Below are 72089 nucleotides of genomic sequence, written 5' to 3'. Positions count from 1 at the left end.
AATTGTACACATATATGGCTATTTGTGGTAGCCATCTCTATGGTGCAGGGGGTGAGGGTGGAAAGGAAGGAAGGAAAAAAAAGAAATGTATATAATAATTTTACTAAGTATTTAAAAAGAATAGCAAGTTGTACATAATAGATTTACAGTTTCATGTGGAATCATCTTTTTAAAAATTATACTATGTTAGGGAAATGCTTGTTTTATTCCATAAATTAAAAATAAAATAAATTTTAAAAATAATGTTAAAATGTTATTTGCCTGTTAAAATGCTCTTCCCTTTTCCAACTATACATTTTTGGTGAGATCAGATTTTCTTCATATATATCAACAAAAATAAAAAATTATGACAGAATGAATGTAGACTCAGACATGAGAATCCTGCTATATTCTATTAATCCAGAAACTAAAGGAAGTTGCAAAAATCTGTAAAACAATGTACTCTTCTCACTAAATTTGTTTTGTTTTGGAAAATGTATTTATCAAAAATATTTTATGTTAACATGTAGTTGGCTTATTGTTATTTTAAAATGAATTAATAAAATATGTTAAAACATGACAGTTTTATTTCTACTGATAAATATCACTGAAAATAACCCACATAAACAAAAGCCCTTTGGGATCTTCAATAACTTTTAGGAGTGTAAAAAGGCTCTGAAACCAAAAAGTTTGAGAACTACTACCCTGGGCAACTATTTTGTTTCCAATTCATTTCTAAAACAAAAAGTTTTGCTTTTTACAAGTATTCTTGTACCTAGGAAGTCTTTCCCCCTGTCTTTGATGAGGGTACATGAAAACAGCAGTGTTATTGGGTCAAAAGGAAGCAAAGTTTAGTAATTTACTGTCTGATTCTAACTCCATCAATTTTGCATAAGCAAAATGTTTTCAATTTAAATGTAAAAAAAAGTTAGAAATGCAATCCTGGCTTCATTGCTTAAACGTATAGGGAACTGAATCAAATTTGTGAAAGCTCAGAGATGTTCCTCAATCAATAAGTGATCAAAAGATATGAACAGTTTTCAAATGAAGCTATCTGTAGCTATATGAAAAAATACTCTAACTCTCTATTGATTTGAAAAAATGCAAATTAAAACAATTCTGAGGTACTCCTCATACCTTTAGATTAGTTAATAGGACAGAAAAGGTAAATGACAAATGTTGGAGGGCATGCAGGAAAAATTAAACTTTAACACATTGTTGGTGGAGTTGTGAACTGATTCCACCTTTCTGTAGAGCAATTTGAAACTATGCCCAAAGGGCTATAAAACCATGCATACCCTTTGAACTAGCAGTACCACTAATAGGTCTATAACCCAAAAAAGATTAAAAAACAAAAGGAAAGGGACCTATATATACAAAAATATTTATAGCAGCTCTTTTCTGGTGGCAAAGAATTAGAAATTGAGGGGATGCCCATCAATTGGGGAATGGCTAAACAGGATGTGATATGTGGTTATTATTATACTATAAAAAATGATGAGCAGGATGCTCTCAGAAAAACCTAGAAAGACTTGCATGGGCTGAGGCAAAGTGAGATGTATTCTGTATAAGTAACAGCAATATTGTAAGATGATCAGCTGTGAATGATTTAGCTGTTCTCAGCAATGCAATGGTCCAAGACTATCTCAAGGACTTATGATGAAAACTGCTATCCATCCCCAGACAAATAACTGGTGCTGTCTGAATGCAGATTGAAGCATACTTTTTTTAAACTTTCTTTATTTTTCTTGAGTTTTTTGTCTATTTTTTCACAACATGACTATTAAGGATATATTTTGCATGACTACACATGTATAACCTGCTATCAGACTGCTTGCCTTCTCAATGAGGGGGCTGAGGAAGGAGGAAGGCAGAGAATTTGGAACTCAATGTTTTAAAAATGAATGCTAAAAATGGTTTTCACCTGAAACTGGGGGAAAACAAAATACTAAATTTTTAAAAAGCAATCTTGGGAAGCAACCCCCATGCTGCTACTTGTCACCAACCCCTCTGTCAAATGGCTTGATATCAGACACTCATATAATTTTATCATTGGAAATGATGAGGCATTGACATCTGTGTTGCCTCTGCACACTAAGAACTTTTCCATCTGATTTGCAGGTGAAACTTTCCATATGTGCTGTCTCCCACATTAGAATGTGAGCTCCTTGAGAGCAGGGGCTGTTTTATTCTTCTCTTTATATCTCTAGTGCTTGGTCCAGTGCTTTGTGTTGTTCTTCAGTATGACTTTCCATGACCCCATTTGGGATTTTCTTGGCAAAAGATAAGGGAGTGGTTTGCCATCTCCTTCTACAACTCATTTTACAGATGGAGAAAGTTAAGTGACTTGCCTAGGGTAACACAGCTAGTCAGTGTCTGAGGCTGAGTTTGACCTCAGGTCTTCTTGACTCCATGCCTGGTACTCGATCCCTTGTGCCACCTAGCTGCCCCGCTCTGCAGATAGTAAGCACTTAATAAATGCTTTATCCATTCATTCATGACATTGAATTGTTCATTTTCTCTTTTACAGTGATCTCTGTCCCAGGGAAGGCATCTTAAAGGAGGGTGAGTCTTAAGCTGACCCTTGAAGAAAATCAGGAATTTTTAGGAGCAGAAAAGAGAAGGGAGTGCCTTGCAGGCCTGGGACAAACCTGCTCAAAAACACAGAGAAAGAGAATGGAATGGAATGAGTGAAGAAGGGCAAGTAATCCTGTGTGGCTGCGACACCATGGGTATAGAGGAGAGTAATATGTGATGACATTCTCAAGGTAAGCTGGGGCCAGATTCTGAAGGATTTTAAATGCCAATCAGAGGAGTATGCATATTATCCTGGGACAACAGGGAAAAACTGGAGCTCCTGCTTTTTTTAATGTCCTAATTTTATTAATTACGAAAATAAAGCCCATGGAGGTGAAATGATTTGTCCAAAATTTAACTTATAATAAGTGAAAGAGCAGGGATTTAAAGGCAGATCCAACATTCTTTCTACTACATTTAGCTATTTTTTAATGTGAATTAATTTTTTCTCACCAAAGGAAGATTCACCTTCTCTCCCTCTCCCAACTCTATTGATTAAGTAAGAAAAACAAAACCTCCTTTTCAAATACACAGAATGAAGTCAAACAAATTTCCACATTGGCCATGTTCTCCCTTCCCCATAAAAAATGCCTCAGTCTTCATCATGAGTTCATCACCTCTGTATTAGAAGGTGGGTAGGCATGTTTCATTATGAATCCCCCAGAATCATGGTTGGTCAATGTTGATCAGAGTTCACAAGCCTTTCAAAGTTGTTTGTCTTTAAAATACTATTATTATATAAATTGTTCTCTTGGTTCTACACATCTAGGGAAAAGGGAAAAGGCTATTCTTTTAAGTTTCCAGCCTGGTCTTATAGTTTGGGGGAAGCCATTCCTTCAGCTCGGAGCACCTGCCCCCTTGAGTGAACTACTAAAGGCCTTGAGAGGTTTAAACCTGAGGCCAAACCTCCATGGACAAGGAATATATAAGTGAATTCATTTGCCAATGAGTAACAAATGCCACCCCCCCATACCCACACATGTGTATAAAACCCACGCCTTCCCAGAGACTCCAAACCCCAGCTGCCATCATTTAAACCCATCTCCCATGGCCCATTCCCTTACTTTCATTCCTTTTAATCCAACTCCCCGAGTATCCCACTTTAAATCTATCTGCTCCTTCTACTGTGCTCTCTGGAATGCTTATTCCATAGGTAACAGACTTGCTTTCACCTCAAATCTTTTCTTTTCTCACTCCTTCCTTCTTCTAGCTCTCACTGAGGATTGACTCTGTCTTGATGATACAGCCTCCCTTTCTAGCACTGGATGCAATTTAACTCAATCCCCTAAACTCATTGATCAAAGTAGGGGAGTTAAAATACTCCTTACTCCCTATTGCCATTTCCAGGTTCTCTCACTGCCACCATCACTCATCAATCTCTCCTCCTTTGAGGTCATTCAATCTATATCATCCAATCAAAATTGTGATGGTAATTGTCTAATCACCTCTAGGACACTCTCCTGCTTTGCTTAATAAATTCAGTGCCTGACTCAATGTGGTTCTCTCCTCTTCAACCTCTGCCCTCATACTAGAGGATTTCAACATATACATTGATGCTCCCTCAAACATCTCAACCTTATACTTGGTCAAATTATTCATTTCATGTGACCTTCTCTTCCACCTCATCTTAACTACATGCAAAGAGGATCAGACCCTTAAGCTTTCCATCAACCACAAAGGCATCATTTCTGTGATCATAAACTCTTAAATTCCCTTATTGGATCACAATCTATTGTTATTTCATGTCTTTATCTTGGAACTCCAAATCCTGTCTTTCATCTTTATCATGACCTCAATCCCTTGACCCCTCAGTTCTTTCCCAGACCATCACCCTTGTGCTAGGCACACGTTCCTCTTCCCCATCTTTACCCCTCAGAAAATGAGCTCAATTGTATACCACCCTCTTCTCTTGCTTCTTCATCATTTCCCCAAACTTGCCCTGCCAAGTCTCATCCTTGAATCACTCCCACCATCCATTATGTCCTTCTTACATATGTGCTGCCAAATGAAACTCGAGATAATAATGAAACCATGCTGACAAGTTACAGTACGAATTTATGTTACATAATTTCGACTTGGTCCTCAGTGCTATAAAGCAATTCTTTTATACCTCCTTAATCAACTCACTAACCCATTCATCACAGTAGTGCTTCCAAGCCTTTTTGTTCTTCCTCAAATATCCCATGTCTCCTCTTCTTTCCACCCTCTCAGTTGAGAACCTAACCTTATATTTTACTGAAAACAATTGAAGTCATTTACCAAGAGTTCTCTCTTTTCCCCCATCCTCACTATACATTACCCAGATTGCTACTACCACAAGTTCTTTCTTAATCCCTGTCTCATATGAGGTAGCCTTCCTCCTTGCAAAAGCAAACCTTTCCTCATGAACCATGATACCATCCCACTTTCTTCTCCAGCAGATTTCCCCCTCCATCATATCCTCTTACCTAAAATCTCTCCCTGTTTAGTGGCTGCTTCCCCACTACCTATAAATATGTCCATGCTTCCCCCATCATCAAAAAAAAACCCTCATGTACTCCATCTTCCTTGCCAGCTATCATACCATATCTCTCTTTTTTGTTGCTAATATCCTTGAGAAGATCATCTACAATAGAGGTGTCACTGCCTGTAGATCACAACACTTCTGAGTGCAGCCCAAACCAGATCAAAATGCAACTGAGAAATATGTAATATAAAATAAGAATAAAATACAGAAATCCGATAAAACATAGATAATGTAAATTTGTGGTTTTCCAAGACAACGGGCAGTCCATAGAGATCCTTATGTATCGTTTATTGGCCCCCATTTCTTTTTGAGTTTGACACTATTGGTCTATGATAAGTCCACTTTTCTTCATTCTCTCCAACCTTCAACCAAAACTCTTCAACTCTCTTCAAAGTTAATAGCAACATCTTATCTATTAAATTTAATGAATGGCCCTTCTTTCTCAGTCTTCATCCTTCTTGACTTCTCTACAGCCTTTGATACTCAGTCTTTCTCTTCTCCTTGATACTCTACTGTCACCAGTTTTTTGTGACTATTGTCTCCTGGTTCTCCTCCTTTTATGACTACTCCTCTTCAGCCTCTTTCACTGGACTCTCATTTAGGTCATGCTTGCTAACAGGCCTCTGCCTAAGACCTCTTCTCTTCTCCCTCTGTACTATTTCATTTGGTGCTCTTATCCAGTCCCATAGATCCAATTATCATTTCTATGCTGATGATCCTCAAACTTACTTATCCAACCCTAACCTCTCTTCTGATCTCCAGTCTTCCATCTCCAACTTTTTATTAGATATCTCAAATTGTGTGTACCATAGATATCATAAACTCAACATATCCAAAACTGATTTCATTATCTTTCCCCTCAATCCTTCCTCTTTTCCTAATTTTCCTTATTTTTGTTGAGAGTTCCACCATATCCCAGTCAACCAGGCTTCTGAGTGTCATCCTCAGCTCCTGACCTTCTTTCATCCCCTATATCCAAACTGTTGCCAAGGTCTTTTGATTTTATCTTCCTAACATCTCTCACTTATACCCCCTTCTCTCCTCTGACACTGACATTACCCTGGTACTAGCCCTCATTACCTCAAGCCTAGACTGTTGGAATAGCCTACTGGTTGTTCTGCCTGCCACAAGTCTCTCCCCATTCCAGCCCTTTCTCCACTCAGCTGTCAAAAGTCTTCCTAGAGTGACCATGTTACCTCCCACCCACCCCACTCAATAAACTCCAGTGGTTCCCTATCTTCTCCAGAACCAAATATAAAATCTTCTATTTGTCACTCAAAGACCTTTATAGCCTGGCCCTCTCCACCTTTCTAATCTTCTTATGCCTTCCTCCCCGGGTACTCTGAGATTCAGTGACACTGGCCTCCTTGCTCTTTCTCACACAATAAACTCTATCTCCTGAGGCTGGACATTTTTACTGGCTATCCCTCATGCATGTGGCTCTCTCTTCCTCAACTCTGCCTCCTGGCTTCCTTCAAGATCCAGCTAACATCCTACCTTCTACAGGAATCGTTTTCCAGTCTCTTTAATTCTGTTGCCTTCTCTTTGTTGATTGTTTTAAGTTTATCCTGTGTGTAGTTTATTTGTATGTAATTGTATGCATGTTGTCTCTGCCATTAGACTGAACATCTTGAGAGTAAGGACCATCTTCTACCTTTCTTCATATATCCATTGCTTAGTGCAATGCTTGACACACAGTAGGCATGTAAGAAATGTTTATTGACTGACTTACTTTTTCTCCACAGTACTAAGTAGTGGTTAGCACTGGACCAATACCCTTACTCCACTGACCAGAGTTAGTAGAGTTTATTTGGGAATGAGGAAGGGTCAAGATAAGCTCAGATCATCCAAGAGTTGTTGATGCAAGAAAGAAGAGAAGTGGAGCTGAACATGTCAAATGGCCTCAGTGGACTATGCAGACTGGAAAAATATCAGGCCTAAGATAAATTAATATATAGGCCATACTAAATTGAAATATAGTGGAGAAAGATATTAGCTTCCATTTCCCTAGAGCCACTGTAGCCTTGAGCTCCCTGATCAAATCTACAAGTATTTATTAACCACTTACTATGTGATAGGCCCTGTTCTAAGGATGGGGATACAAAGAAAACCAAAAGGCAGACCTTCTTCTCAAGGAGTTCACAATCTAATGGGGGATATAGTGTGAAACAACTATGTTGTCAGCTAATAAACATTTATTAAGTACCAACTACCATGCCAGTCACTGTGTCAAGTGCTCAGCATACAAAAATAGGCAAAAGATAATCCTTATCTCAATAAAGTGCAGACATATACAAACAAAGAGACTAAGTTAGAGATAATCAGCAGAGGGAGAGGACTAGCCTTAAGGAGCATAGTGGTGCCACTTTGTCTTCCCTATAGAAGATGGGAAGCATGAAGGTGGCTGGGAACAGGCCAGTTTAGACTGTACGGCTGGGGAAATCCAAATGTAACTTGAAGGCACACATTCTTGCAACTTGTGGGGTGGGAGTTGGACACCTTGTATTCTCAAGGAATGAGTTGTATCTGTCACTGTCCAAGGCAGAGGTGTCTCTAGGGTAGTTTGAGTCTGTTTGATGGCCTCTGTGTTTGGGCTACAAATAGAACACAATGAGGAAACACTAGGCCCCCTGTACCCACACCCTCACTTCCTCCCTCTTCCCAGAAAATGCTAGCACAAACTTTGGGGCCCAAATAAGGTAATGGCACTTCGTACACTATATGCAAGCATTCTATGAGCCAGCCTTTCATCATATATTATACTCATACATCCTCCAAGGTTCTTAGCCTTTTTATGTGTTGTGGATCCCTTTGACAGTCTGGTGAAGACTATGAATCCCTTCTCAGGAGATTTTTTTTTGAAAAAGGATATATTTTTAAAAAATAATTGAGGAAATGCTAAATTGAAACAAGATGTTAGTGAAAATAAATGTGTGATTTTTTTTTTCCACACAAATTTACAGATCTCTTGAAACCTACCCATAGAGGCCTTGGTATTTTGGGGACCCCAGGTTAAAGACACCTGGACTAGTATTTGAGTTTATTGTTCCTTCAGTTGTTGTGGTGTTCAGGCTCATCTGTTTTCTTCGAATCCGTTGATGACCTAGCCTAGGGGTGGGGAAGCAGCCTCGAGGCTACATGTGGCCCTCTAGGTCCTCAAGTGTGGCCCTTTGACTGAATCCAAACCCCTGACTAGCCAAACATATCGATGTGATATGCTCTCTCATCCCAAGAGATTGCAATAGATAGTGTCCAGCATCAAGCAAGCAAGTAACTAATATTTATTAAGTATCTGCAACATACCAGTCACTGTCCTAGGTGTGTAAGATACAAAGACAAAAATGAAACCATCTCTCTATCCTTAAAGAGTTTGCCTTCTGTCAGAAGCAGAGGTGTCCAGAAATAAGTATATGTAAAATAGGTACAAGGTTAAATTGCTGATGTGACACTAGCAGCTTCAGGATTCGGAAAAGACTTCATGTAGAAGATGTTATTTGGCAGATAAGCAGGTTGGTTTTGAAAGTAATGTGGGGCATTTATAATATCCTTTTTTTGCAGGTGGGAAGGCAGGGCAATTGGGGTTAAGTGACTTGCCCCAAGGTCACACAGCTAGTAAGTGTGTCAAGCGTCTAAGGCCTGATTTGAACTCCAGGGCCAGTGCTCTACTCACTCTGCCACGCAGCTGCCCCTATATACTTTTAAAAAATAGTACAATGGGCAGCTAGGTGGTGCCGTGAATCGAGCACTGGCCCTGGAGTAAGGAGGACCTGAGTTCAAGTCAGGTCTCAGATGCTTGACACACTTACTAGCTGTGTGACCTTGGGCAAGTCACTTAACCCCAATTGCCCTGCTTCCCCCCTCCAAAAAAAAAATAGTACAAAATGGAGCTTCACAGTTTCATACATGATCCTCTTTTTGTGTTATGTTACGCATATGGAAATTCTTCTTTTTGGAGAGTTTCAGTTTAAAATAAGATTTTAAAAAAAGATGTGGCTTGATCATAGTTTAGAAGGAAATGATTGGTTCCAAGAGTTGAAGTGAGAGTTCTTTCCAGTGGTAGAGACAGGAGATGGAGTGTCCTATGTGAGGAACAGGAAGGAAAGAAACAAATATTTACATAGCACCTACTCTGCAGGCCAGATAGGTGGTGCAATGGATAGAACATTGTGTTTGGAATCAGGAAGACTCATCTTCATGAGTTCAAATCCAGCCTCAGAGATTTACTAGCTATGTGACCCTGGGCAAGTCACTTAACCCTATTTGGCTAAGTTCTTTATCTATATAACGAGGTGGAGAAGGGAATGGTATATGGTATCTTTGCCAAGAAAACCCCAAAATGGGGTCACAGTCGGACACAACTGAAATGACTGAACAACAACAACACCATGTTCCCAGACCCATGCTAAGCACTTTATAAATATTGTCCCATTTGATCCTCACAACAACCCTGAGAGGTAGGTGCTATTATTATCCCCACTTTACAGATGAGGAAACTGAGGCAGAAATTAAAGGACATGCCTAGAGCCATACAGCTAGAAAGTGGAGGAGGAAGAGGATTTTATTTCAAATCTTCCTGAATCCAGGTCTACCTCTCTAATGTACAGGTTATCTGCTTCGAGGCCCCCCAGCCTCCCTTCCCTCTTTCCTCCTCTCCCTTCCCTTTCCTTCTCCTTATCATTCTTCTTCTCAAGTTACTCTCAACTCTTACACAGATGAGAAGTGAAGTGTCATGTCTGAGGGACAGCCATGAAGAACATGAAGAGGAGTACCATGTAATAAGCCCAGAAAGGTGGATTGGAGTCAAGTTGTAAAGGACTTTAAATGTCATCAGCCTTCTTTTGACCTTAAAGCTCCAAATGACATAGTAGCAGCCCAAAGAATGAGGAGATGAGATTATCACCCTCTGACAAAATAAAATGAGGAGAGAAGAATCAGAGAAATGCAGTGGGAGATGGTCTCCTTTGAGGCTTAGATAAAGATGAGGCATGCTAATTCCTGGAGAAGGCCATTACCTTTCTAAATTACCCCTTGTTTTAGTAGTTTTGTCACTTTCCTCATTGTTTCTAGTTTGTTTCTAAGCCAACAGAAGATGGGGAAAAGTCAATCTGTGTGAGTTCCTTACTTGGCTAAGGAATTCAGGTGGAGGAAGAGAGGGCTGGCAGTGGATCTAGAGGAAAGATGTCTCTAAGCAGAAGACAAGCCTTGGTTCTGGAGGAAAAGAACATAGGCATAGGGGAAGGCTACCATTTTAGAGGGAAAAGCCCTGGGGTAAGGTTCAACAGTACTAGGTAGTAGGTTCTGCTTTTCCATTTCCTTACTGTGTGAGCTTGGACAAATTCCTTTTCTTGTCTGGGCCATAGTCCCCTCAATTGTAACATTAGGGGACTAAGTCAGACCATGTTCCCTTCCAGCTCAGAGTCAATTAGCCTTTGAGTCAGGCAAGGCAAGAATTTCAATACCAGGAGGTTGGAATTCACCATGAGGACAGAAAGGAGTTTCTCCTAAGAGTTGGTAGGAAGGGGGAAAGGGAAAATGAGGAAATGTATATTTAAAGTATTTATATGTGTGTGTATATATATATATATATTATATATATATATACACAAGAATATATGCACACAAAAATACACATGCACATCTACTCATACATATGTGTATATATGCGTATATACACACACACAAACACACAAACATGCATATGCTCACAGGTGTCTCAAAACGTATGAATATTATATATATATATATATATATATATATATATTCTATGTACTCGTACATATGCACAACTCAGAGGACATCTCAAAACATGTATGAATATATTATATATATATATATGATATATGATACATATACATTATATATAGATATTCATGCACATATGCACAACTCATCTCAAAATGTATGAATACTGTATTTCATCATATAATCATTGCCACTGAATAATCATGGTTTTTTTTTAGTCCCAAAACTGGTTTATAACCTTTTATCACGTAATCATCCCATGATATAATTCAGTTCATCACATCACTTAAAAGGTAAACAGAGCATCAATGTATTCACCAGTGGCACATGGATATGCATTTATCTCTTGGGCACTGTGAACCTAGAATTCTCAGTGCAGGTGCATCATCAGTATATTTCTGAAAACCAACTTGCATGGTTTGTTTAGAGCGCTACACTACTAATGGTATTGTCACTCAACCCAATGAAGAGCTGTAGGTGCAAGGGGAGAGGGTGGGCAGTCGGGGGAAGCTGCCATGAGTAAGTCACATGATATGGTAAGACTTGTACCTTCCTAAGCTAGCTAAGCTGTACAGTTCATCTGCCGTAATGGCTGAGACTTAAAACCAAAGATTACTATCCTTAAAGTATATAAGAGAGTACCTCGCTAGCCTCAGTGAATTCAAGTCACCTGATAAATTACATCCCTAGGTCCTGAAGGAAATGGCAAACAGGATTGCTAAATCATTGTTTATTATCTTTGTGGCACATATTATTAAAGGGATTATTAAAAGGAACATGTAGAAAAGGAAGTGGAGATCACAAAGTATAATGAACTATATCATAAACAGGTCTTACATAAGGGTGTCCTCATAGTGCAGCTTTCAACTAATAAAGCTTAATGCTGGAGTAAGATTTTTCAGGACACCCTATATGTGTATATTTGTGTATGTTATTTAAAAAGGTAGGGAAAAAAGTTGTTTTTATGTTCCCTCTTGTAATTAATATATACATATCCAGAAAAAGAGAGAAAGAGAGAGACAGACAGACAGAGATAGAGACAGAGAGCTAGCTTAATAATAAGTTGCTCTATTTTTGTCCCCTTCTGGCAATTCTTTTTTCCCCTCTGATTTTTCTTCTTATCTGTCACTACCCACTAACACTAACCCATCTGGCTAACCTGCCCCACCCCAGCCAAGAGCAGAAAGTTGCTCTTATAACAGATAAGTAGAGCCAAACAAAACAAACCCACATATTGACCACATCTGATAACACATGCCTTATTCTCTACCTCCAGTTCATCCCTTCTCTGCCAAGAAATGAGACATATGTTTCAGCACTATGCTTTTGAGTTCATGATTATTTGCTGCTTTGGTCAAAGTTCTGAGGTTCTTTCAAAGTTGTTTGTTTTCACATTAGTATTGTGGTTATCACCTGAATTGTTCTCCTGTTCTTGTGCCCATTTTATTATGGAGTAATTCATATTAATCTTCCACTGAGTTCATTACATTTTTTTGATTTCTGATGGCACAATAAAACTCTATTACATTCAACACCACAGTTTGTTTGGCCAATTCCAAATTGATGGGAACCTTTCAAAAAAATTTTTCTTGTTGCATCAAAAAGTCCCGTTATATATATTATTATAAATAGAGGTTCTTTCCCTTTGTCCTCGATGTTTTTTGGGGGGGAGGTCAAAAGGTACATACAGTATAACAAAATATGGGGTATTCTCCCACATTACTTTCCAGAATGTTTGAATCAATTCACATCTCCATCAAATGTGCTTCCATGTGGCTGTCATGCCACAACCCTTCTAACAACTGATTATCATCTTTGCAAATCTAATAAGTGTCACATGGAGATCCAGAGTAGTATTAATCTGAATTTCTCTGATAATTATCCATATGATGCATTTATCATGTAGTTATTGATAGCTTGCGTTTATTTTAAATTGTCTGTATTTGGTTAATTGCAAAAGGCAAAGAAAATTCATCTTTAATAAACAGGGTTTTGTACAAAGGCAGATTTCCCTTTTCCCTTTCCTATACCCCCCCAAAGAGAGAGTAAGTAAGGAGAAGTGAAAGATAGGAAGAGAGGCAGACAGAAAGACAGACAGACACAGACACAGACACACACACACACAGAGGAATTGCCTGTGTAGACTGTTTGACCATTATCTATTAGGGAATGGTTCTTATTCTTACATATTTGTAACAGTTCTTTATTTATTCCTATGTTTTCTAGGGTGTGTTGTTGCTGGAATGCAGATTTCAGAATTCTTTACATAAAGTTAAATTTGTGTAAAGCAAATTTACATAAAGCAAGAACTGTCTGTACAGTCTTCCTAATACTCAACCAACTGTGCATTCCTATTGTAAATACAGCTTGACCATGGTGGTGGTGTTCAGTCATTTCCATCCGTGTCCAACTCTTGGTGACTCCATTTGGGATTTTCTTGGCAAAGCTCCTGGAGTGGTTTGCCATTTCCTTCTCTACCTCATTTTATAGATGAAGAAACTGAGTCCAAAAGGGTTAAGTGACTTGCCCAGGATCAAATAGCTAGTAAGTGTCTGAGGCCAGATTTGAACTCACAAAGATGAGTCTTCTTTGCTCCAGGCCTGATATTCTATCCACTATGCCACCTAGCTCCTCATCATATATGACACTGGTCATAGGGTATGATCTTTCAAATGTTGGTGTAACTTGTTTGCTAATATTTTATTTAAAATTTTAGTATTGATGTTCATTAGGTCTATTGCTGGTTTATTGGTCTATCCTTTTCTTTCTCTGCTTTGTATCTCCCTAATTTAGGTACCAATTCCATATTTGTAATCCCTTCAAAAGTACTCAAAGCACTGACAGAAAATTCAAAGTCAGGAAGTAAGCTGGAACAATGAGAAGAGAAAAAAAAAAAGACCCAACCATAAAGTGGACAGGAATGCTCCGGTCACAAATCCAAAACAGAAAAATTATTCTAAAGCACCTACAAGCAAACCCTCAAAGAAAAACACAGCTTGGTCCCAAATCCAACCAGATTTCCTTAAAAAAAAGGTGAGCAAAAATTTTTAAAGGCCTAAAATATTATTTTCAGAGTGAAATGGGAATGATAGAAGAAAAAAATGAGAAAAGAAATAGAAGTTATGGAAGAAACATTTGGAAAGAAAACAGTTTGGAACAAGAGGTACGAAACCTTACCTTAAAAATTTAGCTCCCTGAAAATTAGAATTAATCAAAATAGAGGCCAATGACTCCATGAGAGAATAATAAATACTGAAACAAAGTCAAATGACTGTAAAAACAGAAGAAAATGTAAAGTATCTGATAGCAAAAAAGCAAGTGACCTAGAAAATAGATCAAGGAGAGACCATTTAAAAATGATTGAACTACATGGAGGCCATGACTGAAAAAAGAAGAGCCTACACCTCATATTTCAAGAAATAAGTGAAAAAAATCTCCTCAGGTCTCTTAGAACCATAGGGCATAGTAGAAATAGAAAGAATCCAACATTCATCTCCTAAAAGAAATCCCAAGACGAAAACTCCCAGGAATATTGAGACCAAAATCCAGAGCCTTCCAGGACTGGAAGAAAAAAAAAGCAATAAAAAAAATCCAGTACCAAGCAGTCACAATCAGAATAATCCAAAATTTACCAGCTACCATTACAAAGGAGTGAAGAGCTTAAAATATGGTATCCTCAAAGGCAAAAGATCTAGGCTTACAGGCAAGAATAACTTAACCAGAAAAACTGAGGATAATCGTGCAGGAAGAAATGAATTTTAATGGAGTAGAGAGGATTTTCAAGAATCCCTGGGGGAAATATCATAGCTGAGTACAAACACTGGAGGAGGAAGGAAAATAAGCATTTCTAACTAGTGCCTCCTATGTGCCAGGCACTGTGCCAAGAACTTTTTACAAACATTAACTCATTTGATCCTCAGACAACCCTGGGTGGTAGGTGCTGTTATTATCCCTATATTACAGTTGAAGAAACAGAGACAAAGATTAAGTAGATTGCCCATTATCTTGACTCCAGGCCCAGCATTTTATCCACAGTGCCACCCACCTACCTCCACCTAGGAAACTGCAATGAAATACAGATATAGGAGTAAAGAGAAATTTTTTAAGGTTAAGAAAAAGATAAAAAACAAGGAGAAACTATTTGCATTTTAATATGAGGAGATTATACATAAACTTTCTCTGCCTCAGTTTCCTCAGCTATAAAATGGGGAACCTGCCTCACAAGGTTGTTGTGAGGATCAAGAGAAATAATATTTGCAAAATACTTAGCACATACTTGAGATTGGAAAGAAACCCTCAAATTTCTTGCTGCCACTATGGTAGGGAGAGGATACTGCCTCTGTTATACCAGCTGCACAATCAAGGTTGACAAACAAACCACAGCTCTTTCTCTGATCAGCCAGGAGTGAGCCTCATCTCCCCTCTTCTGATGTATATACCCTTAGCTTCCCCTCCTACTTTCTGTAAAATCATATTTTTCTATGCTATTTATATATTCACATTCTATAGAAGATTTCTGAAGCTAATGTGCTGGACTCTGACTTTTCATACAGATGGGTCTGCACTCTAAGGATAAATAGACACTTCAGGTAACTATCTCCACATTACTGATCGATCCAGTCATAGCAATCAATGAATCCTTAGGATCAGAGATTCCCAAAGTAAGCAATAACACTCCCTATGGGGCACAGGAATGATTGGAGAGGGGGGCGGGGTAGTAGCCTCTGGTGCAATTGGAGGTCATTGAATAAAAATAAGAGGGTGGTTGAAGCATAAGGAAAAAAAAGATTGGAAAATTTTTTTTTATTATTAAATTTCTTTATTTATTTTTAGTTTACCACACACAGTTCTACATAGTTTTGAGTTCCAGTTTTTCTCCCCTCCCTCCCCCCTCCCTCCCCAAGACAGCATGAAGTATCATATAACTGTCATGTATAGCTTCGCATTGAATTAATTTATGCACTAGTCAAGTCGTGGAGAAGAATTTTGACCAATGGAATGAATCATGAGAAAGAAGAAACAGAACCAAAAAAAAAAAAAACCCAAAAACAAAAACAAAAGAGAAGCAGAAAAGGCGAGCATGTAGCGTGCCTCAGTCTGTATTCAAACTTCGCAGTTCTTTGTCTCGATGAAGATAGCATTCTCCATCATGAGTCCCCTGGAGTTGTCCTTGCCCCTTAGGTTGCTGAGAAAAGCGCAGTATGTCAGGGTTGGTCCTTACGGAATCCATATGTGTGGGACGAGTGAAGACCTCTCATAAAAGGGAACAAATTAAATAAATAGAAATAAGTAGGATAGTGAGTCCCATTTCTCTACTTAGATATTTTCCCCTCCACAAGCTTAGCTAGTGACCGTAGGCCCCCGAGGTTAAGAACAGGTCCTGTGTATTTACCTAATGGCGAGAGGCCTGAAAGAAAGAAGGGTTGATGTGAATAAGTCAGCAACCATAAAATTCTCTGAGGATAAGGATAAGACACAGGATACTCACCCCCTGTACATTGACCCCAAGATAAGAGAACCTCCGTTTGGGGAAGAATGGATGAAAAGCCGAAAAGCCAGGTGCAATATAGATGTGCAAGATTAGTTAGGTATAAGAATGATGGGAGACAAGGTGTAAGGATACTGGGGATATCCGCCATAGCCACAGATGTGAAGATGAGGTAACTAGCAACTAATTCCTGCCTGTCACCGATAACCGAACTGTTTGTTTAATCGTCATTGTCATTGTTATTAAAACAGATTTACTACCTTGAGATTGATAGTAGAATGAAACAAGAATGGTGGGAAGTTTATGACTGTCACCTGCTTGTAAAAAATAACCATAATGTTTGTTCCTTGCCATTGTCCCTGGGTAGATTTATCGCGTCTAGATTGTACCCTCAAAGCTTACGTCTGCAAGCTGAGAGGAAGGAGGTTGGGAGGGGGAATTGCGGTTAGGGACCTATATAAACACCCCAATTTTCTGTGTCCAGTGCGCTCTGACACTGAGAGGACCCCCAGTCCTCTCGATGTCCGGGTTGCCCTTTCCTGCAGGATCGTAATAAATTTTCCTTTCTACTTTCACCTTGAGATGCCTCTGTTGTTAATTTTCGGATTCATAAAATCCATCCCACACACATATATCTGTGGCTGTGCACAACGTTCTCCTGGCTCTGCTCCGCTCACTCAGCATTATGTCGTGTAGGTTTTTCCAGGTTGTTATGAAGTCTGCATCATCCCCATTTCTTATGGCACAATAGTATTCCATCACCTTCATATACCACAGCTTGTTCAGCCATTCCCCAATTGATGGGCATCCCTTTGATTTCCAATTCTTGGCTACCACAAAGAGAGCTGCTATAAATATTCTTGTACATATGTTTCCTTTTCCCGCTTGCGTGATTTCTTTGGGATACAACCCTAGAAGTGGTATTGCTGGGTCAAAGGGTATGAACATTTCTATAGCCCTTTGGGCCTAGTTCCAAACCACCCTCCAAAATGGCTGGATCAGCTCACAACTCCACCAGCAATGCAACAATGTTCCAATTTCCCCACATCCTTTCCAGCATTTATCATTCTCCTGATTTGTTATTTTAGCCAATCTGACAGGAGAGATGTGGTATCTAAGAGTTGTTTTGATTTGCATTTCTCTAATCAGTAGTGATCCAGAGCATTTTTTCATATGCCTATAGATAGCTTTAATTTCTTCCTCTGAAAACTGCCTGTTCATATTCTTTGACCATTTCTCAATTGGGGAATGGCTTGTATTCCTATATATTTGGCTCAGTTCCCTGTATATTTTAGAAATGAGGCCTTTATCAGAGATACTAGTTGCAAAGATTTTCTCCCAATTTTCTGCTTCCCTCCTAATTCTTGTTGCATTGGCTTTTTTTGTACAAAAACATTTCAATTTGACATAATCAAAATTATCCATTTTGCATTTTGTAATGCTCTCTATCTCTTGTTGGGTCATGAATTCTTTACTTTTCCACAAATCTGATAAGTAAACTATTCCTTGCTTTCCCAAATTACTTAGAGTATCAACTTTTACTCCTAAGTCATGAACCCATTTTGACTTTATTTTGGTATATGGTGTAAGATATTGGTCTATGCCCAGTTTTTGCCCTACCATTTTCCAATTTTGAAAATTTTGGAAAATTTTGAAAAAACCATTCCTGCATGTGTAACAGAGTTACAATCATAGTGATTACATTATTTTCCAAATAAACTCACAAAATGCAAGTTATAACCAATTAGTGGTCAAGTCTGCTGACAGATCTTAACAAGCAAGTGTTGGTAGGTGAGCGTGCTGTGCATTGTTGGGAAGTCTAGTATGTATCAGCAGGAATATGTACATGTAATCATTTATTGACAATATGATATTACACAGTTACATGATACAATAGTGCATTATCCGCATCTCAATGAAGGAAAAGAAATCCACAAATTTATAATAAATTATTAAATTTAAGATGTTTCATTTAAAAAATATTTCATTTTTTTTGAAATGACAATTTTTTTAGTTATTAAAGGGTTAAAGAAAGTAGATTTCCAGGGGTCGCTGAATAATTTTTTTTGAAGGGGGCAGTAGGCCAAATAAATTTGGGAACCTCTGCCTAGAATAATTTCTATCACAGTAGGCTGAGCCAATATAATAAAAATAACAATGCTTCCTGAATTAATTTCATTATTCAGTGTGATAACAAATTACCTAATGATAACTGAATCTGGATTTGAATGATATGGAGAACTGAATCAAATTTATAAGAATAAAAGACATTCCCCAATTGATAAATGGTCCAAGGAAATGAATAAAAGGTTTTCAGAGGAAGAAATCTGAGCTATCAATAGCCTTATTAAAAAAAATGCTCCAAATCACTAATAATTAGAGAAATGCACATTAAAATACCCCTGAGGTAACACTTCACACTCATCATATTGGCGAGATTAACAAAAATGAAAATAATAAATGCTATAATATAATAACAAATGGAAAACAAGTAAATTAATGCATTCTTAGTCGAACTGTGAACTGATCTAGCTATTCTGAAAAAGAATTTGAAATAATATCCAAAAGCTATTAAACTGTGCATACCCTTTGACCCAGTGATGCCACTACTAGGTCTTTGCCTCAGAGAGATTAAGGAAGGTGGAAAGGGATTTATATGTACGCAAATAATTCTAGCATCTCTTTTTGTGGTGGCAAAGAACTGGAAACTGAGGAGAGTACCTATCAACTAGAGAATGACTAAACAAGTTATGGTATATGAACGTGATGAAATGCTATTATACTGTAAGAAACGATTAAAGGGATCATTTCAGTGAAACCTGGTAAGACTTCACTGAGATGAAATGGAGTGAACAGAACCAGTATAACAATTTTGATAAAAACAACAATATTGCAAAGACAAAGGACTCTGAAAGACTTAGGAACTCTGATAAAAACAACCACCAGCCGTGATTCCAGACGACTCACGATGAAACATGTTACCCACCTGCTCAGAGTCCATATTCAGACATGTTTTGTTTTGTTTTGGCGTAAACAATATGGAACTACTTTTTTCTTGACTCTGCATATTTGTAATGAGTTTTGGTTTTTCTTACTTTATCATAGTGGGAGGGGGAAGAAAGAGAGAGAACCTGAACCTGAAAATAAAATTGAATTTTTTAAAATATGTGAGTAATAAATGTGAAGTCCTACAGTTCAGGTTCAAAATTTCACAAATATATAATAAGAAATACACAACTTGATTGCAATTAAAGATTTGGCAGATTTACTTCAAGCGCAATGTAAGCCAATAATATAATTGGATCCAAAGAAGCTAGTGCAGCCTTAAACTATGCAAACCTGGAGTGTTGTGTTCAGTTCTGGTTACATTTTAGGAGAGGTATTTTATTTTCTCTAGTTGCTCAAATGAGAAAGGGAAGGAGAAATGGCTAGATAATAATGTCGTTTTCTAAGTCTGTGGAGGGAGAAGAAGGGGTAAAGATTGGGAGGGAGAGAAAGCTTATATTTTCAACCTGAATCTATCCTTCATTGCCCTCTCCTGGATGCAGAGGGACCGAGCAGCTTTTCCCCTCCCCCCACCCCAGCACTCCCCACCCCAACACACACACACACACACACACACACACACACCTTGCCAGTCTTCTTACACTTTACTCCCCTACAGGTACTCTTTGACACAGTGAGATTGGCATCCTTGGTATTCCATAAAAAAGACACTCCATTTCCTGGCTCTAGGTATTTTCTTTGTCTGTCCCCCATTCCCGGAAGAACATCCCTCCTCATCTTCACCTTCCAGCTTCCCTGGCTTCCTTCAAGTCCCAGCTAAATCCCATCTTCCACAGGAAACCTCTCTCAACCCCTCTTAATTCTAGTGCCTTCAATTATTTTATATTTATCTTATATATAGCTTGTTAGCAGATATTTGTTGGCTTGTTTTCTTCCCCATTAGATTGTGAACTCCTTGAGGGCAGATACTGACTCTTGCCTCTTTTTTGTATCCTTGTTGCTTGTGACTGAGCCTAGCATGTAGTAGGTACTTAATAAATGCTTATTGGCTGATTGACAAAAACAACAACAGGGCCTTGTATTTATGGCTTCATATTTGTTCAGTTGGGAACAGTAGGCAGTTTGTGCTGACATTATATCTCAGCAACAGGAAGACCATGAACTCTTGGCTTCATGCCATCTTTGGGTGAAAGACAGCACATCCCCAACCTGGAAGCCCACAGCAAGCAACTCATCTTCCTCACTTGCCATCAGGCAAAGAAAAAAAAGCTGGAGTTGCCCTGTGGGTATCTCACCTTCACTCTTCATCAGTTCTCAGCTGGAGGGAAGAGGTCACTTCTTGGTTTTCAACTCCCATCAACCATAACAAGAATTCACAAGGTAATGGAGGAAGAAAGAGCTGGGCAAATTAACATGAAGAGATCCCCACTTTCCTCCTTCTCAAATGATGATCACAAGATGAAAGATCTCTCATGTTCTTCTTCCCAGAGGCCTCCCAAGCCACATTCAAAAAGATGTCACCAAACTGATAAACTCTGGGACAGAGTCTATTCATCATTTCCAGTGTCTGATATCTCTATGACAGAGCTCTCTAAGTAGAAATCCAGGAACATGGAAGCCCAGGGATGTTTCTAATTCTTTCAAACAATTCCATTTGATTTTATCCAATAACCAAAAGGACTTTATTTCTTTCTCATTTGTACCTAGGTTATCTGTACCTATTCCACACCTTTGGTTGATTTATTCATAGAAATGCCCGGAAATTATTTACATTTACTTTAAACCTTTGGTTGATTGATCAATTGAGTGACAAGACTTTAAAAAATGGAAAATAGATTTTACTTTATTTACACATTTCTAAAAATATATTTTAATTTGTATTTCAACAGTAATAATTACAATTGACAGTTATGAGGTACCTTTACATATATTATTTCATTTGACTTCATAACAACCCTGTGAGGTAGATACTTAACAGCTTTTGACACTTAACAGATAGGTAAACTGAGGCTGAGAGGTTAATCGACTTTCCCGACATCACGCAGCTAATTAGGTGTTGCACTCAGGATTCAAACCCAAGTCTTCTTGAATCCAAGCCTAGCATTCTATCTACTATGTCAAACTAATTTGGCCATAGATCATTTCAAGGGTAGAAATATATAACCAGGGAAGATTTAATTATTAAGGGAGGGGAGGGGGAAATATTAAGAAAAAGTTAGAACAAAATTAAAGAAATGAAGCTTATTCTGATCCTGGAAAGTTGGTGTGCAGAGTACTTTTTGTAAAAAAAAAAAAAAAAAATAACTTTTTTATTGTTAGTCTGGAAAATACCACTAGCATTGAAATACGTTCAAAGAGCCCTTCTGGTCACATGGTATTGACCACAAGTGTCCCACAGGATACATCAAGAGAAACTCTATTTTAAGACAAAAAGGTACCAGAAATGATTCATAAGGGACACAGAAATTGAATTATTATCTCGGAACTTTTCTACTTTTTTCACCTGGCTCTCATAAGCATTTAAGAGAGTTCCTGAGTTTATCTAAACCCTAACCCATGGACCTTCAAGGGTCAGCTGTCCCTGCCTCAGTGTGCTGCATAAGTATGATTCAGGAAGTGGGCAGGGACAGGGCCCAGGCGCTGGCAGAAATCTGGCATGGAGCGGGAGTGGGAATGTGGGGTAAGACTCCTAGGTCACATAACTATCAAGTTAAAGGACTAACCCTTAAATTTTTCCAAAATAATTGTGTACAAGAGATAAAGCAATTTCAGTTGTCCTCACAGTCCAAGATACCAAGAACGCTGTAAGATAACAACCCAATGAAGTAAGAGTGGAGAAGGCTAATCCCTAATCTCTATCAATCAACATCTCCTTCACCACCATCCACCACACTATGGCAGGGTTGGAGAAGCTGACCCACAGGATTGTAACAGAACTCAACACTGCCACACCCTCACCCAGTACCACACAAAGCAGGAATGGTGCTTTGCCAGAGAAGGCAGCATGGCAATGTGCTTTGTTGCAACAAGAATAATGATGGCTAACATTTACATATTGCTTACTGTGTGCCAAGCACTGTGCTGAGAGCTTTATTTTTTACAATTATTATCTTATTTGATCCTCACAACAACCCTGACACATAGGTACTATTATTATTTCCATTTCACAGGTGAGAAAACTGAGGCAAACAATGGTTAAGTGACTTGCCCAGGGTCACACAGGTAGTAAGTGTCTAAGGCCAGATTTGAACTCAGGTCTTCCTGACTCCAAGCCCCATGCTCTATCCATTGTGCCATCTAGTTGCCCCCAGCAGTTCTCAGCCCAAAACCACAGAAATAAAGGGAACTGGGGAGAAATGTTAGTGGCTTGAGGGTGAGGAGTAGGAGTAGGAGAGGCATTCACCAGGCCTAAAGGAGAGAAGGAAAAGACACCTATGTGGATAATAACAAAATAACAACAGAAGGACCATTAGTAGAACCATCTTCCTAAAAGGCCATCCCTCTAGTACACCAGGAAATGAGGGAAAATGGGATATAAATAGGAGAAGCAATAATGGGAAAATAGACTGGAAACACAATGTGCCTACAGGTGAATCAGGTTTTTTGTGGAACTAAAGAGCAAAATGGGAGGGCACATAAAAGGGGAATGGAGAGGAAGAAGTTCAAGGGAAAACTGATGTATGTTAATGAAAGCAATAGTTTTAAAAAATGAAGCAAAAACCTATCAAAGGGAAGAGAGCTTGAAAAGAATGACTGAGTATGCAGAAGGGAGGAACTGAGACAGGAGGAAAGGAAGAGGGAAATCTTGATCCAATGATGGGAAGGTGCCTTACTAAAAAATGCTCCCATGGGGGCAGAGAGATATTTTTTAATGGGAAATAGGAAACATATAACTGTTAGAAGCTACAGAGATTCAGTGCTCAGAGAAACCACTACCTCTGAGAGAGTGGACATCATACTGCCTTGGGAGAAGGAAAACCAGAGCTTCTAGGGGCCAGTGATGCCCAGAAGAGTAGGAGGGTGTGGATCCGGAGAGATGTCATGACAAGTGGGGGGAGATGACCATGGGGATGAAAAGGGATAATAATGAAATACATAATCCATTTTCCCTCACTCTCTTCTTAGCCCCTTACAATCTGGCTTCTGGCTTCATTATTCACCAAAATTGCTCTCTCCAAAGCTTCCAATTATCTATTAATTCCCAAGTCCAATTAGCTTTTACACAGTTCTCATTCCCCTCCATCTTTCTACAGCATTTGACACTGTTGATCATCCCTTGCTCTTCGATACTCTCTTCTCTCTAGGTTTTTGGGACAACACTGCTGGCTCTCCCTCTACTTATCTGAACATTATTTCTCAATCTCCTTTGCTGGATCTTCATCCAAATTACTCCCTCTGACTATAGACCTGGGACCATCTCCAGTCATCCTGGCCTAGGTTCTGCCACTGGACTCCAATGACTCTGGAAGAGAGAGTGGGGCTGATGACTCTGCACAGCTCCACCTCACCTAAATCTAATTCATTTGCAAGTCAAGACACCACCCTGCTGATGTCATTGGTCATCTTCCAGAACAAAAGATGAACAACAACAATCTAACCATGGTTGTCCCTCAGGGTTCAGTGCTGGCTTCTCTTCTCTTCTCCTCCTATATTCTTACTTGGTGATCTCATCAGCTCCCATAGATTTAATTATCATCTCTGGGCTAATGATTCTCATATATACCTATCCTGCCCTAACCTTCCTGCTCTCCTCCAATCTCACACCTATTTCCTTTCAGACTGCTCAAGCTGGATGTCCAGTAGATATCTTAAACTCAACATTACAAAAGTGAACTCATTATCTTTACCCCAAACCCTCCCCATTTCCAAACTTCCCAGTTACTGCCAAAAGTAACACCATCCTCCCAGTCCCCTAGGCTCACAATATAGGCATTGTTTTCTTCATTACTCACCTGCCCTTATATCTAATCTTTTGCTAAGGACTGTTCATTTCACCTTTATAACATCTTATATATACCCTATTCTCTGTTTGGATACTGCCACCAGCCTGGTTCAGGCCCTCATTACCTCAAGTCTGTGCTATTGCAATAGCTTACAGATGGGTCAGCCTGCCACAGATCCCCTCCTCCACACACTAGTCTATCTTCCACATGAATGTAATGAGTTATTACTGTACTATAAGACATAACAAATATGACAAATACAGAGAAGCATGGAAAGAGCTATATGAACTGATTCATAGTAAAATAAGCAGAACCAAGAAAACAATATGCACAATGACTACAACAATGTAAATGGAAAGAACTATAAAATAATTGAAAATGCATATTAAAAAGTAAATAATAGGTCCAGGAGGTGGAGCCAAGATAATAGGAGAAAAGGCAGTGACTCTCCTGAACTCTCCCCAAAATCCCTCTGAACACCTTGAAATAATGCCAAAGAATAATTTCTGGAAATGAAAGTATGGGATGAAATAATTTTCCAGCCAAAGACAACTTAGAAGGTAAGCAGGAAAGGTCTGTTGCACCTGGGTGAGACTGAAGTCAGCACAGGCCATGCCAGTAGAGCCCCAGCCCCAGCAAACCAGGAGGAGGCCTTGGGAGACACTAAATTGGCAGTAACAGCAGCTGCTTCCTGAATTCACAGCCCACAGATGGCAAGGGGGGTGTGGGGTAGGGTTGAACAATTGGTCAGAAGGAGATTACAGGGGTCTCTTTGCTAGCACTCAGGTAGAACTCTGTTGCTTTGGTCATACCTGGATAATCCTGGGTGGCAGACCAGAAGAGTGCAGCACACCACTAGCAGTGGAGCAGGGACCCTCATCATGGTTCCAGGGCAGAAAAAAGTGCTTATGGTCACTCACAGGCCAGAGCACAGGCCAGGAGAGGAGTGAATGCCTCTCCTTAGATCATGCCACCTTTGAAAAACTGAAACCTTACAAGTCCCTAGAAGTATCTCTGAAAACAGCTACACAAAACTCCTGTGGGATAGTAGACCCTCCCCCCAGGAAGCAGAGCCCTACTTTAACAAAGAGTTAGAAGTCAAGAAACAGACTGGGAAAACGAGCAAACAACAGGAAAAATTCTCACCATAGAAAGTTACTATGGTGACAAGGAAGATCAAAACACACACTTAGAAGAAGATAATAAAGTCAAAGCTCCTACATCCACAGCCTTCAAGGAAAATATGAATTGGTCTTAGGACATTGAAGAACTTAAAAAGGATTTTGAAAATTGAGTAAGAGAGGTAGAGGAAAAATTCAGAAGAGAAATGAGAGTGATGCAAGAAAATCATGAAAAATGAGTTAGCAGCCTGGTAAAGGAGACACAACAAATAATGAAGAAAATAACACCTTAAAAAACAGACTAGGCCATATGGTAAAAGAGGTACAAAAAGGTAATGAAGAGAAGAATACCTTAAAAAGCAAAACTGGCCAAAAGAGAAAAGAAGCACAAAAATTCACTGAAGAAAAAAAAAACTCCTTAAAAAGCAGAATTAGCCAAATTGAAAAAGAGATATAAAAGCTCACTGAAGAAAATAATTCCTTAAAAATTAGAATGGAACAAATGGAAGGTAATGACTTTATGAGAAATCAAGAAACAATAAAATAAAATCAAAAGAATGAAAAAAATAAAAGACAATGTGAAATATCTCATTGGAAAAACAACGGATCTGGAAAATAGATCCAGGAGAGATAATCTGAAAATTATTGGACTACCTGAAAACCATGATTTAAAAAAGAACCTAGACATAATCTTTCAAGAAACTGTCTAGGAAAGCTGCCCGCATATTCTAGAAGCAGAGGGCAAAATGGAAATTGAAAGAATAACCTCCTGAAAGAGATCCCAAAATGAAATTCCCCAAAAATATTATAGCCAAATTCCGGAGCTCCCAGGTCAAGGAGAAAATATTGCAAGCAACCAGAAAGAAACAATTCAAGTATCATGGAACCATAGTCAGGATAACACAAGATTTAGCAGGTTCTACATTAAAGGATCATAGGGCTTAGAATATGATATTCCAGAGGACAAAGGAGCTAGGATTAAAACCAAGAATCATCTACCCAGAAAAAAACTGATTGTAATCCTTCAGGGGAAAAATAGACATTCAACAAAATAAAGGGCTTTCAAACATTCTTTATGAAAAGACCAGAGCTTAATAGAAAATTTGGCTTCCAAATACAAGACTCAAGAGAAGCATAAAAAGGTAAACAGGAAAGGGAAATCACAAGGGACTTAATGAAGTTAAACTATTTACATTCCTACATGGAAAGATGATACTTATAACTCATAAGAGCTATCTCATTATTAGGGCACTTAGAAGAAGTATATATAGACAGAGGGCACAGGTGTGAGTACAATATGAACGGTGATATCTAAAAAAATAAAATGAAGGGGTAAGAGAGGAGAGAGGGAAAGGGACAGGTAGAATAAGATAAATTATCTCACATAAAAGAGGCAAGAAAAAGTTTTACAATGGAGGGGAAGAGGGTGGAGGTGAGGGGAGTAAGGGAATCTTACTCTCATCATAATTGGCTCAAAGAGGGAATAACACACACACTCAGTTGGGTATAGAAATCTATCTTACCCTACGGGAAAGTAGGAGATGAAGTGGGGAGAGTGATAGAAGGGAGGACAGATTGGGGGGAGGGAGTAGTCAGAAGCGAAACACTTTTGAGGAGGGACAGGGTTAAAGGAGAGAGAGAACAGAATAAACAGGGGGGCAGGGGGGAGAAATAGGATGGAGGGAAATACAGTTAATGATAGTAATTATGAAAAAAATTTGAAGTATTTTTCTCTGATAAAAACCACATTTCTCAAACATATAGAGAACTGAGTCAAATTTACAAAAATAAGAACCATTCCCCAACCGATAAATGATCAAAAGATATGAATAATTTTCAGATGAAGTAATCAAAGCTATTTGTAGGCATACAAAAAAAATGCTCTAACTCACTATTGATTGGACAAATTAAAATTAAAACAATTCTGAGGTACTACCTCATACCTATTAGATTGACTAATAGAACAGAAAAAAAAATGACCAATGTTGGAAGGAACATGGGAAAAAAAGGGGCACTAATGTGCTGTTGGTGAAATTGCAACTAATTCAACCATTCTGTAGAGCAATTTGGAACTATGTCCAAAGGGCTACAAAACCATGCATACCCTTTGATCTGGCAATACTAAGTCTGTATCCCAAAAGAGATAAAAAGACAAAAAGGAAAAGGACCTATGTGTACAAAAATATTTATCGCAGCTCTTTTCTGGGGACAAAGAATTGGAAATTGAGGGGATTCCCATCAATTTGGGGGAAAGGCTGAACAAACTGTAGTATATGCTTATGATGGAATACTATTGTGCTATGAGAAATGATGAACAAGATGCTCACTTACATGAGCTGATGAAAAATGAAATGTACTGTGCACAAAGTAACAGCAATATTGTAACATGATCAACTGTGGATAACTTAGCTATTGTCAGCAATACAATGATCCAAGACTACTCTGAAAGACTGAAGATGAAAAATGCTATCTGTCTCCAGAGAAAGAACTAATGGTGTCTGAATACAGATTGATGCATCCCTTTTTTACTTTACTTTTCTTGAGGTTCTTTTTTTGTCTATGTTTTCTTTCACAACATGACTAATATGGAAATGTTTTGTATGACTGCACATATATAACCTATATCAAATTGCTGACTTTCTCAATGAGAATGCATGGGAAGGGAGGAAAAGAGAGAATTTGGAACTCAAAGTTTTAAAAATGAATGTTAAAAATTATTTTTACATGTAACTGGGGAAAGTACTAAATAAGTTCAAAAAATAAAGGCAAAAAATAAATAAGAAATAAATTTTTTTAAAAAATATTGATGTTGCAAATTTCCAAAGAACAAGCATGACTCCAAAGATGAGATAGGAGATCACCCCACTTCACTCCTTTGCAGAGGTAGAAAATACACAGGTGTGATCCATTGTACATACTTTCATATTTTCTCGATGTATTGATCAATTTTCACTAATCTTTTCTCCTTTTTATATTTTTCTTAAAAATTTTTTGGGCTATATTGTTCTCTGAAATGAGTGAGGGGAAAAGATACTATGGAAATCTTGGTGATGTATCACCAAGATTTCCATAGTATCTTTTCCCCTCAAAGTATTAATAAAAATTTATTTTGAAAAGGATGCTCAGTAGGTGGAAGTGGGGCCCAGGCTAATGACTGGGTCCTTCTGATAACTTTTAGGGTTCCCTTGCAACATGCTTAATATGACTATTGATTACTCTAACTTTGACCAGTCTCAGTCAGATAGTAAATAAGCATTTATTAAGCACTTACTTATGTGCCAGGCACTCTGCTAAGTGCTAAAGATACAAAAATGGGCAAAAACAGTTTGGGACTGGACACTGAGGTAACACTAGCATCTGGCACCTGAACTTGACATTTATTCTCCACTCCTCTGAGTAGCCATCCTGGCTTGGAGAATGGGCAGAGAGCCATTCTTCCCAGGATACTTATCAAAGCCACTCTCAGAGCATTGATAATTTTCAGAAAGTTATTCTAATTACACATCCTCTTGGATATCAGCCAATGCAAAGAACCAAGCATTAGGTGGGGAGGACATCTAGGGACGACCTGATTAAAGAGGCCCCTGGCTGCTGATCTATCCTACTGGGGTGCCCCTCTAGCCAATCAATTTGCCCTATATTCTCATGTTGATCAGATAGCTTAGGATCATTCTCTTGTTTCTCACGAATATGTATGCCCTAGGTCAGGGGTTCTCCTTTCATTGCTTCCTCAGCCCCCCTTTAGCAGTCTGATGAAGCCTATGGAATATTTTTAAATTAATATAATAAAATATTATGTTACAAATGAGTATGTTACAAGATTTCAAAATATCATATTACAAGATTACAAAGGAAACTAATTATATTGAAACACAGTTACCAAATTATTTTTTTAAATGAGTTCATATACCCCAGTTTAAGAAACCCTGCAAGGGGAAATACACAGTATAAGTTCAGAGGGAAGGGTCCACAATTCCTTCTATATCTCTGACATTATAGCACAGTACTGAGCACACAGTAAGTCACTAGTGCTCAATTATTAATAAATGCTAGCTATCATTAATAAATATTTATTGGATCAATGAATAAAATCTAATTGGATGATGGTCCTTATTTTGCCCAGTAACAGGATGTGCAATCTAATGCTAAGGTACCCTCATTCTGATCTATGAACTAATTGTGGACTGTGGAGGTTCCTGGAACTCAGACACTAGATTTGAAGTAGCCCCAAGATAGGGAGGATGTCCGGGGGCAAGGGAAGTCACTTATAGATGCTGATGCTCCCAAAGTTGCCTCTGTCAATGAGCAAGCTTACCCAGGAGTGGCCAGAAGCGGGGCAGCGATGAATGCCATATTTAAAGAATTTAAATTCCCTTTCTATACCACCATCACCACCACCACCACCTCCCAGGAAAACAAGGAAAGTCACAGGAAAGTGACTCTTTCACAGATTAAAACCAAGGGAACAGACTCAAGGTGGCAGCAGGGGGGTGGGGGGGGGGGTGGCGAGGTAGAAGCATAAAGACTACTAGATCATTTCCCTCAGAGAGGACAGACCCAGTTGAATGAAGCCTGGTTTCAATCAGGGATCCTTTCTCTGGAACCACCCCAAAAGGGTTTCATTTCTCCTCAAAGGAAGATTCCAAACCTCTGCTTCCTTCAGAGAGTCCAAAAAGGGAGTCCACAAGTACCTGTGCTCTCCCCCATTCCCACCTGCCCTCCCACTCCATGAAGCTAAAGTTCAAGATGAGAGAATCAGATGATGTAGTTGAGAAAAGAGAAAAAGAGCAAATGGAACTCCAAATTTCCCCAGTTCCTCCCCTTGCAAAATGTCAATACAGGTTTGTTTTTACATTTGTAAAATGGGTTTATTAGCTCCTTACTGTTATCCATTGTTATTGTTGTTTAGTTGTTTTCAGTCATATCCAACTCTTAGTGGCCCCATTTGGGGTTTTCTTGGCAAAGATACTGGGGTAGTTTGTCCTTTCCTTCTCCAGCTCATTTTACAGATGAGAAAACTAGGCAAACAGGGTTAAGTGACTTGCCCAGGGTCACACAGCTAGTAAGTATCTGAGGCCAGATTTCAACTATTATCCATTAGGATTAATCAGGGTCTCTCATTGCGGGCAGAGTGAAAGGGATCCCTCTGCTATCATCTTAAGGGGCATTATCCCAGGACTGCTCTGTTCTGGAATCTTTTCTAGGAGATTCTGCCAACAAGAGAAGGTTCAAGATCCCCCTGTCTTCAGGAGATAATGCTAGAAAAGCATCTAGTCTAGCACCCTGCCTGCAAAAGGTCACAATGGACCTTTCCCAAGCTGAGCAGGCTGTCTGGGTTGCTGCGCTACTCCTCTGCCCCATCAGCAATGGACTGGACACCGAGCTTACTCACCCCTTGCCTTCAAATTTGGGAGGGGAATGGTATCTCTTTTCTAGAGCCAAATACACCCCCTGGCATTACCCAAATCCACCTACAATAGCCAGCCATCCTCTGAATCCAGGAGCAGGGATAGATTCTTATCCCACTGGACACTGGAGTCAACTCTTCATTAACCATCTTCCTCTCTGCTGAGTCTGGCACCAGAAGACCAATTGGAAGAAGATCTTCCTTCCATAGTGGCTGGGACAGTGTAGTCTCAGACTGCCTTAGCCTGCTTCCGAGGATTCCAGCTCTTCAGGCCTGTTGGACCAGGGTAAAACTGGACCATCTTATACATAATAAACTGCAAAGATATAAAGAGAATAGAGTCCATTAGACACTATACCAATGCAGCATTCCCAACCCATACTGGTATATACTGTGTGTATGTTCTTCCTTCACTCCCATTCCCTAGATTCAGGACTAAAAAAGGAGAGAAAACCTTTTGGTACTCATTAGAACATAAGCCCCTTGAGGGAAGACTGTTTCCCTTCTTTCTTTGTATTCCCACAGTGCCTGGCCCAAAGGGATAGAGAATATACCTGTAATTTCATTGGTACAGGGAATTTCCAGGTAAGGAAATTCCCTCCACCAATACAGACCAGCAACATCTCTGCAGCTTAGAGGCTTGGAATGTTTAATTAGAGCACTGAGAGGTTAAGTGACTTGCCCAGGGTCTGATAGCCAGTATGTGTTAGAGTTAGGACTTGAATCCAGGTCTAACTGCTTCCAAATCAGCTCTAAAACTTGTTTGAGTCATTCTCCCATGCCTGGAATGCTCTGCCCACTTTTAGACTTCCTACAAGACTCAGTTCAAATCTTCCATTCTGCAAGAATTCCTCCAGCTGCTGTCTTCCTCTTTCAAATTACTTTCCAACTACTATGCATATGTCTTGTATAGACCTACTTATTTACATGGTCTCTCACCAATTAGAATGTAAGCTTCTTGAAGACCAGGACTGTTTTTTACCTTTATCTCCCCCAATTCATTAGAACAGCAAACAGCATATCTTAAGTGTTTAATTAATGCTTGTTGACTGACTAACTAATTGCTGGGGAAGTCCCTCAGACCTCTTTTCTGCAGGTCGCCATTCCTCTGGCCACGAAGAATGATGAATATCAACTCTCCCCAAGAACAGGAAAAAGGACATCCAGCAAGAAGACTGAATGACACCAGTATTAGTGTTGGAGCAGACCTCAAACAAGATCGGGTCAGCCTCCTGTTTTTAGGCAGGCCAAGTTCGTACTCACTTCCCATGCGTTTCTTTTTCCATAGCACACAGAATACAACTGAAAACATCAGGATCATGAAACTTCCCCCCAACAACATGGGAACAGCGAGGCCAGAGCTGTGGAAACTAAAAACAAAAGAAAATGGGAGAAATGGGGAAATTGGGTTAGCATAGATGTGTTCTTTTCTACAACTCCCATCCTGGATTGAGGGAACTGGTGAATCCAGAGTGATGGGAGTGGGGAGAGAGAGGGAGGGATACTTAGTCCTCCTTAACCCTGCTTCAAAGAAAGGAATACAGACACCCAAAGGCTCTCTAGCTGGAGAGACCAGCAGAACTCCCAGACAGCACCCTTATTTATCACTGGATTCAGAGGAAGGAAACAATAGTCCCTGATAACCCAGATGTGGTAGAAAATTAATGATCCTAGATTTTGGAGGGAGAGGTCACTCACCACACAGAAAATTGCCAAAGGATACTTAATGTGGCTATCTATTGTGTCCTTTGGCAAAAAGAACCCCCCTCCACCCCCTTAATCCTTCTCCATCATAAACACCCCCCCCCCACACACACACACACACTCACTCACTAACTTTACTCTTCAATCAGAGAATGTCCCCAAAGAGGTCTCCATCAGTAATTGATGAATAAATTATTTTTCTGATGAGTGATGGAGAATACCTGTATTTTCTCCCATCCCCCATTTCCTGCTTCATATCTATAATCCACTATTCTTCACCCCTTGACTTGCCAACCACATCTCTCTCTTTCTTCTCTCCCCTATTCCCCTACTACCCCCAGGAGTACCAAAATGCGTTTCCTATCTTCCATCTCCCATCTTTCCATTCCTGATCTCTCCTGCCCAAACTGACTGACTCAACAGCATCTCCAAGATGGGGAAAACTTCAGAAGCTTTCTAATCTGTCACATACCTAAGAAAAAGTATCTCTTTACAAAATCTCTACCAAGTGCTTGTCTAGCCTCTTCTTGAAGATCTCCAATGAGGGAGAATCTACCACCTCCCAAGGGACTTCATTCCAATTTTATCAGCTCTAATTGGTTTTGATTGTGTAAACCTTGTTCCCTATCTTCTAGTCCCAAATTCACCTCCTATTGTTAATCTATTGCCATTCCACATAACTACAACCCACCTGCCTGTCCCCCATCTTCTCTCTCAGTTGCCTACTTTTTATCAACTTTATCTGACACAAAGTTGAATCAGAAAACAGAGGTTGGGTGATAGGTCTGATGTGAGCCTTGCATCAGGGAACCATCAAAGCCTGATAGAGAGTTGCTGATGTATTTGACAAATGGCATTGTCATATCCTAAGACTGGTAGGGTACCTGTTAGGAGGTAATCCTTTGGGGTGTGACCTGATGGTGGTGGATATAGTACTGGAGGATCTGGCCTTGCCTGTGACCAACATCACTGGAGCAACACGGGTGGATCTCACCTTGCAAGGAGATCCATTGGTTGCTGAGGGTCTTGTGGTCATCCTTGACACGGTTGTGGTTATGGGTCTGGTGACTGATATGGATCTCACCATCGCTCTAGACACAGTGGTCACTGATCTGGCCATTGTAGGGAGAGTAGTTGTGTCAGCTGGCATCCTACCCATTGAGGCAGGTAGAGAAGTAGTGATAGGAACAACCATGGACAAGTCCTTGTCCTTGTTGAGGAATGGGCCAGCAGTGACAGCAGTTCTAAAGATGTGGTCTGGTTCCTGGATGGAAGCTTCCTTTGTAATAAGTGGGATGTTTCTCTCAGTTGAAGGTGCTGGGGAAACAGATAGAAGGAAAAATTAATATAAAAGTGCTGACTGAGATGAGGGACAGAAGAGCCTATCTCCAGAAGTTTTCTAGTGGGATTACCCAGTGTTATCTTCATCCACTTTGGGGGCTTCAAGTACACAAGTTGAGACATGTGGGTTGGGATGGGGATGAGGAATAGCAATGGAGCTGGGGCAAAACTAAAAACTCCAGTGTATCTCACAACCTACATGCATTACAACTACTATCTATGTGATCCTGGGCAAGGCACACCTGGGACAAATTGAGTTTGGGGGAGGGGCTAACCCTACTTTTGGTGAAGCAAGGATTTGGGGTTATGTGGTAGTATAGCAGTTCCATCTCCTCTGCTGGCAGGGGTTTGTCCATTACCCAAAGAGCAATTCCTCTCTTTTCCATAATGTTTAGGAAATAGGGACATCAGGACTCTAGGTCCATAGATTTAGAACTGGAAGGGGACACTTGGGGAGCTTACAGATGAGGAAACTGAGGCCCAGAAGAGGTATATGATGGCGATGAGACCTTGGGCAGGGTTCACCCTATAACCTCAACAAGAACATGAAATGAGGCTTGAGCTGGGAAGGAGAGCCCCTAACTGTGCCCCTTGTCACCACCCTGAGACAAAGCTACCTTTCTGGCATGAGAGTTCTAGTTTTGCCTCTTTTTGTAGAGGACATTCCCATGATTCCTCTTTTCTCTCTTCACTTCACACTATTTCCTTATGCTCCTACTCCCTTTAGAATAGATGTAGCTTTGTCCAATTCAGTGATGGGGTAGGAAATTTTGCTCCCTTAAATACTAATTTGAGTTACCAGAAGGAGTAGTTGGGGTAGGGGGAGTGGGGAAGAGGAATGCACTCTCTCCTCATTCCTGAATTTAACTCTTTCATATCAACTTCAATAACGGGAGAGGCTGATAAGAATTCAGGGAATCAAGGTGGCCTCCTTCCCCCGCTCCTGGGTCAGACACTCACCTCGTGAGACCACCAGCTGAATACCCTTCACAGGGTATAAGGTGCGTGAACTGTTCCTCATACACCAGTATTTCCCAGAGTCCTGGTGCCTAAGTCTCTCCATGGTGACAATGAGGATCCCGGCCTGAAAGTCATCATGGAGCTTGTAGGGGGGGTTAAATCCTGAGCCCCGACTGAACCTTGAGTCACACTTCTTCCTCCTCACTTTGCACCAGACCTTGCCTTCCCATCGGTCAGAACGGACAGTGTAGGAGCACTGAACAGATAGTGTCTCCCCCTCTCGGTGACGGACTGTTGTATACACATCCTCTGCCTGGGAGTCTGGGGGGACACAAACCCCAGTGGGGGTGGATAAGGGGAAGGGGGAAGAGAAAGAAGGTGGAATAGTAAAACTAAGCAATGAAGGAAAAGGCTAGGAGTCCCTAAGACTTGGAAGGGACCTTAGAGGCCATCTAATTCAACCTTCTCATCTTCCAGATGAGGAAATCGAGGCCCAATCACATAACTTTCTCAAGATCACACAGGCAGTAAGCAGCAGAGCTGGGCTTTGGTCCTCGGATTCCAAATCCATTGGTTTTTTTTTTTTTCCATAGTACAAAGGAAGCATTGGTAAGAGTAGTTCCTCTCTGGGAGCTTCCTACTCTAATAAAATTATGAGTCTAATTGAAAAAAACTAATAATAGCTGACATTTGCAAAGTATTTTACATACGGTATTTCATTTGACCCTCACAACATCTCTGGGAGGTAAGTAGTAGTACTGCCCCCATTTTACAGATGAGCAAACTGAGGCTCAGTTTGACTTGCCCTCTAGGACCATCCAAGTAGTAAGTGTCTGAGGAAGGATTCAAACCCAGGTCTTCCTGACTCTAAGTCCAATGCTCTCCACATTATGGCACTGGTCACCACAGCCTTGTCCTCCACAGTGTCCTCTCTTCCCAAGGCCACTAAGAATCAGTTAGTAAACCCTGTGCTGAGTATTCCTTATGTATCTACAGTCTTGTAGTTGGAAGTGTGGGAAGGAAGGAGAAAACCAAGTTCTGCTTTCACAGGACTCCACATCAGATGGGAGAACTCAGAGTCCCCATCCCTGGGATGGGGGAGGCAGTGAAAGCAATGCGGTACAGAGAAGAGGATGGTGACCCGGAGGCAGGAGAGGGCTGGGTTTGAATCCTGCCTCTGACTGTCTGTGCTTCCTTGGCTAAGTCATCTCAGTTGTCAGTGCTGAATTTCCCGGTCTATGGGAATTACAACGATAACTGCAATGCTGTAGTATGTACATACAACATATCACACAGTTGTTGTGAAGACCTATACAGGTGATATCTGCAAAATACTTTGCAAATTTTAAAGTACTATACAAAGGTCAGCTGTCAGTGATACTGGTTTAAGTGGGCTTAAATATGAATGCATTCTGCTTTAAGCAAATTCATGATGTGAAAATCCCAAATTATAAAAACATAATAAAGGAATGACTATTCATTTCACAAATTCATTAAGCATAAGATGCCTTCAACTTGCAAACCCCACCCCAGCGTATCTAAAATGAGGCTTCAAATCTACCAATCAACAAGTACTTATTAAGTACCTGATGTTTGCCAGACACTGATTTAATTTCCACTCCTCTTTTAAAGATATATATCAGCTGCATGCAAGGAGGTAAAATTTCCTAGAAGGTCCTATAAGCACTATGAAGATTAGGAACAAAAGAGAAATCAGAAATGGGTAAGGGCTAATCAGAGGAATTTTCCTAAAAGAAATTAGTTATAAACCGAAATGTGGAGGCCAGGGAAATGGATAATAGGATTTAATGTTGGAAGGAAACTTTGAGGTCCTCTGGTCCTCCTTCTATGCCTGACTACTCCTTGGTTTCCTGTGCTGGGTCATCATCCACCATCTGCCTCCTCTAATAGCTCGACTGTGTGACCCTGAGCAAGTCATTTAGTCTCTGTGTGCCTCAGTGCCATTATCTGAAAATGATGGTGTTGGATTGGATGGCTTCTAAAGGACTTCTGGATCACATAATCAACAAAACAAAGTAGATGTTTTTTTTTTTTCAGATCCTTACAATCTATGAAACCTCTCCAAAATAGAAATTATACACCAAAGGTAAGTAGACTTCAGGTATTTGGAACACCAAGAATCCAAAAGAAGGTTCAAAAATCTATAGACTCTGAGCCAGCAGCAAGGTTATACTAGCTGATCCAAAAATTTGACCCATGGGCTTGCAACATAAGCCAGCCCCACTCCTCATCATCCCTTCCTTTTTCCTAGTGCCTAGAAGGAACTTTCTGGAGGCTCAATGGCCAGGACTGTAGCAATGTTCTGTGCTACAAAAAAAAAAAAATTCCATAGGAGGGCAAAGGAACAGAGAAACATGTACAAGGGTAAGAAATACATCAGAGCTTGAAAGAGTTCAACCCCATACCTCCTCCACCCAGAGCCTCAGAGATTTAAACTCCAAATGACAGAAATCACCCCAGCTGTGTTATGTCTAGTGTGACAGCACTCTGAACCTCTGAGGAATAGAAAAACAAAGTGTTGTGGGGGTAGGGGGGGGAGAAAGAGAAGCTGAGCAGCACTCCACCAAGCCTGAAGGAAAGACCCCAGGATCCAGCTTGTGATCCAGTGATCCACCTAAGCTGGTGAACCATGAATTGCTCAGTGTTAGAGGAGACTGAGATACTTTGAGATCTAAACCATGCAGAAACCACCATCAGAGGGGACAGAGTAAGAAAGTGAGGAATAGGGAAAATAAATGGGGGAGGGATGGCTAAAATTACCAAAGATCTTCAGAGGAAGAAAACTCAGAGGTTTAGAGGAGAAGCAGATATATCAGCAGGGAAAACTTTACCAGCAGGAGGAAATATGGGCTTTAGATCTGTTAAATGAATTTGGGTTTCTAGGAGGAAAATACTGTAAAACAAAGGAAAATGAATCAACACTTGGTAAGATAGAGGACACTGTGGAATTTGAGAACAGAACCACAACACACTATTCCTAAGTGTATTAAAAGACAAATGACAGTTATGAGGGCAGAATTTATCTGCCTTCCCAGCAGAAATAATAGAATAGAAAAACTTGAATCTGTGATGGAAAGTCTCATCAAAGGAACAAAAGAGAAGACAACTGATGAAGAATAAAAATACAGAGACATGAAGGACAATCTAGAAGAAGAAAAGCAAAAGCAGTAACATTAAAAGAGGACATGCTGTCTGTTCAATATTGATTTTGAAGACAGGATTTATAAGTATTATAGGTCTTCTAGAAGAATGTGACAAGCCAAAAAAATCAAACAAAATAATGAAAAAAATAATGCAAGAAGGACCAGAACTTCTCAACACAGAAAAAGAAAATACCAATTGCAAGACTGCATAGATTGCCTCTGGATGGATTCTAAAGTTCCTTCCAGTTCTAAATCTATGATTGTTTGATCTTAGATTGCTCCCCAAGACTCTGTCTTGGTCACTGTTCTCTTCCATCTCTACATTCTGTTTCTTCATGATAGCACCCATTCCTATAGGTTTAGCTGTCATATCTATGAAGACAACTCCCAAATCTACATACGCAATTTTAATCTTTCTTCTAAATTGCAGTATCATGTCACTAACTGTCCTGCTTGATGTTTCCATCTAAATGTTTCATTATCATCCCAAATTCTCATAATGGAATTGATAAACTCATCCCCGTCTAAGCTTGCTTATTTTTGTTGAGAGTTCATCCTTAAGTCATGCAGGTTCCCAATGTTGGAGCCATTCTTGACTCCTTCCTCTCCCTCACATCCCATTTTCAAATAATTTGATTGTTAACTTTATCTTCCCAACTTCTCTCATATCCATCCCCTTCTCTCTACTCAAACACCCATTATCCTTACCCAGACTGTGCTCAGGCCGACCCAGATTGCAGTAACATCCTCATCGGTCTCCTACCTTTCAGTATTTCCCTTCTCCAATCCATTTTCCAAATAACTACCAAAATCATCTTTTTAAAATATAAATCTGGCAATATTACTCACATGAATAAAAGTCATTAGTGTCACTCTATTGCTTATAGGATAAAATACACACTGTCAGTTAACACCCTCCACTATCTGATTCCAATCTGGATTTACAGATTTATTTCCTATTGATTCTCTTTCATACACTCAAATTCTAACCAAATTCTCATTCTAGCTATTCCTCAGGTTTGTAATCCCCTCTACAATCATATAAGAGATTGCCTGGAATCCCATACTGGAATTCCCTCCTACTTCATCTCCCTTAGCCCAGTTCCTGGCACATAAAAAGTGCTTATGGATTAACTTCATCTCCACATCTTGGAATCTTTGTAGTTTGATCACTTAAGCTTTGTCCAACTCTTTGTGACCACATTTAGGGTTTTCTTGGCAAAGATACTGGAATGGTTTGCCATTTCCTAATCATTTTACAAATGAGGAACTAAGGCAAACAGGGTTAAGTGACCTGCCCAGGGTCACATAGCTAGTAAGTGTCTGATGTTAGATTTGAATACAATAAGATGAGTCTATCCACTGTGCCACTTAGCTGCCCCTTGGAACCTTTAGCTTCCTTCAATGCTCAGTAAAGATTCCATTTCCTATGTGAAGGTTTTTCTTCATCCTTCTTCATCATCTCTCCCTCAGTATTATTCTTTCTCCTCAAATTACCTTATATTTGTTTTATCTGCGTTCAAGCTATACTTAACCTTCTAACAGGATATAAATTCTTTGATTACATAATTTGTTTGTTTTTTATTATTATATCCCTAGTGTACAATAGGTGTTTAATAAATGTTTGTTGAATTTGTTGTCATCTAGTCCAGCTCTGCATCGACCCATTTTTTTAATAGGAAAACTGAGATCCAAACAGAAGAAGTAATTTGTTCCTGTTTCTATTTCCATTACTCTTTGACATCTTTTTGAAGGGGAAGATGGAGTTTTATTGGGTTACCTTGCTTCTGTTCCCCATTAGATTACTTGCAAGCAGTAATTTCTTCAGGGCTCCCTGGTAGCTCAGTGCCTATGACAGAGGTGCTGAAGAGAAAAGGGAGGAGGGGCCAACTACAAGTCACTGGAAAATCCTAATCCAATATCCACTATAGAAATGTTTTCACATTTTGAACAAGCCTATTTCCTGCTCTGAACTGTATAGTCCCAACCCAGATAACTAAATGAAGGCGTTCTGGAAGGTCCATCTAGAAGTCAGAACATTACCTCCGTGACTAGAGATCTCATAGCATTCTATTCGGGATGAGGCTGTGGGATGGATAGGATGACTTTGCCTCCCAATCCACCCTTTGCAGCTGGAGGAGAGGTTTCCTGAATGTTGAAAAGATTAACGGGAAGTGGTAACCCAGTTGCCACGACTCTAGGAATGGACAGAGTTTCCAAAAAGACCAATGGTCATTGCAATGCTAGATAGCCGCCTCTAGGGATTGGCCCCAATCCAGGACAGGAAGCTGGCATCAGCATTCTGAGAACTAAACACACCCATTTATACTCCCAAGGAACTAGTAAGTTCACCTGATGATGAAATCAAAGTTGTGATGTCAGAGCCAATCAGAGACACTGAGCTCTTAACCCCCATAGAGAGCTTAAGGACAAATTTTAAGAGTCAGTTCTTTTAAGAGGAAAGTTAGTACCAAGTTAGAAACTGATCTGGGTTCATTGGTGTCTCTCACTTGCTTGGCTCTTTCCCAGCCAGCCACTTTGATGTGCTCAGCAGTAACTGGCCACAGAAGTTAAGGTAACTCTCACAAACAATCACATCTGTCTCAAATAATATTTGGGTTCTTTAGGTAGCAAGGGAAAGAGATAGAAAAGGTCTTTCTGAAACAGAAATGGGTCAAGTGTAGATTCAATAAAGCCCTCTCCCACCTTGAAGACCACCTACCTCCCACCCCTCAGAATCATGCAGCCATCCCAGACCCCACCTGCCTTCTCAGACTCTCACCTGACACATAGAACAGCACCAAGAGGAGAAGCAGCAACCAGAGACAGGGCCCTGTCTCCATGGGGCTCTGGGAGGCCACGGCCTCCTCTGAACACTCCCCCTCGGGGTCCTGAGGTCAACGTCCAAAGCCAGCTCTGGGCCTTGCCACCTGGGTCTGGTGAATAGGATGGTGAAGTTGTCAAAGTGAAATTGCCTACTTAGGGAAATGAGGAAACTGCTGGGAACACAAGCAGCAAGCCCAGGGCCCCAACCGCAGGCCCCAGAGAAAGCCTATCACTGGGAGAGGCAGCCTGCTGCTGCTTCCGTTCCTTGCTCATTGCAGGTGTGGTCAACTCCACCCTGCCCTAGAGCTCCTCTGCCTCAGGGCTTTCATGTCCCTTAAATGGGGAGATGGTCCACAGTCTAGAGAGAATGCTTGACATCTAGATAGTCTTGCAAAGCATTTGTTATAAACTGGATCATTTGGTACTCAAAAGAGCCTTGTGAGGTAAACACTCCAAGTATTGTCATCATCCTGTTACAGATGAAGAAACTGAGGCTTACGGTGAGGTTCAGAAACTTTGTCCAGTGTCACACAGCTTACCGTTGCTGGAGGCAGATGCAAAACCATGTCTCACTCAAAACAAAGTTTCAGCTCCTCTGTTCTGCCTCCACAGACAATGTAGGAGCCTTCGGCTCAGAGGAGAGGATCATTTGGATAGGTGAGAGCAAAGTCTGTAGCATAAATGTGATACGGGGGAAAGATGCAGGATTGGAGGTCAAAGGACCTAGGTTTGAATCCTAGTTTTGCCACTTACTACCCATGTGACCTCGGATAAAGCCTGGGACCCTCTCTCTTAGTGTTTTCTAGAAAATGAGCTTCTAAATTCTTTTTCAGCTCTAAGGGTAAGTGTTGTTATTTGTTGTTTGGTTGTTTCAGTTGTGTCGGACTCTTTGTGGCCCCATTTGGAGTTTTTCTTGGCAGAGCTACAGGAGTTTTTGCCATTTGCTTCTCCAGTTCATTTTACAGATGAGGAAACTGAGTCACATAGGGTTAAGTGACTTGCCCAGGGTCACACAGCTAGTATCTGAAGCCAGAAACTAGGTAGTGGCTCTTTAAAAGGGAGTTTCCTGGGTCAGTATGGTTCAGTGCCTAGAGTGTTGCCCAGGAAGAAGTGCTCCCCAAGAGAAATAATGCTTCATTCACACATACATTCATACATTCAGAATCAAAGAATATTAGAACCAGATGAGATACCCAATTCTATTCTAGCTCATCTGGTCCAACCCTTGCTTTTAAGAGACCGGGAAGCAGAGACACAGAGAGGCAAAGGTGCTAACCAAAGGTCACACAGAGAGAAACAGAACTGGAGGCAAGGTTTCCTAGAGGCAATTGGATGGTATAGTGAGTAGAGTGCTAGCTTGGAGGCAGGAAGACGTGAGTTCAAATCCAGCTTCAGGCATGTAATAACTGTGCTACACAGGCAAGAGTTTGCTGGAATTGGGTCCTACCAGCTTAAGCTGATTGCTAAATTTTCATCAAGAGCATTTGTACTATGACAAATGAGGCACTGATTTTTTTTTTAATGATTGTCTAGACTTTAACAAATGATAGAAAAAATGTTAATAATGCAAATTAAACTCAAAAGTGCATCATGCACTTTCCCCCCTGGAATGCCTATTGTTAAACATTTACAGGCATACCCCTGAACCCAGAGTAAGTCATTTAACCTCTACCTCAGTCTTCTCATCTGTAAAATGGGGGTAATAATAGAACCTAATTCCCGATGTTGTGAGAATAAAATGCAATGATATTTGGACAATGCTTCGCAAAACCTAATGTGCTACATAAATATTATTATTGTCCAGTGCTCTTTCTACTACGTCTCCTCTGACTCATTTACACACATTCTCCCTTTTAACAGCCTTTTTGTGCACAGGTCTTTCCTTCTGTCTTAGACTGTAAAGCTCCTCAAGAGCAGAGCCTGTGTCCATTATCCTCTTAGCATACCGTTGGTGCTTAATAAATGTTTGTTGGATTCAGTAGAATGGAGCAGAACCATGACACATATCCATTTACAAACCTCATTCCCACTCAATCATGCTTGCCAATTGTGCACTTAGACATACTCACACACAGATCTGCTCAATCAGAATCCTGTTCACTCACCCACATGCCTTCATTCATTCATCCCCACACACATATATTCCCTCCCACAGAACAGTATTTTGTCACCAAACTTGAAAAGGAACTCTGGGGTCTTCTCAGAAATACCCAACCCTGTGGGTTTCTCTCTCTTCTCCCACCCCTTATTCTTTGTCTTTATAGAGGTCCCCATTCACGTACCATCTTCCTTGTGTCTCCCACACCACCTTACAAGACCCTGCATCTTGCTGTCTGCTTCCTCTCACTCATCTCTCCCTGTAGAAACCACTCCTCAGCACCACCCCTTTCTTCTTCTCAGTACTGTGCACAAATGTATGAATATGCTCTTTTCAGCCACCCTCACTCTTATCTCCATCCCACAGCTGCCAGCAACTGAAATGACCCAGCACTTTGTAGGAGGCCTCCACCCTTCTTGCTACATCCCTCTGGGTCAACGGCTGACATCGGTTAGATTTGCACTGTTCTGCTTGGGAAGGGTGGTGGACCATGTAGCACCCAGGAGGGATGAAGGGAGCCATCAGGGTATCTAGGAGTACAATCCAGAGTACAGTGTCTGTTCTGTCCCTTCATTCTTCTCAGATGGGGCATGGATACCCTCCTGAAGCTCTGGGGCCCAAGATTTTAACACTGAGCTCAGAGATCAAAGGAAAAGAAAAAAGTCATTTGCGTACAAAATATTTGTAACAGCTCTTTTAGTAGTGGTGAAGAACAGGAAACTAAGAGAGGGAGTGCCTCTCAATTGAGGAATGGCTGAAGAAATTCTGTTATGTGAATGTGTTGGAATATTATTGTGCTGTAAGAAGAAGTGGATGGTTTCAGAAAAACCTAGGAAAAATTGCATGAACTGATGCAGAGTGAAGTGAGCCTAACCAGGAGAGCCATTTACACAATAACATTATAAATAGGAAAAATTTTGGAAGACTTAGGAACTCTAATCAACACAATGATTGATTATGATTCCAGAGAATCTGACATACAACTCCTGATAAAGAGGTGACAGACTAGAGATACAGGGAAAGAGAGATGCTTTTGGACATGGTTAATAAAGGTAGTTTTTTTCTTTACTATGCATTAGATTGTGAGCTCCCTGAGAGCAGGGACTGTCTTTAGCCACTTATTCCTGGTGTAGAGATTTAATAAATGTTTATTAATTAATTGATTGATTATTCATATTATAAGGATTTTGTTTTTCTTTTCTCTAGGAGGGGAAAGGAGGAAGGGAGGGAAAAAATTAAATGTCTGATCATTGAAAAAATAAATAACTAAAAAACCCACTGAACTTAAAGATGTTGTTGTTTGTCCTTCATTCTTGAAGAGGACCATGACATCAGGAAGATGCCATTACTTACAAGTGAATTATATTTAAGTGATGGAGGGCTACGCAAAGTCACCAGCTTCACTTTCTCTCTGAAACCATCTGAGTCCAGTGGCAAGATACAGATCAGGACAATTGAAGATGGTCTCCTACCCAGAATGATAAAGAAATTAGGAAGTAAGAATGTTTGGGAGAAAGTTAATAAGTTCAATTTTGAATATATTGGGTTTAAGATGTCTACTGGGCATCCAGTTTGAGATGTCTGAAAGGCAGTAAGAGGTCAGCAGGGATGTTAGGGCAATATATAGAAGATTTGAGAATCATGAGCATAGAGATGATAATTAAACCTACAGAAACTGATAAGATCACCAAGCAAGGGAATGTAGAAGGAGAAAAGAAGGTCCAAGACAGAACCCTATGTAATACCACAGTTAGTGGACATGACCTGCATGAGGATCAAGCAAAGAAGACTGAGAAAGACTGATCTGATAGATAGGAAGGGATCCAGGAGAGAGTATTGTCCCCAAAACCCTAGGGAGAAGAGAGTGTCAAGGAGAAAAGGGTGACATCTTTTCTCTAGAGTCCCATCCTTGTGAATTTCAGCATGGCATCATGAGGACCATCCTCTAACAAATACCTGCCAGCCTGGACTAAGCTGGGCTCCCCATTCATGTTATTCATTTATGCCAGTGTCTCCAGTTGGTCATTATTTCCAAATCTGTGCCAGGCCTTCAGGACATTAGAGCGTTTCACCATACAGTAGATTCATCCCACAGTTAGATTTATCTCTCTATCATGTACATCTCTCCCTCCTCTTCCACAGGCTCTTGTAATGCTGAAGACAGGAGTCAGTCAGAGAAATCCCACACTCCCTTCAGTTACCACCCTCCAATTCATACATGTTTTCCCTCACCCAGCTTTAATTAGTGTTACAGCTCTGAGCTCTTGGCTCAAAAAAAGGATAAGCCTAGGGACTGGATCTGTGATCTTTTTTTTGGTATAAAGAACTCCCAGGTGAGGAAATTCCCCCTCCCAATTAGTGCCTTCTCTACAATTTATATTATACTGAGTCACTAAGAGATTAAGTGACTTGACCAAGATCACACAGCTAGTATGTGTCAGAGTGGATCCTCATCTTCTGGAAAGATCAGCACTCTGTCCACCAAGCCACACTATTTACAATGATAATGGTTTCCATTCATATAGATCTTTAAGGTTTTCAAAGATAGACTAATAGATCTCATCCCCTATCCCTTGGAGGAACAGACAAAAGAAAGGAGGTGGTCAGAGCACTTGGTCTCTTCTCTCCCTTCAGTCTATCTTGTCCACATTCTTCAACCAAATCCCTCCAGAGGTCAGAGGAGATCTGGGATAAGGAAGGGTAAGAAGGAAAAGACTATTGTGCCCTGTGGAAAAAGAAATGGGACAATTTCTTGCTGCACAGTTGATTCTGATGACAGCCTTTGTGATTTGTCCTTCATACGTGAAGAGGACCATGACATCAGGAAGATGATGACATAACTTACAAGCGAACTAGATTTGAGGCTGTGCAAAGTCACCAGCCTCACTTTCTCCTCCACAGTCAGCTGGGTCCAGTGGCCAGATATAGACAAGGATGACTGGAGATGGCCCAGGGTAAATTTGGAGACAACCTTTTTAAGCTAAAGTCTTCACAAATTCTCACTTCGAGTGTGGCAACACTCATTCAGTGAATAGGCCTGTTTAAGAAGTGAGTCAAGGGTGGTCCCTTTAATTAAAAAAAAAATCAAAATAGGACCGGAAGACCCTCTGGGACCCTGGCCAAAAGAGAAACAATTACTATTTGCATTCACTCTGAGCCAGGAGGGCCTAAAAATAACCATTAAGTGGACTGACTGTTGTCCAATCAATGAAAGCCAGAGTGACAGCCTTTAAGAATAGAGATAGGTCTGGGTGTGGTGGTGTACATCCTAGTCCCTGGTGCTGGAGAGGCTGAAGCTGTTTGGCTCATGTGAGCCCAACACTTCTGAGCCATTGCAGGGCTAAAGCTGATTAATCAGACATCCACGCAAAGGTGGGCACTAATATGATGGGTCCCAGGGAGCAAAGAGTCACCAGGCTAAGTAACAGCTAAATGGCTTAGGTCAAGTTAAAGCTTCCATGGCAGTCAGTATCAGGATCAAGCCCAGGAGTGGCTGCTGTACTTCCAGCCTATGTAAGTTAAAGAGACTCAGTTTTTTGAAAAAAAATTAACTTTAAAACAATACAGAGATAGGGACCAGATTTGTGATCTCATTGGAATAGGGAACTTCCAGGTGAGGAAACTCTCTTTACCGATGCAGGTGGGCACTTAAGCACAATATAAATATGAACTGTTTTCATCTCTAAAAACCCTGGAGCCGGACTATACAATTATTGAGCTGTATGGAATTTGCCCCCTCTCCGTGCTTCTCCCTGATGTGAAGCAATTTCCATGTCCTCAGTGTCAGTGGCCTGAGAATGTGAGTTGGTTTGATTCATTGGGAGGAAGGGCCAGAACAGGAGGGAGGGGCTCTGTGCCTGAGGCCACAGTCTCAGGAAGCTCTTGTGGTATCAGCTAAAGTGGGGGAAGGTACAGGAGGGACAGCAGGAAGGGTTGGGGGTAGGGAAAGTCCTAGATGGGACAAAGTAGGTACAATAATCAATAACAGGAAATGAATGGCCAACTCAGATAAGTTGCTTCCAGATTGCAGAGTAACTTACTCCAATTTCCCCAACCCCTAGATTAATCAACTCCCAGGACCCAAACATGCCACGAATGTTCCCATTTCTGTGTCTTTGGCTCCTACTTTTTTCCATACCTGAAATGCCTTACCCTCTGCTACCCATACCCTATCTCTACCCCTCCCAGCATAAAGAAGTCCTCTCTCTATGGTGCCTCCCACACACTCTATTCCTCAGAATTTTTTCCCTCCTCTGAAATTGTGTCAGGGAAGTAATGACATAAAAGCAAATGAATTTTAAAAGACATTTTGGATGCCTACAGAGATGGGAGAGCAGCATGGTATAATGGAAAGAATGCTGAGGTTGTGGTTAGAGAAATGACCTGCCCCTGCCACCTACTACCTGGTTGAGTTTGGGCAAAACATTTAACACTTATAGGTCTTACCTATTTAAAAAGGAGGTCAGAAACACTCAATGACAAGTTTCTTTTCATTCTCAATCCTGTAATCCTGTAAATTCTGGCCTCTCCTTTGGCTCAGACAGCAGCTGGGCCTCCCTACACACAATAACCTGCATTCTCATCCCTCCCCAAGCACCACCTATCCCAAGGGAATCATTGAAAGGGTGAAAAAGAGGAAGAACTAGAAAACTCCCTTTCTAGAGCTCCCCACTGGTGCCATCCTTCCCCAACTCTACCCACTAGAGACTGCATTGTGCTTGTACCTGTGACACAGAGAAATAGCAACAGCAGCATCTGTGACCTCCAGCATCCTGTCACCTCCATTTTATCCCTCGTTCTTGGATCCACCTGTGACTGGCTGTGCCCAGAGTTTCTATCCAAGGACTTGATGCCACCAGTTCCCTTCAGCCTCAAAACATCTTCGGGATGTTGCCTCATAGGATGAGTGTGTTTCATATTGGAGGATGAGAGGTACTGAGGTGGGGAAACAGTGGAGTAGAATGTGTCATGTCATTGGGGACCTACTAGACAAGAAGGAATAAAGGAGTTTCAAACCCTGCTTCTGTGACCTACCACCTGATTGAGTTTGGGCAAAACATTTAACATTCATAAGTCTTACCTATTTAAAAAGAAAATCATACTCAATGACTTTTCAGGTTCCTTTTCTTTTTTTATTGTATTTTCAAATTTTTAATAATCTTTTATTTTTCCCCAATTACATGTAAAAACATTTCTTTAACATTCATTGTTTTTAAGTTTTGAGTTCATGCCCAAAGGGCTATAAAACTATGCATACTCTTTGATCCAGCAATACTACTACTACATCTGTATCCCAAAGAGATCATAAAAAAGGAAAAGGACCCACATGTACACAAATATTTATTGCAGTTCTTTTTGTGGTGGCAAAAAATTAGAAATTGAGAGAATTCCCAGCAATTGGGGAATGGCTGAACAAGTTGTGGTATATGAATGTAATGAAATATTATTGTGCCATAAGAAAGGATGAGCAGGCAGATTTCAGAAAAACCTGGAAAGACTTACAAGAACTGATGCTGAGTGAAGTGAGCAGAACCAGGAAAACATTGTACACAGTAACAGCAACATTGTGAAATGATCAACTTTGATAGACTTAGCTCTTCTCAGTGATATAGTGATCTAAAACAATTCCAAAAGATTCATGATGAAAAATGCCATCCACGCCCAGAGAAAGAACTGTGAAGTATGAATGCAGATTGAAGCATACTATTTTCACTTTTTTTGGTTTTTTCTTTCTCATGGCTTTTCCATTTTGTTCTGATTTTTCTTTCACGACATGACTAATTTGGAAATATGTTTAATATGATTATACACATATAACCTATATCAGGGAAGTATGGAGAGAGTGAGAAAAATTTGGAACCCAAAATCTTATAAAAGTGAGTGTTAAAAACTATCTTTATATGTAATTGAAAAAAAAATTTGGAGGGGGGAAGGCAGGGCAATTGGAGTCAACTGACTTGCCTAAGTTCACACAGCTAATAAGTGTGTCAAGTGTCTGAGGCCAGATTTGAACTCAGGTCCTCCTGACTCCAGGGCCTGTGCTCTACTCACTCACTGCACTACCTAGCTGCCTCTGAAAAAAATATTATTAAATGGGAAAAAATAAAGTTTTGAGTTCCAAATTCTATCCCTTCCTCATTCCCCTCTCCCTGAGATGGTAAGCAATCTGATACAGGTTATAATATCTGAAATCATGTAAAATATTTCCATATTAGTCATTCTCTGCAAGAAGAGAGAGAAAGAGAGAAAGGAGGAGAGAGAGAGAGAGAGAGAGAGAGAGGAAGAAAGGAAGGAATGAAGAAAGGAAGGAAGGAAGAGAGGGAGGGAGGAAGGAAGAAAGGGAGGGAGTGTGGGAAGGAGGGAGGGTAGGAAGGAGGAAGGAAGGAAGGAGGGAAGGAAGGAAGAGAAAAATAGTATGCTTCAGTCAATATTCAGACACTATCAATTCTTTCTCTGGAGGCAGATAGCATTTTTTTTTTCATTTTTGGGATTGTCCTGGATCATTGTATTGCTAAGAATAGCTAAGTCATTCACCATTCTTCATCATACAACGTTGTTTTTACTATGTACAATGTTTTCCTGGTTCTACTCACTTCACTTTATATCGATTCATGTAAGTCTTTCCAGGTTTTTCTGAAATCATCCAGCTTGCCATTTCTTATAGGACAATAATATTTCATTTCAATTCAAGTCCCTTTTCATTCTTGATCCTGTAATCCTATCAATTCTGGGCTCTATTTTGGCTCAGAAAGCAGTTGGTTCCCCACCCCCCGCCCCACCCCCGCCTACACACAATTAGCTGCAATCTCATGCCTAGAAGAAATGCCTTGGTATTCTTCTTCCTAAAATATTGTTTCATCATGTCACTTCTCTGCTGAAAAACCGTGAGGGGATTGCTCTTTGTTTTCATGTAAATTCTAAGTACTTCTGCCTGGCTTTTGAAGCAGGCATAACATAGCCCTTAGTTTTTCAATCTTACTTCCTAATATATATACTTTGTTACAGTCAAGCGGGTCTCCACAGTGTCCCTTGAACATACCATACATTTTTCATCCACTTAATTTTTACTGCTAGATTGTCAGACCAATCTGTTTTGAACAATTATGGAGCTCATTGAGGAAGCTGCTTAATATTCTGAAGTTTGAGATAAGAGATACGATAGAATCTGAGGTATATGGGGTGTTCAAGGAGGACTAGCACCTCTGGTGTGAGGGCTTGCTGAGCTCTTTTCAGGGCTGCTCATCTACCTTTGGTGTCTACCAGGCACTCAACTCTCACCTGTGACTCCAAGAAGCTGTTGCATGTGCAGTGGCCACATCCAAGTAAACCCTATCAGTCTGGCTGATTGATTCAATCAGATTGAAGGTAACTAACAGACCACAAACCAAACTGTGAGTTGGGGGAGGCGGGTGTCTATTTCAAGGGTGGAAGACTTGCCCTGATGGAATGGGCAGATGAGAACCAATTTGTTCCAATGGCAGGAGCTGTGTAGAGCTTGGTCAAATATTAACAACAGCAAGGACATGCACTGCATCCTGGGCCATTACCACTCATCCTGACTTTTGTCTTGCCACTGAACTTCCATGATTCTGGAAGAGAGAGTGAGGTTGATTGCTACATGACCCTGGGCAAATCATTTAACTGCCTTCAATTTCCTCCACTGTAAAATGAGAATAATAAGAACACCTCCCCCCACCCCAGGGTTATTGTGAAGATCACATAGTAGGCTCTCAATAAATGCTCACCCTCTCCCTTCACCAATGAAAGGCATGATATCCATAATAAGGGAGGTGATAGTTCCGATGTCCCTGGCAAGACCACTTTTTTTTTTAAATTATTATATATTTATTTAAAACTTCTAGCTTTCAGCATTGATTTCCGCAAGATTTTGAATTACAAATTTTCTCCCCATTTCTACTCTCCCCCCACCCCACTCCAAGATGGCATATATTCTGATTGCCCCACTCCCCAGCCAGCCCTCCCTTCTGTCACCCCACTCCCCCTCCCCTTTTCCCCTTACTTTCTTGTAGGGCAAGATAGATTTCTATGACCCATTGCCTGTATATCTTATTTCCTAGTTGCATGTAAAAACTTTTTTTGAATATCTGCTTTTAAAACTTTGAGTACCAAATTCTCTCCCCTCTTCCCTCCCCACCCACCCTCCCTAAGAAGGCAAGCAATTCAACATAGGCCACATGTGTATCATTATGCAAAACCCTTCCACAATACTCATGTTGTGAAAGACTAATTATATTTTGCTCCTTCCTATCCTATCCCCCTTTATTCAATTTTCTTCCTTGACTCTGTCCCTTTTCAAAAGAGTTTGCTTTTGATTACCTCCTTCCCCATCTGTCCTCCCTTCTATCATCCCCCCTTTTTTATCTCCTTCCTCCTTCTTTCCTGTAGGGTAAGATACCCAGTTGAGTGTGTATGTTATTCCCTCCTCAGAAGATCAAATCCAATGAGAATCTTGATTCACTCATTCCCCCTCATCTGTCTCGTCTTCCCTTCCTATAGAACTGCTTTTTCTTGCCATTTTTATGGGAGATAATTTACCCCATTCTATCTCCCCCTTTCTCCTCCTCCTAATATGTTCCTCTCTTATCCCTTAATTTGATTTTATTTTTTTAGATATCATCCCTTCCTATTCAACTCACCCTGTTCTCTCTGTCTATATATGTGTATATATATATATATATATATATATATATATATATATATACATATATATATATATATACATATATATATATATATATATATACATATATATACATATTGTGTATGTATGTGTGTATACATACATATATATATATATTCCCTTCAGTCCCTAATCTCTCCCTGGAACTTGATTCTTACATCATCACCTTCTTGCAGGACATCTCCACCTGATTGGATCCATAGCTGTGGGAAGGCAAGCCTGGGTTCCTGGTGTTGGTGCTTGCTGGTCCCCCTGCCCCAGGGCTCAGGAGCTGCCTCTGATCTGCTAAGGTGGGACTTGCTGGGATGTATCCCTTCCTGAACTGGTCTCCTTCCATCACTGCAAGAGGAGGTCTCCTTAGCTTCCTGAGCTAAAAGATTACTGAACCCCAACTCCTGGCTCCTCTACTCCAGGGTTTCTCCTAGGGTAATATTTTCTGGGTTATTCAAGGGAGGGATGAGAGCTCTTAGAGTTTACTGGGTCATCACGGCTCCCAGAAATTCAAAAAGATGGGTTTCAAACCTTTAGACTGAGGGCTGATAGCTCCAGGAGTAGTTGCTGCTGCTGCCACAGGCTCTGTGCTTCTGTCTCTCCTAGCTCCAACAGACTCCCATCCTGCACTGAGAGGCCTGGGGATTGCCACTACAGCCAGTGAGCTGAGCCTGCTCCCATTCTGGTATAGTGTTCCTGGGTGGTTCCACAGTGCTCTCCCAGCCCAGTACAATAGATCCCTCTCTTTCTGGAATCTCCTGACTTGGTAACCCGCCACACTCTGTCTCCTCGTGGATTCTACCTCTCTCAAAACTGCTCAGATTCACTTCTCAAGAGGTATCTGAAAGAATTTGAGAGAGCTCAGGCATGCCCCTGTTTTCACTCAGTCATCTTGCTCTGCCCCCAAGCTTCATATTTTAGTTTATTAATTTCAATGCATAGAGTCACAAATATCAGAGTATATTATGCGAGTAGGAGGAGGTGTAAGGTGTAAGAAGATTGGAAAGGGAGGGGATAGGTTATGAAGGGCTTTGCACATCAAACAGAAGGTAATATATTTGATCCCAGTGGTAATAAAGACCTACAAACATTTATTAAGTAGTAAGGAGAAGGGATAGCATGGTCAGAAGGTCATTTGACATCTGAATGAAGGATAGACTGGAATGTGAGATTTGTGACAGAAAGCTATGGCAACAGACCAGGTGTGGGGTGATGAGGGCTTTCGACAAAGCAGTGGAAGTGTCACAGGAGAGAAGGGCGCATATGCAAGAGACAAAACTAAAATAAAAACAGTCCTTAACAACCAACAAGATATGAGGGATAAAAGAGAGAGTAAAGAATAGAGGAGCGCTCCTGGGTCTTGAGCTTGGATGACTGGGAGTGGTACCAGATAGTGGTACCCTCAACAAAAGTCTTAGGGAAGAACATAAGTTTATTTTTAGACATGTTGAGTTTAAGAGGACATTCATTTTGAGATTTCTAATAGGCAGTTAGAGATGAGACCCTGGGGATCTTCAGACAGCTTAAAGCTATATATAGATTTCAGAAGCATTGGTATAGAAATAATAATTGAATCTGTGAGACCTTATGAGATCATCCAGAGAAATAGTACAGAAGGAAAAGAGAAGAGGACCCAGGACAGAGCCCTGAGGGACACTCATAGTTTTTGTGTGTGACTTGGATCAAGACCCAGCGAAAGAGACTGAGAAGACCCAGTCAGATACATAGGAGGAGAACTAAGACTGTTATCAAGGATAATGAGGAGGGTGACAGTATCAAAAGCTGCAGAGTGGTCAAGAAAGGTTACAATTGAGAAAAGGCTATTTGTTCTGGCAATTAAGTACACATTGCCAACTTTGGAGAGAGCAGTTTCAGTTGAATGCTAAAATGGGAAATTAACACTGAAGAGAGTTTTTTAAAAGAGTGTGAGTAAAGGAAGTAAAAGCATTATAGACAGCCTTTTTGAGGAGTTAACCACAAAAGAGAACCTGAAAAGACCTTAGCTTAAAAGTCCAAGGTCCCCCACTGCATCATGGACCCTCTCCAGTCATCCTGATGACTATCAGGCCACTGGAACCAGATCATTCTGGAGGATAAAGTGAGGCTAGTAACCTTGCACAGCCCTCCCTCACTCAAATCAAAGTCAACTGCAAGTCATGTCATCATCTCCCTGATGTCGTCATCCTCTTTGAGAATGAAGGACAAACCACACACAACCACAACCACAAAAGGGAAGACAGATACAGGACAATATCTAGTGTAAATGGTTAGATCAAGTGAGAGTTTTTCAAAGATAGAGATGACATAGACATATCTTTGGCAGTTGAGAAGCAAGCACTACATAGTGAGAGATTGAACATAAGTAATAGAGTGGGGATGATAGAGGGGACAATATATTGGAGAAGATGGGAAGGAATGGTATCACTTGTGCATGTAACACAAGGAAAACGGTAGCAAGGAAAAGGGTCACCTCATCATGTGAGATGGGGGTGAAGGAGAAGATAGTGGTAAAAGACATCTAAATGATGTGAGATGAGTAGGAGGAGGGGAGAGGGAGCTCTCAGATAATGGCCTCAGTTTTTTTGGTAAAATAAGAGCTAAGTTTCTTAGCTGATAGGGGAAAGAGCGGGGTAGTTGTGGGAGGCTTGACGAGGGTGAAAGGATTGAGAAAAACTACTATGGTGCATGGGAGGTGATTCTGTTGTTATCTTCAGTCTTTCAGTCATACACAACTCTAAAAAAGTCCATGGGGTTTTCTTGACAAAGATACTGGAGTGGTTTGCCATTTCCTTCTCTAGTGGGTTCCCATTTTATGGATGAGGAATTGGGGCAAATAGGGTTTAAATGACTTGCCAAGGGTCAAACAGCTAGTAAGTGTCTGAGGTCAGATTTGAACTCAGATCTTCCTGACTCTAGGCCCAGTATTCTATCCACTGCACCACGTAGTTGCCCCAAGGGCAGGTAATTAGGGAGGTATAAAAGAATTGCTTTGCACTAATCAGGGACCAGTTGAAGTTATGTAACATGAATTTGCAGCCAGCTTGGTTTCATGGTTTTCTCCAGCTTTGTTCATCAGCATATATGTAGGAATGGAGGCAGTGGATGGTGAGAGTAATCCAGGATTGAGGCTTGGCAAGGCAAGATCAATGATGATAAAGGGGGAAAAGCTTAAGATGACAATGAATAGTTAGACTGGCTCACCAAAGGGTCGTGATGGGGAAAAGAGGAGAATATAGCTAGTGTAGGAGTGATGACATGGGAAAGATCTGAGGAGTAGAGGGACTGGAAGTGAAAGTGTAGTTGAAGAACAGTGTTTGAGATTGTAAGACAGAGAGAAATGGAATGAGAATGATCATTGGGTATAACCATTTTGTGCACGTGGGTGAGGTGGGGCAAAGGAGTAGGTCAAAAGAATGAGTAAATTGAGGAAGATGAGGTTAGAGTGTTTTGGGTAGTATTAATATGTATGCTAAAATACCCTAGAATGAGAGTAGAATTGAGGAGGAAAAAGACTGAGCCAAATGCTGAACTCATTGAAAAAAGGTGGGGAGTGCCCTGGAAATCTGGACCCAAGTGTCCTGGAAACTTGTCCCAAGCTTATCTTTTGGTTTTCCCTGAAACCTACTCTTCCCTACTTCCTCATTTCTGTCAATTACACCATTTAAGTAAGTTATCCAGCCTCAAAATCTTTGAGTCATACGTGGTTCAATCTCATTCTCTACTGATTCTCCTAGTGACTTCTGAATTTATTTCTTACTCTTTATTCACAAAGTCATTGCCCCAATTTTGTCCTTACTCATTTTTTTTCAAAATTCTCAACATTGTCCAAGTTTTGGGGACAAGAACTCACCATCTGACAAAAACTTGAGCTGTCCTTTAGCTAAGAGCTGTCCTATGGAAAGCAGAAAAGATTTGGTCTCCTTAGTTCTAGAGGACAAAGCTAGAAGAAGTGAGGAAAAAGTCAAAGAGAGACAGACACTCCATATATAAAGAAAACTAGAAAGCAGTTTGGCAAAAGCTAGGTAAAAACCAACACATCTTATACCATATGCCAAGATCCTTATCTTGGGTGTGTGATTTAGACATAAATGATGATACCATAAGCAAATTAGGGGAGCATGGAATAGTTTACCTGTCAGATCTATGCATGAGGGAAGAATTTATGACCAAACAAGAGAAGATTACATGATATAAAATGGATAATTTTGATTGCGTTAAATTAAAAAAGATTTTTCACAAACAAAACCAATACAGCCAAGATTAAAGCGAAAGCAGAAAATTCGGAGGATGAGGGATTTACATCGAGTTTCTCTGGTAAAGGCCTCATTTCTCAAATATATAGAGAATTGAGTCAAATGTATGTGAATCATCCCAGGTTATTTCCCAGTTGATAAGCAGAATATGAGCAGGCAGTTTTCAGATGAAGATGTCAAAGCTATCTATAATCATATAAAATGCTTTAAATTGCTACTGATTCAAGAAATGCACATTAAAACAACTCATACCTAGCAGGCTGGCTAATGTGACAAAAAAAGGAAAATGGCAAATGTCAGAGGAGATGTGGGAAAATTGGGACATTAATGCACTGTTGGTGGAGTTGTAAATTGATCCAACAGTTTTGGAGAGCAATTTAGATGCCTAAAGGGCTATAATACCACTACTAGGTCTGTATCTCAAAGAGATTTTTTTAAAAAGGAAAAGGACTTACATGTACAAAAATATTTATGGCAGCTTTTTTGTGGTGACAAAGAATTGGAAATTGAGGGGATGCCCATCAATTGGGAAATGATTAGTAAGCTGTGGTGCATGACAGTGATGGTATACTATTGTGCTATAAGAAATGACAAACAGGATGCTTTCAGAAAAACCCAGACTTATACGAACTGATACAAAGTGAAGTGAGAAGAACCAAGATAACTTGTACACAATAACAGCAATATTGCAAGATGATTAGCTGTGAATGACTCAGCTTTTCTCAGCAATACAATGATTTAAGACAATTCTGAAGGACTCATGATGAAATATGCTATCCCTATCTAGAGAAAGAACTATGGAGTCTGAATGCAGATCAAAGGACACTATTTTCTTTTTTTTTTACTTGTTTTTTCCTTCTTGTGGTTTCTCCCTTTTATTCAGATCCTTCTTTCACAACATGACTAATGTGGAAATAAGTTTAATACGATTGTGCATTATAACCTACACCAGATTGCTTGCTGTCTTGGAAAGGGGAGAGGGGAGGGAGGGAGAAAAAATGTGGAACTCAAAATCATAGAAAAGTGAATGTTGAAAACTATCTTTACATGTAATTGGAAAAAATAAAATATAATTAAGTGGGGAAAATAGAAAGAAACATATAATAAACACATACCCTATTTTAAAAAATGCTGTCCACCTCCAGAGAAAGAACTGATGGAGTCTAAGTGCATAAATACTTTTTCTAAACTTTTTTTCTTGATGTGTTTTCCCTCCAGGGAGGAGGGGTGGGGTGAGGTCTTTCATTACATGGCTAATGTGGAAACATATATTTGCATAACTACACAAGTATAATCAAATTGTTTAGCCTCTCAATGAGGGGAGAGGGGAAGGAGGAATGGAGGGATAGAACTCGGATAAAACTTTTAAAACCAAATATTAAAATTTTTTACATGTAATTGGAAAAAAATAAAAGATTATTTTAAAAATTCTCAGCATTGTTAAGGAGCCTAACTCAAGCTATCTCCAAAGAAGAATCCTTCTTTGAATGCTGCTGCCAAGTGGCCATCCTCCATGAGGATAAAGACCTCAGTAAAAGGGAGTCAACTGCCTGCTAAGACAACCCATTCCTCTTCAGGATAGCTCTAGTTACTTACAAATTCTTCTTTACATATGGATTGTCTGCCTCTCTTTGATTTTTCCTCACTTCTTCTAGCTTTGTCCTCTAGAATAAAGTAGAACAAATCTTTTCTGCTTTCCATAGGACAACTCTTAGCTAAAGGACAGTTCTCATGGACCCTCAGCATCTACATTGCAGTATCATCATCCACAACCCCCCATCTAAGTAAAGATTTATCCTGGGGCTGTCTTGGACCCTCTTTTTTTTCTATACTTTCTTTCTTGGCAATCTCATCAGCATCCATGAGTTCAATGGTCCTCTCTACGTACACGATTCCCAGATCTACACCTCTAGCCCTAATCTATCCCTGGAACTTGATTCTTACATCATCACCTTCTTGCAGGACATCTCCACCTGATTGGATCCATAGGCATCTCAAGCTTGATGCCATCACCTTTCCCCTTAAACTCCTCCTAACTTCCCTGTTTCTGTCGAAGGCATCATCATCCTTCCAGCCACCCTGGTTTACAACCTTAGAACCACCCTCATCTTATCACTCTCCCTCATCGCACACATCTAATCAACTGCCCAATCTTGTCAAGTTTGACTCTGCAACTCCTCTCATATCTGCCCCCCTCTTTCCAGTCACACCCCAGTCACCTAGTGTAGACCATCATACCCTCTCATGTAGAATATTGCAGTAACTAATTTGTCTCCATCCATGAATCTCCCTTCAATGAATCAATCAATGAGAATTTATTTAGCATCTGTTTTGTAACAGGTACTATGCTAAGCACTGAGGATTACAAAACAGAAATGAATGTCTAACTCTAAGGAACCTACATTCTAATGGTGAAGATAGCATTTACAGTGTAACTGTACACACAATATATGCACAATGAACACATGGTAGGTCTAGGAGAAAGAACAACCAGTGCAAAGGTGTGGGAATGGGATATGGAATATTGTGTGTGAGGATCAGCAATTAAGCCATTATAGCTGGACCACAGAGTACACCAAGGGGAGTAATATATAAGAAGAATAAAAAGGTAAGAGAGGAATCAATGCACCCAAAGAAAGCCTATAGTAGATAAGGATTGGAGATGTTTGATTTAGAAGGAAAATTTAGATGCCTCCTGGCCCTCACTCTCCTGAAAGCAGAGGCACTCTCTCCCAATTCCTCCCTTCAGGTGACTTTCTAGTCACCACTCTTAGCTGGGTCCACAATAGGCAGAATAAAGGGGAAGGAGATTTGTTGGATGCCACTAAGGCAACTGCGTCTGAGAGACACAACTCCAGCTTTCAATTTACAAACTCTCTTTTCTACCAACAATGCTCAGTTAACAAGCATTTGTTAAGCACCTACTATGTGTCAGATATTGTGCTAAGCTGTCAATGCACTCTGGGTCCAGAGTGTGGGCAGATTTATTTAATCTTTTCCCCATTTGAGGAGAGGCATAATAATATTTTTCAATAAAATCTCTTTGGTGTGCCTAGAGCCCTGAGTTGGGGAGAAAACCTTAGCAATTAGGTGTTTTCCTTCCTCTCAATTGCCTTTGAATAAATGAAGATCTAGAGACCAATAATGCTTCAGTTAACCACAGCTTTATCTTAATATCAGTTTTAGAACAGTGTCATCAACCCTTTTGACAGTCTGAGAAAATATGGGGACCCCTCCTTAGAATAATTTTTTAAATAATTGGAGAAGATACTAAATTATACTTAGAGGGTAGTGAAAATTAAAATGTAATTTTTTTTCTCTCCAAGTTCATAAAACCCATGAAATCTATTCATGGAACTTCTCAATAGAGAGATAGACAGAGAAAGCGATGTTTATATAAAGATCTATCTGTCTATATAGATATAATTATATCTACAGATAGATATAGATGGTATTGATATAGATAATTTTAAAGAACTTTCTCAATAAAGGTCCTTTCATAAAAGCTAATTGATGTTCATTGGTTAAATGATACTAGGACACTAACCAATGGTGCTGATTATATCAAGGAGGTATTAAAGACACTGCTTACTGAAATTAGAGAGAACGTGTTAAAAAAAACATGTCCAACCCTTATGGGTAACCCTTAGGGTACCCAGCCATGAATCCTGTGGTACTTGATTCATCAGTGTGAATGTGAGTTGGGATAAAGACCCCTATAGAGGCAACTCATGGCACAGTGGATTGATCACTGGACCTAAAATCAAGAAAACCTGAGTTTAAATCTGGCCTCAGACATTTACCTCCTGTGAGACCCTGGAAAAGTCACTTAATTTCTGTCTGCCTCAGTTTCCTCAACTGTAAATTGGGGATAATAATATCCATCTCCTATGGTTGTTGTAGGGATAAAATGAGGTAACATTTGTAAAGCACTTACCACGATATCTGGCACATAGTAGGCACTTAGTAAATATTGGTTTCCTTCCTTCTATACTAGAGTATATAGTTTAACAACCAGCTGTCTAGGAGAAAAAAGTACACATAATACATTTTTAACTTTAATCAGCAATATTAACATTTTCTCCTTTACCTTCTTAAGTCTAAAAATCAGCAAAACAATAAAATAAATTTGTAGCATTTGATGATTTCCAAGATGTAAATGCTCACATTGAAAATTTAACAATTGGTTCTCAAAAGCAAATTCAAGACAGCTCCAGCACACTATTGGTTACATTACATATCTTTTGTTTTTACTTCCATTAGCTAAATGTATTATAATATGTAAAATGAGAGGGTCAGAGATAAGACTTTTGACAGGAATATGGTAATTAATCATTTTGATAAAGTTATGAATATTTTTTTCAATCTTAGACTAAACAAGATGAGATAGAATCTTGGCCAAGGCACTAAGAGAGTCTAGGACCTATAGAGAGCCCTGGCTAGTCTATTCCTCCCAAAACAGTGAGATAAACAGGTGATTCAGATTGGAAGCCACAGGTATTCAAATAAGGTCCTGGCTCTTTTAAGAGCCAAGTAGGGAGTCTACATTCACTTACGTTGTGAGACTTTGAAGAGATGGAAAGTATCTTTATCTCAGAGCTCCACCTGGTGGTAAATATAGAAATTACACTCTCTGTCACTTGACCACCCACCCACCTCTCCACTCTAGTACTCATGTAAAGCAGACTGAGGAAATGAGAATCCCTGCATCTATGTAAGGAAAGGGATTGTCTTTTATGATTTTAAGGATGAACTAAGTAACAGTTGGACTTTTTTCTGGTTCAACTATATTAATGACTTTGTGGAGAAAAAGGTAGAGGTAGATATAGAGGTTCAGCTATGGTGTGGTGGATAGAATACCAGACTCAGGCAGTCCTGAGGACTTAGGTTCAAATCTCAACTCTGGCACTTATTAGCTATGTAAGCCTAGCACATTGTCTTGCATATAGCTAAGCATATATGTGCTGACTTAAGTTGAATTGATGAAAGCCCAATGTATACTCCTAAGGCCTTGAATTTCTTGCCCAGGACTTCATAATTCCTCGGAATGTTTTTCTAGGTTTCTTCTTCTGGTATCATTTATCGTCACATAAATCAACTGAACTGGGTATTAATCTTCTGGTTGGAAATTCATAGGAGATTTTCTGTCACTTCCCAAACACATGTCCCAGGAAAGTAGAAGCTACTCTTATGTTTAGCGGCACTGTGTAATGAGAAGTAAAACTGGATTTAGAGCCAGAATTCCATGGGGCAGAATCCTTATTCTACTACTCTGTCATTTTGGCCAAGTTACTTAACCAATCTGGACCTCATTTTAATCATTTGTATATAAGATATATGTAAGTGGCTTTGCAATATCTAAACATGGCTGGTTTGCAGATCATATGCATAGGTCTGATCTGTGATCTGGCCCATCTTTGCAAAGAGTAGAAGGGTATCATGTTGGCCACCTATTTGGAATAACTGGAGAGCAAAGTACCAATGATCCTTACCTTCTGGTGAAAAATGACCAGTATAACAAATGGAATATGAGAGGTACTTTTTGTTATAATTGTGCTTTGGATAGACATAAGGATATTGTACATATTAATAAAAGAAATGAACTTTTGTGTGTATGAAGGTGAATTACAGAAAGAAAAACAATAGGAAGCAGAAGTGGCAGTCATCCTGGTCCCTGAACATAGGGAAAAATTGACTTTATGCTCAATTAAGTCAGTACTAATTGATACAGAAACACTACTCTCAAGATACTGTCAAAAAAAGAACTATGACTTGCTATAACTTTGTACTGCCTGGTCATAAGTACATTATGTGCATGAAAAAGAATGATCATTTGGTTCAGAGGAAGCCAATGTCAATGAAACTATTCTCAGAAACTGAGACCATGTGAGTTCAAGTTGGTTTCCAAAGAGTGAGACAATATTATGAAACTTTGAGGGGTTTTTCTTGGTAGGAATTGGGGAAGAAAATTTTGTTTTTCAGGAAGCACTTGAGTAACTTGAGAATCATTTAGAGGTTGTGAAACATGAGATACCGGAATTGAAGGGAAAAACCCTGAAAATTAAGGGCACAGGATATCTAGGTGGCACAGTGGATAGAGTACTGGCCCTGGAGTCAGGAGGACCTGAATTCAAATCTGGCTTCAGACATTTGACACCCTGCGCAAGTCAACCCCAATGGTAAGGAAGAGAGAGAGAGAGAGACAGAGAGAGAAAGGAAGGGAGGGGGGGGAGGGAGAGAAAAAAGAAAAAAGAGAAAGAAAGAAAGAAAGAAAGAAAGAAAGAAAGAAAGAAAGAAAGAAAGAAAGAAAGAAAGAAAGAAAGAAGGAAAGAAAGGAAGAAAGAAAAAAAGAAAGAAAGGAAGGAAGGAAGGAAAGGAAGAAAAAGAAAGAAAGAACAGAAAGAAAGAAGAGAAAGAAAGTTAAGGGCACAAAAGTAACAATGTAACCAGGAATCCAAGTGATACATTGTTAAGGCAATCAGACTTTTCCCTGTTCTTCCCTTTTGGGATGCTAAGACTATCGAGTCTTTCCTTTGTTTGAATTGGTGGGAAACTTTTTTGTTGTCTTTGTCTTGGAGTATTTCTCAGCTATTTCTCAGGACTGAGGCAATCAGGAGTCATTGACTTGTATATGATGTGATACTGGGCATGGGGAACTTTCACACACCCAACCCTGGTGAGGTCAGAGCCCTCAGGTCTCTGAAAAGGATATAATTGAGGGGAGCTTGGTGTTTGAATTTTGGGTCACACTCCTAGAAGGAGTGTTGAGACTCTGGGAAAACCATAACTGCCCCCCCAGCTTTGTAACCCAGATAGATGTTGGTGATTCTCTGGTAACTATGAATTGTAATTTGAATCAGATAAAGTTTGTTGATGTTTGTAATTTCTGTTTGCATTTGCCTTGAAATTCAAGAGGCCTATCTTTTCCCCCAGAACTAAGTGAATAATGTATGTATGTTTGATTAAACTGAGATTGTTAACCCCTTAAAGTTGCTTTCCTTAGAAAAGCAGATCAAAGAACTTGTGTTAGCAGCCCTTCTGTATGCTAGTTGTTGGTGGTCTTACAACAGCCACAGTAGCTGCTAGCAAATTGTTGCTACATACATCAGAAGAAGATGCTATGTTGAAGCAGAAACTTAAGACTATTGAAAATGGGTATGTCCGAGAATTAACAAAAAATACATTGCTGTAATTAAAAAAAATGTTTCAGAACTAAAGACTCTGGTTCAAATGATCATGATTTAATTGCCCATTGGTCTCCATCACAGGTCCAGGGAATTCCACCAGTAGCATCTCTGTGAAATCTAAGGAAATTTAACAGGAATATAAGGTCAAAAGATGATAAGGGAAGATTAAATTTAAAAGCAATCCCATTTGACCCTGAGAATCCAGCTGGCAAGAGAAAACAGATTATACCAATAGGGGAAGGTAATATGCAACCTAAATTATCCATGAGCATCACATAATGTTGATAACAAAATGTTTAGAAATTACAATAAAGGTGGAGGAAAATTCAACCAGTTGTTAGACCTGCATACCAAGGAGAAATAACCAACTGTACGTGACATGGAAAAGCAGAAGTGATGATGTCAAAGTTGGGAGAGCTGGTTTATCAAATGTGAAAGAATTCACTTAGACCTTCTCTGTAGCCTTTGGGAGCTTTATTGACACAAAAGCAGCAGGCCTGAGATTTAGCAAGGTGCTAAACAAAGGCACTGAAGTAGGGAAGGAACCAGACTTATATAGACCAAAAGCTATACATCCTGTAGGATGATTTTAGGGTTTCTTATGGGGGTTGGAGATTTAGGGATAGGACAAGTCTTACAGGATAAGGATGACAACTGACACAAGATAAGGGAGACATTTTATGACCCAGGATGGGACAGGAGACAAGGAAAGGAATCCCAGGGTCCAGGATAAGGGGGAAGTTATATGGTAACTCAAGAAAAGGGGAGGAGACTTTAGGGAGCCAGAGAGAAAAATTCATCCCTTAGGGCACCTTCATTATCAAAATACATTGTCTCCAAGTTAGAGGACAAACCAGGAAGAGAAACTCATCCCTTATGCCACTGTTTGTATCCACAACAGAAGGACTTATCCACATGCAAGTAACTAGGTGGTATAGTAGATAGACTGGAGTCAAATCCAGCCACAGACAGTTAGTAACTGGGTGACCCTGTGTAAGTCACTTACTCTTTTGTTTGCTTTACTTGCCTCTTTTGCAAAATAGGCATAATAATAGTACCTACCTCCCAAAGTAATTGTAAGGATCAACTGAGATAAAAATTGTAAAGTGCTTAGTATAGTGACTGGCTCATACTAAGCAGCAGTTAAATGTTTGCTGTTATCATTACCCACTGTTGCAAAAAAGTTATTTGTTGTCCTTAGATAAGAGATGCCTGTCACTTTCTCTTAAGGGTGATCTCAGCCCTGGTGTCTTAAACCAAATAGACTTCTTTAATAGTTATAAATGTATTTGGTCACCCCTTCTTCTTTCTTGTCCTTGAATAGGGAATTTCTATCCCAAGTGGTGGAAAGAGCATTGAACTAGAAATCAGGAAGACAAGTTCAAATCTGCCCTTAGACACTTACTGGATGGGCAGGTCACTTAACTTCTCTGTTCCTCAGTTTCCTCATCTATAAGAAAGGGATATAATAATAGCACCTTTCCTTTCAGAATGGTTATGAGTATCAAATGAAATATATAACTTGCTGTGCAAACCTTAAAGCTCTATATAAATGCTAATATTCCAACAAACACTGCCAATTGCGTTCCAAATATTGCCCCAGAGATCCCCAACTTTACTTTCTCCCTTGAATGATTCTTCTTTCCTCTACCCCTAACTCTACAATAAAAAAGTTTTACTTATCTATTCTAAATTGCTACTGAATGCTTTTCATTGGCTATGTACTCTAAACAGGTCTTAAGTGTTATGAAAACCCAATCTGTACCCCCAGAAGCTAAAGCTCCTACTCTTTGTGCAAATGGTCTAGTGTGCTAGTAAATTTCTTTTCCTTTCAATTTAGCTATTGACTTTATTTGATATCCAATCATGCAACCCTCCTGGTGAGTAAGATTCTCCCCAGGCCTTCGAGAAACCCAGACTGAGAAATCTGGAAATATAATTACCAATAGCCAAATGCAATCCTATAATGGTAAATATGTTGTGTGTATTTGAATGGGTTTATTTTTTGTCATTTTAATTGGTTTATGAAATGTTGGTATATGCACATTTAATATTGTTATATATTGATATATAATTTTACATTTTAATTATATATGTAGTGGTTTATTTGCTGATATAAATTATATGTGTATTGATATTGATGATTATACATGGAAATGTTTAGTTTTGCCTTTGTATCACTCATTTGGACATTGACAAGCCTTAGGAACAGCTTAGATATCGAGGGTGAAAGATAGTGAGGAATAGAGGATGACCAGTTGTAAGCCTGAGAGACTGGGAAGATGGTATTTCTGTCTACAGTAACAGGAAAGTTAGGAGAAAAGGAGGGTTTAGGGGGAAAGATAATGAGTTTGGTTTTGGACATGTTGAGTTTAATATGTTTATTGGACATGTAGTTTGAGGTGTCTGAGAGGTAGTTAGAGATGTAAGACTTGAGAGAGTAACACAAAGAAAAAAATCATATAAACATTCAGAACCTTTGGTATGATTGAAAAAGGACTATTAAGTTATTAGGAGAAACTTGGAAGGTTGAGACTTTTTAAATAAAAAGCAAGTTTTTCATTTAAATAAAGTAGACTCTTGTATATACAGTTAAACTACAATTTCCATAGAAAGAAGAGAGTGACAGGAGAAAGGAAAGAGAAAACACAACAGTAGGGGAAGAAGAATGTGAGAATTGAATACACAGCTGGAAGACTGGAAAAGTTGTTGAGTCAGAGCTGTGGAAGTTGAAATCAATTAAGAGATGGCTTTATCTGAGTGATTCTGGAGAGTTGGAGAGAGCTGGTACCATTGGTCATTATCTCCAAAGATTGTTGTTGGTGAAGCTTGTCATGAGCTTGATGCTCTCTGCTGCCACCTCTGGCTTAAGAAGGAAAAGCGTAAGGAGTGTTCAGCAGTGTTGTAATCCTGAAGAAAGAAGGGAGTTGTAATGCTGTGAGCTCCCTTTTGATTGGACAGCACAGCATCGCTGTGAGAGAATAAATGGTTGAACTGGTCCAGAGGTAGCCAATTTGACGATTTAGTCAGTTTTCTGGTTTAAAGAGAACTATTCACACTAAGACCTAACACTTTCTAAATGCCTTTTTAAGGGCAATGATTAATTAAGAGTTTATAGAAGATCAACAGTCAAGTAATCAGCAGAGAAGCAATTTCTTGTGAGGAAAATGGTCCTGAATGGACTGATAACACAGAAGCCTGCTGTCTAAAGTTATGAGTTATCTTAAACATAGGTTGTTCTCCTCCATGTGTTTCCTTGATAGGTTCCTGTAAGTGTGTGTATCCTTTTTTCACCATTCCTATTGAGTGCATTTGTAGGACTATGATCGGAGTTTCTATGTGTATTGGATGAATTTTATCATTTATAAATTTGCCTTAATATGTGAGTACCTATAATATTATTTATAATATTATATATTAATTATATTACATGATTATACTAACTATATTAGATAATATAATATTTCTTTTGCCTTATTAAGTAAATAATTAAGCTTAATACCCCAAATTGTCATTATTGTAAGTGACTATTGAAACAGTAAGGCAATAATAACAATGTAGAGGATAATGTCAAAATGCCTATGTAGTTCTGCATCGCAAAGTCTACGAGACTCTCCACATAGAAGGTAGAAGAAGTAAACCATTTATTCAGACACCAGAGAACCTTATCCCACAAGCCATTTATCCAGTCAGTCCACTTCATCATAACAGCAAGGAACCCCAAACATTCAATACACAATATAACAACCTGGAGCCTCACCATCTCAAAACCTCTCTGACCCCCCGCTGGGGTCTTCTCCAAAACAAACTCACAGTACAGCTAAGTCAGCCTGTTCAGTTCTAACAATCACGAGGGCAGACATTAGCAGCCAATAGTAGCCATAACATCTCTCTCTCTAAGCATTTCCTTTGTCATAACTTCCTTTTCCTGTCAGGAAGCTCCTCCCACCTCATATGTCTTAGGCTTCCTGTGATGAAAGCAGGTCACATGGCCTATTAATGGGTGGGAAAGATCTTCATATCCAAATTGCTGCTATATTCAGCCCCAAGATCTTTCATATCCATTACATAGGGCAATGGGAATTCTGGGATAACTGGTGTCAACAGAACTTTACACAGCACTATAACAGGGATAATACAAAACAATTATATAAAACAATGTCATCATTCCTCCCTCAAACAAATGGGGCTCAAAATCTTGAAGTAAGGGGAGAAGGTCTTGTCCTCCAAAGCTTCTTCCTGCTGATATTGGACGTAGAGCTGTCACTGCTCCAAAAGGTAAAGAGTCCTATTCAAGAGATCAGTTGATCCAGCTGGCATCTGGAACTCAGTTGACACCAGGTCCAGGGATGACACGTCACAGTCATGGACAGGTCCAGAAAGGATACATCACAGTTGTGGATGAATCCAGAGGTGACATACAAACACATCAGAGGGTGACTTCTGGCTTAAACAATCAGGCATCTACAGGTGGATGGTACTAAGCCTGCAGGAAACAAATCTCACAAATTTAAGAGAAAAAAGCCAAAAAGAAACAAAGAAACTATCATAGCCTCATTCACTATAGAATACTTGAGTCAAGGGTACAATTTCATAATTATTTTCTCCTGGGGAAACCACTGTTATAGTATTGTCTTTCCCATGTACTATAATTTCTGCAGCCTTTGGAACATCATTCGGCTTCCATTTTACTCACACTTTGGCTCCCAATTTTATTCTATCAGTAGAAGTAAATCCTTCCTTTCCTCTGATGGTTATTTTGGAAGGAGGGTCAGTTTTCACAAGAGGTATTGTTTCACAAGGAATAATAATCAATTGAACGATTCTATCATTTTTACACAACTGTATAGGTTCTTCACCTAAATTCTGAAGTGTCACAGTAATTTCTCCTTGATAACTAGAATCTATCACTCCAGTCAATACATGTATTCCCTAAGCTGCTAAGCCTGGTTTAGGTAATATCTGTCCAAAATGACTCTTAGGGATTCTCATATACATCTCAGTAGAGATTTTTCTTATATCTTTTCTATCCAACCAAAAGTTCTCTAAACAATGTAAATCATATTGTGCTGAACTAGGTATTCCTGGATACGGTGGTGGGACATTTTCCCTCACAGACCAATACTCAATATTTTGGATTTTATATGTTTGCTGTTTTCTAATTTGCAGATTTGGGATCATCATTCTGGCTAGAGGTGTACTTCCTCCTAATGGTCTATTATTCAGATTACATAAAGCAGTGAACCAACTATCTCTCCAATGTTGATATGAATTATTAAAACTTAACTTTCTTAACTGTTCTTTCAACAATCCATTCATTATTTCTATCAACCTGGATGCTTGTGGATAATATGGAATATGATATATCCACTCTATATTTCTTAATACACAATATCTCTTAATCTCATTACCTTTGAAATGTGACCCATTATCACTTTGAATCTGCATTAGGGTTCCATAATATAGATTTAAAATATCTAGAGTTTTAGAGGTGTTTTTCTGGGTTGTGTTCTTATTAGGACAAGTTACTAGTATACCTGAATAGGTGTTGACACAAGTACATATAAATTTACATCCTTTATCTTGGGGTAGTGGTCCAATATAATTTATCTGCCAAATCTGGGCTGGAACTTTTCCCCTTGCTATTTCTGCAGTTACTATTTGAGGAACAGTTCATTCCTTTTCCAATTGACATACATGACATTCCTCTGTTACTTGCTTTAACAATGAATAAGAGATACTAATACCTCGATCTTGTGCCCACCGGTGTATGGCCTGGACCCCTAAATGACCGGCTATTTGGTGAACCCATTTTGCTAGTACCAGATCATCAGCTGTCAGAGTAGGGACAATACATTCCAAAGCAATCTTTGCTAGTCATTCAGCATGTGCATTGTACTCATGTTCTGGCCTAGTGAGGGGCATGTGAGCATCTACACAAAAAACTGACAAATTAGTAACCAAAGACATGTCCCTTATATCTTCCCATAGTTCTTTGCCCTAAACTTGTTTACCATGAATTTCCCAATTTTGATTTTCCCACATTGGCATCCACGTAGCTAATCCATTAGCTGCTGCCCACAAATCAGTGAATATATGACACCGTCCTCCTTTCTCTGTTTTAATAGCTTGATGTACTGCTGTAAGTTCAGCATATTGACTACTTCCACCTATCCCAGTACTTTCCAAAGTTCTCTTAGTACATGTGTTATAGGCTACTGCTTTCCAATGTCCTTTATGGCCCAAATATTTTCCTGTCCCATCAGTAAACCATACATGTTTCTTCTGTTCTTCAGTCAGTCCATCATATCTGTCATTCCATTTTACCAAGGATTGTACCAACCGTTGCCTTGGTTGAGAGGGTTTGTCATTTCCATCTATGTCAACGCTTGCAATAGATTCATGTAGAGCAGAAACTCCACTTTTGTCTGTTTTCAATCTATTCTGAATATACCATTTCCATTTAATAATACTAGCCTCTTGTGCATGTTCAATTCCGTGAGATGCTGGGGTACTCATTACCCAAGTCATAATCAGGATTCCAGGCCTCAATATCACTTCATGGCCCAGAGTCAGTTGTTCAGTCTCTACTAAAGCCCAATATGCAGCTAACAACTGCTTTTCAAAAGGTCTATATTGTAATCTGGATGAAGGTAGCTTCCTTGACCAAAATCTAACAGTACATTTTGGCTTTGTTGTTTCTGCCATAAACTCCAATTCACATAGTCATCTTGTACAGTCACTTGTAAATTCCACCAGTCCACTTTGCATAGGCCATAAATGCAGAGTTAATTTTATAGCAGCTTTAGCTTCTTCAAAAGCTTTGCTCTGTTCAAATCCCCAGTCAAATTCATATTTTTTCCTTGTAACTTTATATAAGGGTCTCAAAATTTGACCAAGATGTGGAATGTGGTGCCTCCAATATCCAAACAGTCCTATGACCTTTCGTGCCTCTTTCTTATTGGTGGGGATAGGAAAATCTTGTTGAGCTTGTGGGAGCATTTCTTACAGTCCTTTATTCCATTGTATACCCAAAAAGTTTACAGTTTGAGCTGGTCCTTGAATCTTTGCAGGGTTTATTTCCCACCCTTTGCTTTTCATATGCTCCACTTCTTTTACATTTTTTCCCTGTATCAGAATATCATCCATGTAGTGGGCAAGCTGCACACCAGGTAACTTTTATTCATCCAAATGTTCAGACACAATCCTATGACAAATAGTTGGGCTGTGCAGATATCCTTGTGGCAATTGGGTAAAAGTATATTGTCGGCCCTGCCACATGAAAGCAAACTGACCCCATTGTTTGGAGTCTATTGGGATCATAAAGAAAGTATTGGTCAAATCAATACCAAGTCCCATCATATTTCTGGATCTTTTCTATTAAGGTAACAGTATCTGGAACAGCAGCATACAAGGGTGGAGTCACTTTATTCAATTGTCTATAATCCACTGTCATTCTCCATGTTCCATCTGACTTTCATATTGGCCATACAGGATTATTTCCTTGAGTGATTGTAGGGACTAACACTCTTGCTTCAACATATTCCTTTATAGTATTGGCAATTTCATCTTGCTCACCTGGTACATGACACTGTTTCAAAGTAACTACTTTAGAAGGTTCGGGTAAAGTAATTGGGTCCATCCAACTTTACTTTTCCCAAAAGAACTATATTAATTCCTATCTTACTTACTACAAATTGGTATCTCCCCTCAGGCAAATTTAAAGTCATGCTTTTCAGTATATCTATTCCAATGATGTATTCAGGAATGGGTAGAAGGACCATGGTATATTCTTTCTTAGGCAATTGTCCAATTTTCATCATCAGTTTCACTTGTTTGGCTGACATTTCAGCCCTTCCTAGTCCTGTAAGGGTAATAGGAGTTCGAAGCTTAAATTTGTCAGGGTTTCCATAAATCAAGCTGGCCTCTGCCCCAGTGTCTATCAACGCCCTAATTACAATATTTGATCCATTCTTCCAATATATAGTCAGATTAATATGGAGCCTGTAATCCCATCTGTGTGCTTCTTTAATCTAAGCCGGGATTGGGCATATTCCCTAGTCTCCTTTGAGGTGTGACTCACTTGAATACAAGAGTTCAAGATCTGTAGGATTTGTAAGGGCATTCTTACTTCTCTACTCCTTTTGCTATTAAGCCCCTTATCTCAGTACGTTTTGTATAGTTTGTTATTTGGAATACCATTTGTTATTCTAAAATCTACCCCTGCTTTCAGTAGAGCAGTAAACATTTCTTTCCTTGTCACTCTATTTATTGGACATTGAATTTGTTGGCTATGTACCCTTTTCTCCTGAGGAAACTTATTAATTTCCCAGTCTCCTAAGTCACTTAACTGTAAAATCTTATCCAGAACCTCTGAAAGAGGATTCCCTACTTCTGCAATCAGCAGTCAGAATCATATGTTTATAAGTGGAGGATGTTGTCTTAACAATCAAATTCCTATGAGAGACTCCCAAGGGAGTTTCATAATAAACTTCAGTGTTCCCCAACATAATAGCAGTCTTCATGACCTCCTCCTTTAAATTTCTCATACAGTTCCTAATTGAATACCAGGGTCTATCTGCAGTAGGCCACATAGTGTCAGTAAGATACTCCTCTTTACAGCCTGTCATAGCCAAAGCCAACAAACTGATTGCTTGGTTAGTTCTTTGTGAATGATAATCCCTAAAAGCTTGCTGTATAAAAGAATTCTGACTAATACTTATGAATCTCATAAAATCCACAGAATCTACAGACACTCCTGTGGCCCCTTCATCACTGATTCTCACCATCTAAGATATTAATGATTCTCCCATTCTCTGGGTGAACCTACTCAAGATGTCTGTGATTTCCTTCTATGTAAAATCTTCCAAAACCAACCTAAACTGAGTAGTATGATTTTGTTTCCTGCCTCATCTGCTCTATGGGGCACACTTCTCTTTGAGAAGTCTGGTGTGATACTGTCTCACTCTCTGTGAGAAGTACCATGCGACAAAGTATCACCTCATACCTGAGATTCTGACATTGTATCCTCCTCTCTAGATTCTCTGCCCCTGTTACCATGGTAACTAGACTGACTGTTAGGCTCAACTTCAGCT

At 39.8% G+C, this 72089-nt stretch overlaps 1 protein-coding gene across 1 annotated transcript; it reads right to left on the bottom strand.

The window, feature by feature from the left end:
• Positions 1 to 31049: 31049 nt before the first annotated feature.
• Positions 31050 to 40781, bottom strand: LOC118856169 (trem-like transcript 2 protein). Its single transcript, XM_036766295.1, has 5 exons — positions 40721 to 40781; positions 34775 to 35095; positions 33358 to 33790; positions 32033 to 32139; positions 31050 to 31085 (listed from the first exon to the last, which is right to left on the bottom strand). The coding sequence occupies exons 1-5, from the start codon at positions 40779 to 40781 to the stop codon at positions 31072 to 31074; spliced, it is 936 nt and encodes a 311-aa protein (XP_036622190.1). The 3' UTR covers positions 31050 to 31071.
• Between the last annotated feature and the right edge of the window lie 31308 nt (positions 40782 to 72089).

This window comes from Trichosurus vulpecula, chromosome 7 (genome assembly GCF_011100635.1).
Source record: "Trichosurus vulpecula isolate mTriVul1 chromosome 7, mTriVul1.pri, whole genome shotgun sequence".
Classification (NCBI taxonomy): domain Eukaryota; kingdom Metazoa; phylum Chordata; class Mammalia; order Diprotodontia; family Phalangeridae; genus Trichosurus; species Trichosurus vulpecula.
This window is presented reverse-complemented; position numbering and strand designations above follow the sequence as displayed.

What these genes read in the sequence shown, in the direction of transcription:
- LOC118856169 (XM_036766295.1), bottom strand. Translation starts at nt 40,781, where the DNA reads ATGGAGACAGGGCCCTGTCTCTGGTTGCTGCTTCTCCTCTTGGTGCTG. An exon ending in GGTGCTGTTCTATGTGTCAG is followed by an intron (nt 35,096 to 40,720) that starts GTGAGAGTCTGA and finishes GTGTCCCCCCAG; the next exon opens with ACTCCCAGGCAGAGGATGTG. An exon ending in TCAGCTGGTGGTCTCACGAG is followed by an intron (nt 33,791 to 34,774) that starts GTGAGTGTCTGA and finishes CTGTTTCCCCAG; the next exon opens with CACCTTCAACTGAGAGAAAC.